This window comes from Delphinus delphis, chromosome 8, assembly GCF_949987515.2.
Source record: "Delphinus delphis chromosome 8, mDelDel1.2, whole genome shotgun sequence".
Classification (NCBI taxonomy): Eukaryota; Metazoa; Chordata; class Mammalia; order Artiodactyla; family Delphinidae; genus Delphinus; species Delphinus delphis.
In genome coordinates, this window is record NC_082690.1 from 84,475,040 (window position 1) to 84,547,128 (window position 72,089).

A 72,089-nucleotide genomic window follows, 5' to 3' on the forward strand; every position below is an offset into this window, starting at 1 on the left:
ACTTTGTTTGTTGGAAGATTTTTTTTTTTTTTTTTTTTTTTTTTTTTTTTGCGGTATGCGGGCCTCTCACTGTTGTGGCCTCTCCTGTTACAGAGCACAGGCTCCGGACACGCAGGCTCAGCGGCCATGGCTCACGGGCCCAGCCGCTCCGCGGCATGTGGCATTTTCCCGGACCGGGGCACGAACCCATGTCCCCTGCATCGGCAGGCGGAGTCTCAACCACTGCGCCACCAGCAAAGCCCAGTTGGAAGATTTTTAATCACAGTTTCAGTTTCATTACTTGTGATTGGTCTGTTCATGTTTTCTATTTCTTCCTGCTTCAGTCTTGGAAGGTTATACCTTTCTAAGAATTAGTCCATTTCTTCCATGTTGTTCATTTTATTGGCATAGAGTTGCTTGTAGTAGTCTCTTATGATGCTTTGTATTTCTGTGGTGTCCATTGTAACTTCTCCTTTTTCATTTCTAATTTTATTGATTTGAGTCATCTCCCTCTTTTTCTTGATGAGTCTGGCTAAAGGTTTCTCAATTTTGTTTATCTTCTCAGAGAACCAGCTTTTAGTTTTATTGATCTTTGCTATTGTTTTCTTTGTTTCTGTTTCATTTATTTCTGCTCTGATCTTTATCATTTCTTTCCTTCTACTAACTTTGGGGTATTTTTGTTCTTCTTTCTCTAGTTCCTTTAGGTGTAAGGTTAGATTATTTATATGAGATTTTTCTTGTTTCTTGAGGGAGGATTTTATTGCTATAAACTTCCCTTTTAGAACTGCTTTTGTGACATCCCATAGGTTTTAGATGGTGGTGTTTTCATTGTCATTTGTCTCTAGGTATTTTTTGATTTCCTCTTTGATTTCTTCAGTGATCTCTTGTTTATTTAGTAACATATTGTTTAGACTCCATGTGTTTGTGTTTTTTACCTTTTTTTCCCTGTAACTGATTTCTAATCTCATAGCATTGTGGTCAGAAAAGATGCTTGATATGATTTTAATTTTTCTTAAATTTACCGAGACTTGATTTGTAACCTAAGGTGTGATCTATCTTGGAGAATGTTCCCTTTGCACTCAAGAAGAAAGTGTAATCTGCTGTTTTTGGATGGAATGTTCAATAAATATCAATTAAATCTACCTGGTCTATTGTATCATTTAAAGCTTGTGTTTCCTTATTAATTTTCTATCTGGATCATCTGTCCATTGGTGCAAGTGAGGTGTTAAAGTCCCCCACTATTATTGTGTTACCATTGATTTCCTCTTCTATAGCTGTTAGCAGTTGCCTTATGTATTGTGGTGCTCCTATGTTGGGTGCATATATAATTTTTATATCTTCTTCTTGGATGGATCTCTTGATCATTATGTAGTGTCCTTCCTGTCTCTTGTAACATTCTTTATTTTAAAGTCTATTTTATCTGATATGAGTATTGCTATTCCAGCTTTGATTTCAATTTGCATGGAATATCTTTTTCCATCCCCTCACTTTCAGCCTGTATGTGCCCTTAGGTCTGAAGTGGGTCTCTTGTAGACAGCATATATATGGGTCTTCTTTTTGTATCCATTCAGCAAGCCTGTGTCTTTTGGTTGGAGCATTTAATCCATTCACATTTAAGGTAATTATCAATATGTATGTTCCAGTGACCATTTTCTTTATTGTTTTGGTTTCTTTTTTTTTTTTTTTTGCGGTACGCGGGCCTCTCACTGCTGTGGCCCCTCCCGTTGCGGAGCACAGGCTCCGGACGTGCAGGCTCAGCAGCCACAGCTCACGGGCCCAGCCGCTCTGTGGCACGTGGGATCCTCCCGGACCGGGGCACAAACCCACGTCCCCTGCATTGGCAGGCAGACTCTCAACCACTGCACCACCAGGGAAGCCCTTGGGTTTGTTTTTGTTAGATCCTTTTCTTCTCTTGTGTTTCTCACTTAGAGAAGTTCCTTTAGCATTTGCTGTGGAGCTGGTTTGGTGGTGCTGAATTCTCTTAGCTTTTGCTTGTGTTTAAAAGTTTTAATTTCTCCATTGAATCTAAATGAGATCCTTGCTGAGTAGAGTAATCTTGGTTGTAGGTTCTTCCCTTTCATAACTGTAAATATATTGTGCCAGTCCCTTCTGGCTTGTAGAGTTTCTGCTGAGAAATCAGCTGTTAACTTTATGTGAGTTCCCTCGTATGTTACTTGTCATTTTTCCCTTGTTGCTTTTAATAATTTTTCTTTGTTTCTAATTTTTGTCAATTTGATTACTATGTGTCTCAGTGTATTTCTCCTAGGGTTTATCCTGCCTGGGACTCTCTGTTTTCTTGGACTTGGGTGGCTATTTCCTTTCCCATGTTAGGGAAGTTTTCAACTACAATCTCTTCAAATATTTTCTCAGGTCTTTTCGCTCTCTCTTCTCCTTCTTGGACCCCTATAATGTGAACATTGGTACATTTAATGTTGTCCCAGAGGTCTCTTAGGCTGTCTTCATTTCTTTTCATTCTTTATTCTGTTCCATGGCAGTGAATTCCCCCATTCTGTCTTCCAGGTCACTGGAAGACCTTTGAGATCCATTCTTCTGCCTCAGTTATTCTGCTACTGATTCCTTCTAGTGTATTTTTCATTTCAGTTATTGTACTGTTCATCTCTGTTTGTTTGTTCTTTAATTTTTCTAGGTGTTCATTCTTTAATTCTTCTAGGCCTTTGTTAAACATTTCTTGCGTCTTCTCGATCTTTGCCTCCATTCTTTTTCTGAGGTCCTGGATCATGTTCATTACCATTATTCTGAATTCTTTTTCTGGAAGATTGCCTGTCTCCACTTCATTTAGTTTTTTTTCTGGGGTTTTATCTTGTTCCTTCATCTAGTACATAGTCCTCTGCCTTTTCATTTTGTCTGTCTTTCTGTGAATGTGGGTTTTGTTCCACAGGCTGCAGGATTGTAGTTCTTCTCGCTTCTTCTGTCTCCAACACATTTTCTTATTGTGGAAGCTACTTTGAGTTAATATCTCTGTAACTTAAGCATCCTATATTCGTCATCTCAGGCTGCTGTAAGAAAACACCATAGACTGGGTGGCTTCAAAAATAGAAATTAATTTTTTCACACCTCTGGAGGCTGAGAAGTCCAAGGTCAAGGTGCTGGCTGATTCAGTTCCTGGTGAGGGCTCTCTTCCTGGCTGTGAGATAGCTGCCTTCTCGTCCCCACATGGCAGAGAGACACGGGGGTTGGGAAGCAAGCTCTCAGGGGGTTCTTTTTATAAGGGCTTTAATCCCATTATGAGAGTCCTATTCTTATGACCTCATCTAACCCTAATTACCCTCCCAAAGGCTGCATCTCCAGATACCATCACATTGGGGTTTAGGACTTCAATGTATGAATGGAAGGGGGCGGGGGAGAGACAAAAACATTCAGTCCATAACACATCCTAAACAATACCAGCCACAACCATTTCTTTGACCTAATTCTCATTTTATCATGATAGTGTCTCAAAAGATTTCAATAGAACCTTCTCTTCAGAGATAAGACCATCATCAACCATTCTACTCCATGGACTAGGAAACAGACCTAGTTTAAATCATCTGCTCCTAAAGAGCAGATGATTTAAACTTGCCCAGAAACATGACCCTGTTTGGCTTTCAGCTTTCTTGCTTTCTGCATAAGAATGTCTAATTTACAGTCACCAGATATATCCAATAGTGTTTCCAAAATATTGGCAGCCCACTCAGAAGAGTATATTATGTACTGATCTCTGTTGCTACAGCTAAGCCTAAATTAAGGCCAAAAGTCATGCAACCTTCTACCCTGGGCCTGTTGATGGAAAGGAATTCTAATACTGAAACCTTGTTTCAGGGGGCAAACATAAGGCAATTTTGTTTTTGTAGATCTTGATAGAGTTATCAGCATTAAAGTGATCTCCCTTTCTTTTATTTGGTAATATACATGTACCCAGGTAGAATCCATGTCTCCAGGTGTTCTGCAGGTCAATGTGTCCATGTGATGAAATTCTTACCAATAGGATTAAGAAGTGATAGGTGCAACTTTCAGATCACATCATTATTTATTTATTTTTTAAAATAAGTTTATTGATTATTTTATATTTATTTTTGGTTGCATTGGGTCTTTGTTGCTGCGTGCAGGCTTTCTCTAGTTGTGGTGAGTGGAGGCAACTGTTCATTGTGGTGTGCGGGCTTCTCACTGCAGTGGCTTCTCTTGTTGTGGAGCATGGGCTCTAGGCACGCAGGCTTCAGTAGTTGTGGCATGTGGGCTCAGTAGTTGTGGTGCACGGGCTTAGTTGCTCCGCGGCATGTGGGATATTCCCAGACCAGGGCTCGAACTCGTGTTTCCTGCATTGACAGGTGGATTCTTAACCACTGCGCCACCAGGGAAGTCCCCAGATCACATCTTTAAAAGGATGCTGCTAAAATCTTCATAACTGTTCAATCTGAGTGAAGTTATATACAGTTAATTTTTTCTACTTTATGTACATTTGAAAATTTTCAAAATTAATTTTTTAAAAAGAAATTGCTTATATTCCACTTCTTTCTGTGTCCTGTCAGCTGGGATGGAGAGGTGGTACTGAGCTAGCTTTGATCATGCGGCCCAGGGAGAGACCCTAGGGCACGGTGAAACAACTGGAAAGAAGGGACCTGGATCCTTAGGACACCTTGAGGGCAGAGCCACCTCCCGGAACAACAATTGGCTTGAAATTCCGCAGAAGAGACAAAAATTTCCAAACTATTTTCTATGTTAAAAAGTCATTGTTACTTAGGTCTCTAGTGAAGTTGAAAGATGAATATTCTAACTACTCATTCTCCAAGCCTCACCAACCTAGGAGCACAAATCGAATTTCATTGCAAATAATGTACAAATAGCTTTGTCCCCATTTGCTGCCACAGGACTGCGGCCAACAGTGATACCCGAGACTCCCCAGAAGCATCACATGTGTACAAACAAGATAGGTCAACTCTCCTGTCAGTAACCACATGTCCTCTGCTATTTCTTCCTGGTCGTCCTGCTCCCGGCTCCTTCCAATGGATACGGCTCCCTCCAGCCCACGGGAGGCACAGACCAGAGTTCTACAGGGTTCTTTTGCAAAATAGGAGAGAAAGCCCCCTTCCCTCCTATGTGTTAAATTCTATGAGGCGGCCCCACAGCAGCGCTGCTCAAGCCCCAACGCACACCAGAATGCTTCCTTCCAGCCTAGCTGTCCTCCTTGGTTCTAGGGCTTATATTCAATGGTGCACAGAGGACAAAGCCAGTTGAGAGATTCCCTCCAAGCTCTACTTTGCACCTTCCCTATGCTGACTCAGGCTTTGCCAATGGGTCAAGCTTGTCCGGCGCATTCCTTCTTCCCTAAGATGCATTCTCTCCCCAGAAGGCCACTCATTTCTTTTGCACAGAAATCTTCAGCAGGGCCCACCCCAGTTTACTAGGCGTACCCAGAACCCCTGCCTCTAAAGCCAAAGAAACACGGAAGATAGAGTGTTTTCCTAGTAGAAGGAAGAACGAGCAAGAATCAAGGAGGGTTTGAATAATAAAAAAGGATGTTGCCTCGAACACGACTCCCAGGTGAAGTTCCAAGAAAAAAGTTCTGTGGTCAAATTACTTTTGAAAACACAAATACTGTAATTCCTCTTCTCCCACACCTACTAGCCCTTTAGCATATTAGCACATTAACGTTTCCACAAGCCCTACAATAAACCTGTTTATTTTTTTATTTTTTATGGTACACGGGCCTCTCACTGTTGTGGCCTCTCCCGTTGCAGAGCGCAGGCTCCGGACGCGCAGGCTCAGCGGCCATGGCTCACGGGCCCAGCCGCTCTGTGGCATGTGGGATCTTCCCGGACCGGGGCACGAACCTGTGTCCCCTGCATCAGCAGGCAGACTCTCAACCACTGCGCCACCAGGGAAGCCCCACCTGTTTATTTTTGTTTAATCCACTATGTCTTAGGCACATTCCATCCGAGAGCCTTCCCCCCCACCCCCAGCCCCTGCAATACCCACTAACGTTCTGGGAACACCCTTGGGAAAGTTGCAGTTGAAAGCTGGAGCCCTCACCCCCTTCAGCTTTCTATAATGGGACTTTGAGGATGAGAGAGAGGGGTGTGTGTACCAGCGTGTGTTATGCTGTCACTTGGGGTGTCAATGGCTGCTTTCAGTAGCAGCATTAATGTGACAGCTCTGAGTGGCTTATTCCTCCAAGTGGAGAAGTATGGGAAACACTGAGCTATTTCCCCTGTAGCATGCCAGGCTTCCATTACCAAGAAAGTTGCCAGGGTAAGCATTGGCACGGACAGTCCAGCAGATAGAATTGCTCCTTTTGGGAACTGAGGAATTCACTCCCACTCTGAGGTTGGCTCGGGTACATGCCTCTCCCAGCTGGTCCCTATGAAGGAATCTCAGCTTCCAGAGTGTCTGAGCTGCTTGAGAGATACAAGAATCTCAGAGACCCAGAGAAGCTGTCTTTGAAACAATGCAAATCTCTGTTAAAGGCACTCCATTTGAAAAGCTCCTGAACCTCAGAGCTCTCACTGAAGAGGCTGTTGAAGCCAGAAACTGCGGGTGGATCATGCAGGAAGAATTTCCACGGCTCACATGCCTGAATTTGGCCACGAAATATGAACACTCTGCTACACAATAGAGGCACAAGGGTTTTCTGGGCAGAAAGAATAATGCAAAGAGCAAAGCAAACGCTGGCAAAAGCAAGTGCTTTGTCCCCTGGGCGTAATAGATCTCCCGAGACATGTGATTCTAAAGAAAGCTTAATTAAATTTAATGGACAAACCTCTCCATGCTAGGAGGCAGTTTAATGTGGTATTTCGGTTCTGGGTGGACAAAAATCAGTCTTCCTTGCGTCGCTGCTCTCTCCTTTAAATGAAACAAACTTCCTGATTAGCGTCATAACTCTCAGGACTGCCCGTGTCCTCCGAGCTTCTGATAACCTCTGTGGGACACCTGAGGGGGGCTGCTCACTGGAGCTGCAGGACACAGGCCACATGTGACAGGAGGGAACTCTCCGTGTGAAGGATAGCGGTGTCTTGACCATCTAGGTGCCTCCAGTGTCTGGCACAGGGCCCGGTGCGAAGGATATTTGAAGAATGAATGAAAGGAAGGAAGGAAGAGTGGGAGGGAAGGACAGAGAGAAGGAAGGAAAGAAAATAAATCGACTAAGAAAGGCTATAGCTAGAAAGAGTGTTGCAGGCATAGCCCAGTGAGAGAGCAGAAAGGATCGGATGTGTTTGTTTAGAAGACAGCACTAACAGAAGCTCAGGGCTCCTGTTTTAATCCAGGTCATTCTTCTCCCCATCGCCTACTCCCCTCCCATGTCCCACAGTCGCCCCCCCCACCCCTTACTCAGGAGAAACTGACTATACCCCCAGGTGGGTCTGGCTGGCTGAGAGTAATTCCAGCCTCTTGCAAGTGATTGGTTCAGGAACGATTGTGTGAGTCATTGGGGTCAGTGGGGTGCAAAGAAAGTTTGCTAGGGATTTCTGGGAGTTGTCCTGTCCTGGGAGAGCTCCCCAAAGTGATTTTCTTTCTTCTTTTGAGGCCCAGAAAGATTGCTACTATCCTGCTACTGGCCTGAGGATGAGGCCAACACATGGGAGACAGTGTGATCAAGAGAGTAACCCGAGGTAGATGCCACTGGGTGAAATATCCCTTGAAGCCCATCTGATTCCTAGACTTCAAGTTTGAGAGTCAGTCAACAACCTTGTCTTTCTGACCACTTTGAGCTGCATGTTTGGTTACCTGCAGCCAAAAGTATCCTAACTCATTTGCCCTTAATGATGACTGCTCTTTGAAGCAAGCCAAGGAGCCATCTCTTCTCCAATGCAGGCTTGAAGTCAGGAAGGGAAGAAATGGAGGAAGTTGGAAATTACAACCATGTTAGCAGTGAGTAGCCTCTCCCACCCCGAGCCCACCGCTACAAGCACGCCGGGCCCTGTGATGGGTTTCCACTGGCCAAACTTCACCTTTTGTGATTGCTACTCACATCAAGAGACTTGAAAAAAAGAAGATCTTCAGAGAACTATTCTTGGCATGGCTTCTAATTGACTGTGTGACCTTGAGCAAGACACTTAACCTCTCTGAGCCTTAATCTGCCTCAATCCATGCCAAATGGATTAAATGAAGATTCCTATCTCATATAATTTTTTCACAGAACCTGTGGGAAGATCAAATGTAAAGTAATTCTGAAGGGCTGCGAATCACAATGAGATGTTATTATTATCTTTACCGGATCAGTTTTTTTATTTCTTATCTCTCTAGTCTCTCCCCTGGACAACATTAATATCTGATAACTTAAGTCTACATTTAACTTCATCATACAGTATTGACTCCATTTCAACTGTTCTATCTATTATTTCTACCAGTCTACTTCCAAATGGATTTGGGGTAACTTATAATAAAAGGCCAAATACACTAGGACAATTAAATAAGAGTGCAAGGATAAGAGTCAAGTAAGGAAGGTGGAGAAAATCTGAACAAAGAGCTACTGTGACTGAGCCCCAAAATTTAGTTCTGAGCTTCCTGAGAGCCAAAGCAAAAAGTAGAACTTGTTTTTAAAGCCAATATCATGCAATGCACTATACCAGGCACTGTGAAAACTACAAACATGAATGAGACATGGCTCCTGCCCTCAAAGATTTTACAAAATAATAAGGGGGAAAAATCCATCAATAATAGTAGTAATATGAGGTGTTATTAAATAATACAAGCATTAGTAATTATCATCTAGAGAAAATTCATGGCAACAGTGAGAGCAGAGAGATTCATTCTAGCTCTGGGAAAAGAACTGATGGAAGAAAGGATATTTAAACTGGACTTTAGGTGGGGTTGGGATCTGATCATCGGAGATTGGTGGAAGGGCATTATGGCATGAGTGAGGTACCTGAATACATCATATTTAAGAAAAGGTAAGTAATGTACTTGGTCTAGAGTGTACTAGGATGCATGCGTTCGTGTGTGCGTGTTTGCGCACATGTGCACACTCATGTCCATATGTGTCCACTAGGTAGAGGAGTAGATAAAGTTGGAGAGGGAGATTATGGTCCATCCTAACAGTCCTTGAATACTGTGCTCAGGACTTTTGAACTTTATTCTGTAGGAAATGAAGAAATGTCACTGAGAGTTTTAGTACAAAAGGAAAGTGACGTGATCATAGTTGTTCTCCAAATAATACATTTTTGGTCGTATTTTTCCCCCAGAGATCAAAATTGAAAGTGTGGGTCTGCTGTGAGCTAGTATATTTCCATCAGAAACTTATCCTTCCCCAGTGCCATTCTGTGTTCACTTGACAATTTTTCATTACATCGATTCTAAGTCAGTTATTCCCAGAGAAAAACAGAAATTCATCATCCTTCCCTTTATGATTTTCTCCTTTGTCATCAAACACATCAGCAGGCATGAGTTTTATCATAATTCAATTCCTGCCTTCCGCCCACCTTAATTACATGCATTTCCACTTGATAATAATTCACTGGAGTGTTCAAGAAGATCGGGAAGTTAAACTTCTGTTTGCCTTGGCACCCCTTTGGGGAGAGTTCCTCTATCGGTGCAGAGGACAGGAAGATGTCTCACACTGCCTTTCCTGAAGCAAGAGACATGCTTTATGTCCTTGAAGTCTCAGAATTTACCCACCTAATGGAACCATGGAATTCAGCATTAGAGGAGGCTTTAGTGACCATTTGTTGGGATATAGTGAAGGAAGAAGCACTGATAAGCATTTCTTTACAGCAATCAGAACCAAAAACATTGCTTTCCCTTCCCCAAAACGTTAGCCTGAACTCCAATAATTTCCAATACGGAATAAGTGAATTGAAATTTGTTGATCCGTCACTCAGAATTAGAATCATAGAGTAAAGCTCAAGTTTTCCCCCTTTTTCCATGAATACTTAGCCTGCTACTCCTTAACTGAATGCACTACTTGAACCGCCATCAGATTTAAAGTTAGATAAGAGCCTCTAAAAAGCCTTCTCTGATTCCTGCAGGTTGGGTTGGAGGCCTGCCCTTCCTCTGTGCTCTCATATAACGGCTTGTGCATCTCCTTGCCATATGGCTCACATGCCGTATGGGGCATTTGAGGACTTATTGTGCATCATGAATTTTAGATATTTTATTTTATTCAGTCTTCCTAATGACCCTGTGAGGTAGATACTATTATTGTCCCCGCTTTAATGAAGAGGAAGATTAAGCAAAGCATGGTTAAGTGACTTGGCCAAGATCATACAGCCAGTAAGTACTGGAAGTAGAGTTTGACCTCAGATGGTCTGACTCCAAGCCTTGCTCTTACATTCTTTGATAGAACGTTATCATGATCTGTTTCTGTGTCTGCTGCCCTTCTGCTTCCTCCCTGACCCCACCCCCGGTGGGTGGAGGGGTGCGTTCCCTGGCGTGAGCTGGTTTTATCCACTCTCTTACCCCTATTGTCCATCATGTAGCGCAGCATAGAGCAAATGGCAGGTGCTCAACCAATGAAAAGTATCTCCTTGGGGTAACTCTTCCTGCCAGACTCACCGGTTTGCATAAAATCTATATTTTAATTCTGGTTGAAGACACATTACACCTTCAAGGGAGGCGGAAGAGGACTCCCTTGTATGTATCTCTATTAACTCAGAAATTCAGCCACAGACATCACTAACATACATCAGGTGACCCAACTGTGGGGCCATTTCCAAGAGAAGATTGCAAAGAGAAGTTGAAAAAGGAATATTTCTCTAAGCTTTCTCCCAAAGAAATATATCTGCAGTCAGATTGGACATGTACAGTTTTACTTTATTTTGTAAATAAAGGGGACCCATTTCTGAAACCATGTGTTCAAATCTGCACAAGCAAGGATGACTCCTTTTCTCCTCCTCCATTGCCCTGCACTGCTCTCCACCCAGCCAGCAGGGGCACGGGCTTGGGATCAGGCCCACTCTCATGGATGAATCCATAGGAAACTCTGGCCAGCACTTTCTTCCTGTTTTGCCTGGAGATTCTCATCAGTTGCACCCTAAGCTGGTGCCAGGGACCAGACATAATTCTGACACATGTATTGAGGCTCTGACACAGGCTGAGGCTTCAAGGAAACATCTGAGCTCAGAAGGCAACTGGCTTCTTGGATCTGAGATACAGGAAAGACAACTGCAGAACGAATTGTCTTCTGAAGAAGACGGTTAATGACACTGAGCATCTCAGAAGTGCAGTCAGACCCAAGGGAGCCGGGCAGAGTCTCACCCCCCCTGCCTCTCCCCAGGATGCCCGGGCACTTTCCTTGCAGACGTGTCCCTCCTGCAGCGGGGGCTTTTTTATTTCTATATAGTTAGCAGGAAACTACGTGATCGTTTCAAAGATCAGAGCAGGATTTCTCTCAGGAAGAGAGGGGTGGTTAGGTCTCGAGGATGAGATCCTCTGGGCAGGGCGGGAGTGGATAGGGAGTGCATTGGGAAGCAGGGCTAAGAGAGGACCACAGAGTGTGGTCTAAGTGATAAACAGGAAGTCGGGAGGGAGAAGCAAGACAGATGAGGGAAGGGAGATGGAGATCAACACAGCAATAGAAGTGGGTTCTCCTTCTAGAACTTCCCTATAGCGGGAACATGCAAAGGGCTTTTACCAACATTGCCCAGAGTTCCATCCTAAATTATTTGCGGAGCGTGAAGTCATTCCCTTCAGTGCCTCAAGCCTTCAGGAGGTACTTGCTACCTCTCTAACCTTGGACCAGAAGCACTCTGGGGAAGAAAGAAGTTGGGATGATACCCAATGTGGTGATCCAGAGCAGAAAAAAAGGTGGTTTATGTGAAAAGCAAAACAGAGAGGGGCTGTAGAATTTAGCAAAATCAGGAATTCAGATCAGAGGCGACTGGAAAATCCGTGTCATCCCAAGCCTCTCTCCCCGCCTCGCGTTTCCCTCCATAAGCTGAAGGAGAGATCAAGACAAAAAATCTCAAAGGCCAGCATGCCCCTGGCGGGCTGGATGATTTGGGAGTATCTGTGTAGCTGCCATTTGAATTCAACATGCATGTTATGATTCTTTAAAATGCTATGGTAATATTTTTCCTTTTAAATATAATATAATTTTTCTGGGAATACAATAATTTTGACCCCTCTTTAGAATTCCAAAAAGCCCAAGGGAGGATGGATGGGAAGTGCATTTGTAGCTTTTTTTTTTTTCCTCTAAAAGAAGATTCAATATTTTAAAATAAAAAACTCTTAGGAAAATCTTGGTTTGGTTCCAATGCTTTGGAACAGGGATTCACTATTAGTGAATCACTGTAAGCTATGACGCATTCAGTGATTTACCAGTCAGCTTAAATCAATTCTGATTCATTTCACCTCTTCACTTGTGTGTGCAGTGGGGGGAACAGAGGGCATAAAACCAGTGTTGATAAACAGAACAGCCAGTGTTCCTATCCAGGAGAAATACTGCCACCACATAAGCGTTCTGGGTGAGGGTCTTTCCGTCCTCAGCCCCCTCTGCCATGTGGGATGTGCTTGTCTTTTGATGCTTGTTTTGATACTCTGGTTTCTTCTTCTGCATCTATGTTCTCCATGTGTTTGGGTGGAGATGAGCTTTAATGAAGAGAGGCCAGGAAATACGGGGTTTGAGGAAGAAAGCAAACACCTGAAGTCATTTCTTAGAGTTCAGTTGTTTGTGAAACTTTAAGATAAATGAAAAAATACATGATTTTCAGGAGCTGGGCCTTCCTTTCCCTCCAAGGCCCCTGAACACACACACATACACACACACACAATCGTCCACTAGCAGATTCCCACTAGGCTATTTGAAGCCCTCTGGTGACTGCTGGAACTCTGCATGGCTGAGGTTGGGGCAGACAAGAGATGAGACACAATAAGCATTTCAAAAACCATCTCACAGTTGTGATCATCAATGTGTAATATGAGCTGGGGGTTAGTTAAATAAAATGTGAAAGCCGTATTAATGACCCTTGTGGCCGTCCAACATAGCATTTCATTTTCCTTTCCAAGGAGGCAGAGAGTAGGGCCGGCAAATAAATTATAGATGAAACCCCCATCATATGTTTATAAATACACTAACATTAGCATTTTACTTGCTCATAAATCTGCAGCAAACACTCAGGCACAAGATAGAACGCCCTGTAAAACAATGATATATTCTCGGTTCGCAGGCATCGACTAGTGGGCCATTCACTGCTGGTGCCGTTCTTCAAACACACTCCCTTTGCTCCTGCCCCCTCATTTAAAATCCATTTTAATTTAAAGATGCGCAAGGCAGTGCTCGTGGTACATTTAGTCGTCCTAGTTATACATCATGGAGCAAGGAAAAGAAAATTGTTTCATCTAGAGATACGGTTCAATGTGGTCACCACTGAACAGTGGAGTAATTACCATATCAGGCCCACTCAAAATGCACTCAGGGTGTTCCGTGACCTATCATTTGCTAATCTGCATAGTGAAGTATAGCTTCATAACTATAAATTGCTGACTTAATTAAAACCAGGACCTTTCTGTCATTTAATTACAGGGAGAAAGGTTATTGCTTAAATGCAATTTTCCAAATGTGATTTCTTAACAGTTATTAACTGCTTCACCATCATTTATTGTTTCAGATTTTTCAATTTGAAAATACTCCCCGTGACAGAAGTAATGACTTCATGAAAAACTCAATCTAGAGGGAGGCCAGCCAGCCCATTTGTTTCTCATAAGTGGAGCCGACAGGATACTGGAAAATGTCACCGAAGGATCCTGGGATGGCTCTCACTTTCAGAGAGTAATTAAAACCTAAAAGGTTGTATCAGAAATGAGGCGAGGTTGTTTGTGGACATTTGAAAGGTGGTCCCTCCCTTCCATCCTAGCTGATGCGTGTCTTTGCCTCATAAAAGTGGTGGTGGTAGGGAGGTGGGCCGGACTGTGCTGAGGACAGCAAGGAACAGTGGGAGCCTCAAGGGGACCAAAGACAGCACGTGGGTCAGTCAGCTACTAGGCACTGATCCGAATGTGTACGTGCTCTTTGTAGCATCCCAGCAGCTAGGACTGCTGCTGCTGCAGAATGAGAACCAGAAGTTTAGATGTGGTAGGTAGCCAGCCACGCAATGAAGAGGAGTCCAGGTTTTCCTTCATCTTAATGGTCGTGTCTTCTCTTTTACTCCACGTTTTAATGTGTAGCCCGGGGGTTACGCAGGTAAAGAGGAGTGACAGGTGAAGTTGGCCAACCCAGGTAACCTGGACAATTGTGCATCCCCAAAGCACTTCTTCAAGAACAGGGGATTCAGTTATCGTCTTAATGCTCATGTACAATAAATGGAGATTTGTGAAGCCGATAAACTCAACCCTTCACTTCCTATTGTAGTTCATCCCCAGAAGGACCAGGAATTTAGCTGTGATGGCAAATCTGGTTTCTTCCCTCGACTCTGACAGCTCCATGCTAGAAAGTTTACAAAACAAACATGCTTTCTGCCCGAAGGGATCTGAATGTCTTGTTTATAGGCTGAGAATTCCCTTAAATTTTACTTTCACTTTAGAAGAGGGTTAAAGTTAAAATTGCTATGACGAAGTAGTAAAATTTCATCTCATTTCTATACATTTTAGCTGCTTCTTTTGGCTTTATTCATTGCGGCAGATACACAAAACTGACTAATGAGGATTTCATAAAATCTTAATCAGATTATTAATAATCCCTTATGTTCTCCGTCAGCATTGTGCTTTGCAGTTTTCACAGTATCTTCATACACTTTACCAATTTCAGTTCAATTAAGCAAATATTTTAGTAACACCTATATTTAAAAGGCATGGCTCCTGCCCACATTCAATCAGGGGAAGTCATTTGATCCTTAATCTAATTTTGTAACGTGGCAAGGAAGGTGCTTTAAACAAGGCTACACCGCACCTTCCTCCCACCACATACTTTTTTTTTGCAAGAAACAGGAACACACTCAAACTTGATCAAAGTGAGTAAAAGTAAAGTTCAGCATAGACATCTAGAAACCTCAAGGAATCCAAGGACAGCAACCGAAGTATAAACAGGTTTCAAATGAACCGGCCTGGGAAAGCTGAGATCCAAGGCTACTTTGCCTCTAGAGGCCACGTGATCTCCATTTTTCTCTGTTTCTCTATGGGTTTCTGCTCCTACTTTTCTCTCTGGACCAGCTCCCCTCCTTCCTCGTTTCATACGTGGTCCAACACGGCAGCCATCATGACTCCTCAGCTCTGCTACGTACCACCAATTGCCAATATCTGCCTCTCTTAGGTCTAATTTCTGGAAGAGGTAACCTGCTTGCCTGAATGTTGACCCATTTAAAATATGGCAAATCATGACTCACTGGCTAGCTGGGCCTTTGGATAGGAAAAGCAATGATACACATATATAGAATAGAAGCTCAAAAATTATTATCTTTATTTGAGAGCTAAGGAAACTAAACCTCAGAGAGGTTAAGCAACCTGCCAAGGTCCACACGGCATTTAGGCAACAGTCACATCTGTATTCTCTCCCCGTCAGTGCCTCTTCCAGGGGCTAAAAATAGTGAACTCATTTAAATAACAGATTACTATCATGCATATATATATACAAATATAGGGTTTTTTTTATTTGTTATGTTTCATTTTAGCAATTAACACTAACTTTTTCCCCCTAACGATTGTCAAGAGTACAAATCTTCTAGTTAAAGGAGAAATTCTGTCCTTTTAAAGTGAGGAAATAATTATTTCTTTTAAACAACTAAAGCTCTCCTTTGTACCTTATTAGCCAATCTATTGACTATTAATATCACTTATTCAGAAAGTTGGTGGAGGAAGTAACAATGACTAATACACATTCAAGATTCTCATTTGGAAGTGGAACACTACATTTTTTAACACACAAAATGCGCAACAGAGACAGAGCTCATTTCATTCTTGCCGTGATTGCTTTATGTGGAAGCCTTGTATTTTGGTCTGAAAATCTGGTTCTATCGTGGATGGAATCCAGAAGTGCCCCAGATGACTTACTTTGAATCTGGGCAGAGGAACAGACTCAAACCCCCTTCCCACCATCACCACCAGCACCAGAAAAATGAGGCAGGCGATTTTGAGGAAACACTCTCCTAAATTTTACGAAATGACTGGTTATTGTAAAACATCGTCCACGACGGACTATGCGATATACAAAGAAGCGAGGGAAGACAATTCCTGGATGTGTGAGCTACTGGGTCTTTTTTGTTTGTTTTTAATAGGTACCTTTGGGCCATCACATTATGGCTTTATAGCAGGAACCACAACCACTGCAAGCCACAAACCAAGCCTCACACATGTAGGTCATTTCTGTGTAGATCCTGCAATTGCAAGATTGTCTGCTCAGTCAAACCTGCTGCACTTAGACAACTATTCTGATTCTGGACGTTTTCCCCCGACATGTCAGTCTGGTGTGTGTGTGTGTGTGTGTGTTGTTGCTGTTGCTGTTGTTGTAACTTTATTGAGATATTATTCACAAATTCTTAAAATTCAATCACTTTTGGTATATTCATGGAATTATGCAACCAACAACGCAATCCATTTTAGAACACTTTCACCCCCTGAAAAGAAACCTTGCACCACTTAGCAGTAATCTTCCAGCTCCCCTAATCCTAGGCAACCACAAATTTACTTTCTGTCTCTAAAGATTTGCCTATGCTGGACATTTCATACAAGTGTAATCATATAATATGTGCTCTTTTATGACTGGCTTCACACAGCAAAAGGCTCTCAAGCTACATCCCTGTTGTAGCATGTATCAGCTCTTCATTTCTTTTTATGGCTGAATAATATCCCACTGTATGCACATACCACACTTTATTTATCCATTCATCAGTCAGTGGACGTTTGGGTTGTTTCTACTTTTTGGCTATTATAAATAGTACTGCTGGGAACATTCGTGTGCAAGATTTTATATGAACATATGTTCTCAATTCTCTTGAGTGTATACCTAGGAATGAAAGGAATTACATTAAAAATACACAAGAAAATGTCTTGAAATCATTTTTCTGTAACTCCCTCCCTCTTTCTTTCTACCTCTTACTTACCCTCAAAGGTTTTCCCTTCCCTCACTCTAAGCATCCCGAAAGACTGCCTAAAACTCACAGCTCAAAGAGGCTCTTTACTCCCCTTCACGTTATCTTATCTATTCTGTTCACTTTTCCTTATCTGTTCTCTTCCTCTGGCCTGTAGTCCTCTGTCTTTCCAATTTAAATACCGCTGCCTTGCTGGCTTCTACGTTTTTCCTACCATTTTCCTTCATCTGCGTTAACATAGCAAAAAGCTGGGCCTGGTGCATGTGTGTGAGGGGGAAGGGTGCTGCTTCAGGGGGGCAGAGAGAGGTGGGGGATGGCAAGTGAGCCAAAAGCACTGCAGATACCATAATTAGGCTGCTTCCAGTCACTGTTAACATTGGGTTGTATCTAAACACAAATCCAATTCTGAAAAAATATCTTGAAAAAAATACAATACAAGGACTACCAAGGAGGAGAACTGCATAGCATGACCTCCAGCCAGGGTCCAAATGATTCCCTCCACTCATCTTTCTCAGCAGAACCAACGGAGCATGTCAGCTGCTCCCTGTGTGCTTCCTCTGCACCTTCCCACAAATCGCTGAATCCTTATATGTGAATGTCTTGAATCCTAAAATAATGGTGTTGGGCTAAGCCAGCTCTTCCATCTGAGAAGCCAATGATTCTATGAAATCTGTGTTCTTGACATTGTAAGTTCTTTAGAAGGGGAAATCCATACCCCGAGTGAGCTGAACGGTAGAAACTGTGCCTTTTCCAGGTCACCAGCAGGTAAGCCCTAAGTCTTCCGTCTAGGGCAGCAGAGAGAGGGATGGTGGAGCTTCCAGATCTGTGATCTCAGACAACACCTAATGCTTTCTCGTTGGGAGGATAACGTTAAGATTTTTATCTGCCCGACATCTCCCACCTGCCTAAACAGGTTGGCTCAGGGTCTGAGGGGCTGGGGGCTCGGCTTGGCAGTTCTCACTCTGGTCTCTCAGGTGGGTGCCGTCCAGCGGGCGTCTCTAAAGTATCCTCCTCCTTCTGGTGTCTGGGCTGAGAAGACCCCAATAGCCAGGAGCTGGCACAGCTGGGCACTCAGGCATCTCCCTCATTCTCTGTGTGGCCTCCCTGAGGGGCCTCTCCACACTGTGGCCTCATGGAAGCTGGACTCCTTACATTTAGCTGAAAATGCCCAGAGTAGGTGTTCTAAGAAAACCCAGCAGAAGACCCTCTACATGGAGTGCCCTCCTCTGCCCTTTATCCATCCAGGCAGTCACAGAGACCACCCAGGTGTAAGGAGAAGGGACCTAGATTCCCCCTCTTAATAGGAGGAGTGTCAAAGAATGTATGGACTCGTTTTAAAACTGCCTCATACCATAGATGAAATAGCCTCCCAAGCCCTCCATCACCTCACTTATAATTCTTTGCATAGTACGTAGTGCTAGCTGATATCTTTTCCTATTGGTTTGTTGTTTCTCTAACCCCCAAAAGAATGCAAAATTTTGAGAATAGCGGCCTCATGTGTCTTATTCACCACTGTATCCCCTGTGTTGAGTAGAGCAGTGCCTGACATTTAGTAGACAATAAATACTTATTAAATGAATGAATGAAAGATAAATGTTAAGGACTATTCTGAAGTAGACATCTCACCAAGATTGATATTTCTGGGTTCCATTTTGGATGAAGATGGACCCTCTCTTCTTCCTTTTTCTACTCTTCTCTTCACCTCCCTCCCTCCTCCCCTACAAAAACAGTTACAAATCCCTGCTGAGACAGTATCTCCAACCTGGAGTCCTTAGTAGAATTGTGATCCATTGGAGCCAACTTTCACTACCTCATTTTTCATGAGAACAAACACACCCAAACACACTAACTTCATCTTGTGGATATGAATATCCTTCATCCTTTGGATATTATACAACTCTGCACCCTGTTGATTTTACAGATCATAGATTGGTTTGGATCTGTTTCTTGTTCCCTGGATTTTTTGGTTTTGCTTTGTTTTTTTCTCAGCCAGATACGCTGAGACCTGGTCTATATCCATTTAGTGGAATGTATCAGTCTACCCTTCGCAACATTTCTGCCCCTGAGATTCTGCTAGAGACTTCACAAGCTCGAACGTTCTAACTACATGTCATGGGCACCATTGTCTCTTGTCACAATCCTAATTCTATGTTCTGATAATAAAACTTCATTAGTGTCTGCACCTCCTTTCCCTTACCTTTGAAATACTGTCTTCTGCTGAAATAACTAGCGATGCTCTGAGTCACATCAGTTGGCTGTCTGACAGCCTTTGTGAGTGAGCTAAACTGTGAGAAAATGAACATTTCTGACAATTTCCATTATCGTCAAGTGGAGATATTTACTTGTACAAATATTAAAGGTTATTTAAAGATGTAAACTGACTTCATTTCATTAGAGCTTTGTATAAGGTAATAATTTAAAACAACTACCCATACTCATTTGAATAAATTACCAATTCATTTTCTGAAAGAAAAATGCCACTTCTCCAGGCTGTGTTTTTAACTGCTTGCAATGGTGGAAGATGAAAATAAAAACCTATGAATATTTCAGAACAAGAACTGTTCAAATTCTCTTACTATTTAACATGAATCAGACAATAGGTTATTGTTCTGGAAACCAGATGAGACAGTGACATCAAAATGGATCTTAAAAAAGGGGGTAGGGCTTCCCTGGTGGCGCAGTGGTTGAGAGTCCGCCTGCCGATGCAGGGGACATGGGTTCGTGCCCCGGTCCGGGAGGATCCCACATGCCGCAGAGTGGCTGGGCCCATGAGCCATGGCCGCTGAGCCTGTGCGTCCGGAGCCTGTGCTCCGCAACGGGAGAGGCCACAACAGTGAGAGGCCCACGTACCACAAAAAAAAAAAAAAAAGGGGGTAGTAGAAATTGTGGTTACATCCTCCTGAATTTCAGTTCTAGGAATTCACCCAAATAAAAAATCAGGATGTGTGCAAATATTTATCTATAGGGATGTTCATCCCAGTGTTATATATAGTTGGAAAGAAAGGAAGGAAGGAAAGTGTATCCAAGACTATATTAGAGTACAGTCATATGATGGTCTGGAGCAAAAATGATTAAAAATGTTATTGTAAGAATAATTCATAATGACATGTGAAAATGTTCACTATATAAAAAGATGTAAAGGGAAACTACAAAGAATATATATCCTGGACTACCCTGGTGGTGCAGTGGTTAAGAATCTGCCTGCCACTGCAGGGGACACGGGTTCGATCCCTGGTCTGGAAAGATTCCCACATGCTGCGGAGCAACTAAGCCGGTGCCCCGCAGCTACTGAGCCTGCGCTCTAGAGTCCATGAGCCACAACTACTGAGCCCGCGTGCTGCGACTGCTGAAGTCCGCATGCCTAGAGCCATGCTCTGCAACAAGAGAAGCCACCGCAATAAGAAGACCACACACAACGAAAATTAGCCCCTGCTCACTGTGACTAGAGAAAGCTTGCGTGCAGCAGCAAAAACCCAATGCAGCCAAAAAAAAAAAGGAATATATATCCCATGATACCATTTATGAAAAGATAAACATCTATATTTGCAATGAAAAAAACTGAAAAGAAATAGATCAAAACAATAACTTGATAGTGGGATTATTGGTGATTTTCTTTCTTGTGCTTTTATAATGAGAAAAATACGAGTAATCCAGTATTATTCAACCATTTGCAACTTAGTCGTGTTGGAGGCATCATTATTCTTGCTTAGCTGGATCAGGTCCTGTTTTCTTCGAGTACAATAAGGAACATCCCTGGGTGATTCCGTGCATTAATGCTAGTGCTGTGGGTATTAGCTAAAGGAGACATGGAAGGAGTTGGTCAGATACCGGTACAGGAAGTTCTTTATGCTTCCAGGACTCGGCTCCTTGGCGTAGTCCTTCCCACCTATGACCTCCAATATTAAACAAGTTAAATAGTAATTGTTAAAGTGCTTCTTACAAAACTTTTAGAAGACCTTAACTTTTTTTTTTTTTTTTTTTTTGCGGTACGCGGGCCTCTCACTGCTATGGCCTCTCCCGTCACGGAGCACAGGCTCCGGACACGCAGGCTCAGCGGCCATGGCTCACGGGCCCAGCCGCTCCGTGGCATGTGGGATCTTCCCAGACCGGGACACGAACCCGTGTCCCTTGCATCGGCAAGCGGACTCTCAACCACTGCGCCACCAGGGACGCCCAAAACCTTTTAAAGAGTGAATTATTAAGGATTAGCTCGGCCTGTGTCTCACAACCCTCCCCTACATCCCCGCCTCCACCCTCCCCCAGAAAACACAATGGTCATTTCCTCACTTTTAGGAAGTCCGGGGCTGTTAAGGCATTCTGAGGGTTAGGGATTTCGGTGACTTCTATCTTGTGGCTTTCTATCCTCAGCAAATTGACTCCTCCTCGTAGTCCAAGCTCCAGCCATGACTGAGCATTCCAGTGGGTAGGAAGGCAGAAGAGGAAATGAGGCGGGGCACGCCCAGACTCTAAAAATCGCAGGCAAGACTCCTGTTACACCCCATTGGCAGAATTTGGTCACACAGCCACTGCAAGGGAGTGTTATAGGAATCTGAGAAATGCAGTCTTCAGTCTACCTGGCTCAACTAAAAGTTAGAGGTTAATTTTTTAAGGAAAAAGAAGAGAAAATGGATACTGGAGGAGTAGTAGCCTCTCCAAAAAAAGCCATACGTGTGGACATCACAGGATATCACTAGGCAGAGAACGCAAATCAAGTGTAACTCTTTCAACATCTTTTACATTCATTCAACCCAGAAAGCATTCCCTGGTGCTTGCGTTTTTTTGAAAATAGTCTACATGCTGCAGAATTCCGAGATACGGTCTCTGGGGAAGAAATAAAACAGCTGCAGCAAATAAAGCAGATGGGAATTAAGAATGCTGGAGAGTCTCCAAAATATGATGCCATTGTCCACTAAGTGCCAACTCTACAAAGAATGCGTGCTCCAAAATAGAAACTTCATGAAACTTTGAAGCATTTGATTAATGTAAACCATCATGAATAATGCAAGGCTGTGCACCCGGGCTTGTTGTGAAGCGCAGAGAGGAGAAAGATTAGCATGTTCATCTTGGCTTGTTAAAAAATTAAGAAAAATTCACAGAGAGAACTCAGGCATTTTGGGGTGATGGGTGTGCTATGAAAATGGTCACTGCTGACATGATCCTTGGGGCAGGGGGTGCTCAGAGCAAACGCCAGCGAGCTTGCCAAGGAGATTTCCTCCAGAGGGTAGGCAGAGCTTTCCTTCTTAGGGGCCCCCCAGGTCCAGCCCTGTATGCCATTGGGTAGAACCGTCAGGGCCAGTCATGCATGTGACTGCAGGCAGGCCCCAAAGACTCTTCTTTGCCCTGAGATATCTTTCCCACCTACAGGTTGCTGGAAAGAGACATTCCTCCAACAGACATTCTCTACTTTATATTAATTCATTATCTCCTGAATATGCAAAGATCTCTGGGAGGAATTGCACACGCATGTTGTTCCAAAATATTTCCCTTTCTATTCTGCCTCTAAAATGTCTTTTGCAAATTTTATTATAGGGACTTCCCTGGTGGCTCAGGGGTTAAGAATCCACATGCCATGCAGGGGACACGGGTTCAATCCCTGGTCTGGGAAGATCCCACACGCCGCAGAGCAACTAAACCCGTGTGCCACAATTACTGAGCCCATGCACCGCAGCTACTGAAGCCCGCGTGCTCTAGGGCCCACATGCCCAAACTACTGAAGCCAGCGTGCCTAGAACCAGTGCTCTGAAACAAGAGAAGCCACTGCAATGAGAAGCCCACGCACCGCAACGAAGAGTAGCCCTGGCCTGCCGCAACTAGAGAAAAGCCCGTGCACGGCAATGAAGACACAACAGCCAAAAAAATAAAATTTATTATAAAAGATTTAAGATTTACAAAAGGTAAAGAATCACCCATCACCCAGCTTAATATATAAAATATTACCAATGGAGCTGAGGCCCCTTTGACCCTTTCCCACATATCCTGTCCTTCTACTCGATCAGGCCATTATCATTTTTAACCAAAGCATTCATTCAGCACACCCTGAGTACCTACTATGGTGCCAGGCACCATAACAACAGTATCCTTGCCTCCAATGTCTCCCTCCAACCATTTAATCTCCCACATTGCAGTCACAGTGTTGTATTCCTGCTTAAGAACTTCAGGTGGCTTCTTATTGCCTATATGATAAAGTCCAGCCTCCTTAGCATGGCATCCAATGTCATGTGACCATATTGCTAGGGTCCCTCCCAGAGCTTTGGAAGGGTTAGGGTAAGGATTAATGTGGACATAGGGTTATCATTAGCTTCACAGCAAACAGGGCTCTGTACATGTTTGCATGGCTGCAGTAATAGATTCCCTGTGTGTGTCTTCTCATTTTCAGTAGAAGGAATTTATCAGACATGTGTTCAAATCCCAGCTCTGCGGCTTGCCAGACCTTGGGCAAGTTACTTCACCTCTTTGAGTTTCTATTTCCTATTGGGGGTAAGACCATCTATGAAAGAGACTGCAAGCTAATCACCAAAGTCCCCTTTGCCCTTCTTCTATAGTTCTAGAATTGTAGCTAGGACACAGCTGCCCAACTAGGGGCCACATTTCCCAGCTTCCTGTGGAATTTGATTTTACCCTCTTACAAACTACTATCAATACATTAACTTGATACTGTTTAATTGATGCTGACAGAAGACATGAGACTCCTAGGTCAGAGACAAAGGATTTTATTACTCATTATACAGCAAGTGCATGAGCATATTTGCATCAGCTCCTCTTGCCCCCAGGTCTCATCAGTAAGATGAGATTGACCCAGATGGGTGTTATGCACCCAGTGGGTTTGTGTTACAACTGAGGAGCACTGAGCTTGGGGAAACCACCATTTTTTTTTCTTTTTTTTTTGCAGTACGCGAGCCTCTCACTGTTGTGGCCTCTCCTGTTGCGGAGCACAGGCTCCGGACGCGCAGGCTCAGCGGACATGGCTCACAGGCCCAGCTGCTCCGCGGCATGTGGGATCCTCCCGGACCTGGGCATGAACCCACATCCCCTGCATCGGCAGGCGGACTCTCAACCACTGTGCCACCAGGGAAACCCCTATCAGCTCTTTTGAGATTAGATGTGACCATGTGACTTAGTTCTCTGCAATAGAGTATAAGAGGGGAAGAGGTGTGTGCCTTCTGGGGTGACACCTTAAGAGTAGGCCATGCCGCATCGACTACTCCTTCTTTCCCTTTCCTGTTGGCTGGGTAGTTGGAATGGCAATGTTAATAGAGATCCCAGAAACCAAGTATTGAGGGAAGTAGAACTTCCATCAGCCTGAGTCCCTGAATTACTTTGTGCAGCAGAGTTGCCCATCAACTTAGAACACTTACCTCAAATTGTCATGTGAGAAAGAAATAAACTCTTTATTCTGTAAGCCATCTAAAGGGTTAATTTGTTAGAGTGACCCAGCCTACCCTTCACTAATACAGCATCTAACTCAGAAGGGTTATGAGGATTAAGAAAAATTCCAATGGCTAACATTTAAGCAGAGCTTACCGTGTACTGGGCTCCATGCTAAACACTTACATACATGATTTCATTAAATAATCAAAATAATCTTTCAAGGTAGTTTTCTTCACCTCCATTTTATAATTGGAGATCAAAGAGATTAAGAAATGTTCTTAAGGTTCCAAGACTAGAAAGTGATAGAAATGGAACAAATCCAGGTCTGACAAATGCATGGTGGTTTTGGTATGCCTCATGCCCCCAGGGTTTCAGTTGCAGATTCTTCTCTCCTTCTCTCTCCTTTCCTGTCCCATCTGCCCTTGATCCCCCCCTCTCTTCTTCCTCTCCCTCTTTCCTCCCTTTCTTAATATTGATTCCATTTTCATGCAAGATGGCATGTTATAATGCAATAAATACTTCAGTCAGGAGATCTGAGTTACGGTTTGAGCTTTTGCAAGTCCTAGCTGCATAAACTTGGTAACTCATCTTATCCCTCTGAGCCCCAGTTTCTTTGTCAGAATAATAGTTATGTCAATAATAGTTGCCTTATCCATCTTAGTTGATGACCAAAATAAACTGCAAAGGTCTTTACAAACTGTAAAACACTCTAGAAATGGCAGGTGTTACTCCCCGCTCTACCCCCATCTCATATGCCAGTAGTTCACCAAGTACAGTCTCTGGACAGCAGCGCCAGCATCACTGGGAACTTGTTAGAAATTCAAGTACTCAGGCCACACCCAGACCTGCTGAATTAGAAAATCTAGGGGTAGGGCCTCGAAAACAGTATTTACCAAGCCTTCTAGGTGACTCTGATGGACACTCAAGATTAAAATCCACTGTCCTATGTATGTACACACACTCACAAACACACACACATATTCACACTCATATCCTGATGAAATTAAGTTAAAATAAATATTAAATAGAAAAGAAGTCATATAATAGCAGCCTGAAGATAGCATTTGGGAAAAGAGTATCATCAGTGCTAAGGATATGCTTGGGAGGGAAGGGTAGGATGAAGACATGGTTAGGAGCTTCAGGACTTTTTAAGTTCAGTGGAATTTCTTTCTTCTTCCAGAACCAGCGCTGTGATCCATGGCTGAGCTATGCCAATGGAAGAAGAGCAGGAACTGTGAGTCTTGAGGAAATAACTCAATATTTATTAGGACTTCTTCAGTTGCAAATAAGAGAAAGCCATCGTAAACAGTTTTAAACAAAAATGTAAATGCATTGTCTTACAAAATTTAAAAGTCCAGGAGTAGATTGGCTTCATTCACACCCTGGATTCTTGGGCTCAAACCTTGTCACTGGGATTCTGTTTCTCTCGTTTTCTTGGCTCTCGTTTTCCCTGTTGTTTTCGTTACTCTCAGGGTCTCCTTGTATGGTGGTATAAGTGCGTGGAATTGCTCTAGGCCCGTATTTTATCTGCTTAGCAACTCCGGTGTAAGGAGAGTGCCTGGTTCCCCATGGTTCCAACAGAAATCCAAGGCTCCTGGATCCTTCTTGGGGCACATGCCCACCCTCGGGCCGACTAGCACGACTCTGATCGGCCAGGCCTAGGTTACATGGCCAACCCTGGAGTCCAACACACCCATATGCACTGAAAAGGGGAGCGTGATTCTCTATGAGAAAATATGGCTGCTGTCACCAAAAGAAGGGTGGGTTGACACTGGGCAGGTGAAAACAACAGATGTCTACAAGAGACCTTAATTTGCTGCCTCTGGGAAGACTAGGATTATGTTAGCCACAAACTCCTGCCAAGGTTTCCTCCTTCTCTCCGTGTCCTGCGGAATTATCTGTGACAACAGTGACTGATCCCCAAAAGGGAGGGGTAGCACCTGGAACACAGCAGCTAAAAAAATCAGACCCATATCTCAGTTTCAAGTTTGACTCAACTTCTCCAGTCTCAGGAATTTATCCAGAGTAGAATCTTTAAGCCTTGTCCCTCAACAATTTCCATCTCCTTTTACAATGCTCTCCGGTAAGTAAAACTCCAGTTTCCTTACAAAGAGAGGCTTGGAAGCTTCAAGGTGTTTTACGTTTGGATCCACGGTCTGTAGACCAGTGCTATGCAATAGAACTTTCTGCAGGGATATAAATATTCTTTATCTGCACTGGCTAATGTGTAGCCATTAGCTGCGCACGGCTAATGAGCACCTGAAATGTGGCTATTGTGACTGAGGAACTAAATTGTTCATTTTATTTAACTTTAATTTTCATTCTAACAGCTGCATGTCCCCATGGCTACTATCTTGGACACCGCAGCTTCAGACTCTGGGAAAGAAAGCTAGTCAAAAGCTCTGACCTTCTGACTTCAACCAAGGTCAATAGACAGGCTGCAGTTTTAGGCTACTCACTACCTGTTTGACTCTTTTTCTTAGTAATGAGAACTCCTGAGTTTTAGCTGGACCCATGCCCTCCTGGTAAGAGATTCTATTTCTCAGCTTGTCTTGCAGCTGGGAGGCGTGTGGGGTTGGAAGTCACACGTTCATATCAGGTTAGTGGAATGTGGGGAGTGTGTGTGCAACTTTTTGGTTATCTCCTTAAAGTTGAAACTACATGCCCTGGACTTTTCTACCTTCTCCTAGACTGGAAGGCAGATGTGGAACTGAACCAGCTTCAATCCTCCTAAGACAACACCTGAGGAGATGGTGGACCAAAAAGATGGAAAGATTCTGGGTCCCTGAATTATCTGATGGAGCAGAGATACCCCATCAGTCTTGAACTTCTCACCTTAAGACCACGTATTGAGAGAGAAATAAAATGCTCCTTTATTTACACCATTGTGTTCTTGGGTTTTTTGTTAGCTTAGCCTGTTTGCTAATGTACCATACCCACCGAGGAATCCGTGTGGGACAATGGACTGTGTATTTACAGACCTAGGTTCTCATTAGTTCTACAACTTGCTACAATGTGATCTTAAGTTTCAATTTCCTCTTGTATGAAATAAGGCGTTTGGACTGAATCTGAGACATGAAAATGGAATTCATCTTGAGCAAAAGAGGGAGAATAACTGCAGCTACTTTGTAGAGTTGTGAGGATTAGAAGAGATAATGCATAAACTACCCTTAGCCCAGTGCCTGAGACATAACAGATGCTCTATAACTATTAGCTATAATTATTGTTATTATTATTAAGTTCTGACCCTGACAGATTGCGGAAGGCTGCCTGGAATGCTGTGTTGACAAGGATATGAGACCACTTCAGTGCTCACTGGAAATGAACGCCATAATCATCTAGCTGTGTCTTCCACAGGCAGAAGAGGGGGAGTTCCCTCTAATGGAGGGGATTCCTGGATTCCTAAGTCCTCTTCTTCTCTAACTTTACAGAATTTTGTCTACCTATACTAAGCTAGCATGTAAGAGTTTTTTCCCCTCTCTTCTCTACACCACACACACCACCAGATATACCACGTAAAACACAAACACAGGGTCCCCTCCTGATGTCTTTATCTCTCTGGCTGGCCTTCTTCTCACCCACTTTCTCATCTTCTGAGCCTAACCCCTGAATCTGGAGTCTCCAGACTTATGAGAGATGCCTCGGCTTCTCAGGCTTCTGCATTTTTAAGTCTTTTTTTTTTTAATTTTTCATTTGAACCATTTTTTAAAAATTTATTTATTTTATTTTTGGCTGCGTTAGGTCTTTGTTGCTGCGCGTAGGCTCTCTCCAGTGGCGGTGAGCCCGGGCTACTCTTCATTGCATTGTGTGGGCTTCTCGTTGCAGTGGCTTCTTTTGTTGTGGAGCACAGTTCTAGGTGCACAGGCTTCAATAGTTGTGGCTCACGGGTTCCAGAGCACAGGCTCAGTAGTTGTGGTGCACGGGCTTAGTTGCTCCGCAGGATGCGGGATCCTCCCAGACCAGGGCTCGAACCCATGTCCCCTGCATTGGCAGGCGGATTCTTAACCACTGCACCACCAGGGAAGCCCTCTTTTTTTTTTTTTTTACCTCCTTCTCACCTGACTTAATGCCTGGAAATTGCTGTGTTAAAATGACGTTGTTCAGCCAGGCCCTTGTAGGAAGCATTTGGAGGACAGTGGTACCCAACAGGCACAATCCTTCTGGGGGTGATTCTGCTTCCACTGGCTCAACCAGCCTAATAAATATGGAGACCTAGAGAGAATTCTGATCCTCTGGGAATCCAATCACGAACCCAGCTTAGAAAATAACCCAGGTCAGAGAATCCAAATCTGCATTCACATCCCCAATCCCAAGTCATTTCCAGGGAGAAGTCTTATGTTGACCATTTTCAAAAGTCACTGAAAGTAGAGAAATGATGTACGGGTGAATCTACTCTGGAAAATAGAATCCACCTAGTTTAACCAGTGCATGGCTTGCAAAGGAGAAAGCCACTCTAACGCTCCTGTTCCTAAGTCTTTGTATCCCTTCTTTATTGGGGTCAGCAAACTATGGCCTGCTTTTGTAAAGAAAGCTACCATGTTTTTGTAAATAAAGTTGTATTGGCACACAGCCAACACCTGTTCATTACATAGAGCAGCAGTCTACGGCTGCTGTAGCGCTGCCACAGCAGAGTTGAGTGATTACAACAGAGACTGTATGGTCTGCAAAGTCTACAACTTTTACTTGCCTGTCCCTTTACAGAAAAAGTCTGCCAATGCCTGTTCAATATTATATCAACTTCATTTAGTACAAGTCACTACTGATTTCTGGTTTCAGTCAACCAACCAATCTAATGCAACCACCCACATGTGTCCATGCGGTGCACTTATTCCAGTGGACCCCTAGCAACTATTTCACTCTGATCTATAATTATGTTCCTCCTTTCCCGGTCTAGCACCCTCAAAATCCATCCCCATACTCATGGATGGGAGAGATAAGAGGTTGTATCAGGGAAGCCATAGGTACAGCCTGCTTCTCAGACAGAGAGAGCCAGGAATTATAAACCCTGAGCCTATGGTTGTCTTTTTGTAAGTTCCCTTGTTCTGTTAGGTGAAGCCAGTCCACCCACACGTATCGTTGGCAGTAGACATCCCTCCTCTGTTGTAGGGGGAATACACGAAAGGTGGAGATGGTCCAACTGAACAGTCCATGCTAATCTGGTATGGACACCACGACTCTGCTTGAGCTGATTATTGCTGTGGGGAAACAAAACCCACATTACCTGATGTTTGAACTTTTCAAAGAGAATTTGGAAATCTTTTTTGTTTTGCTTCCTTTTAATAGACAATCACAGCACACTGAGGTTTGGGACTAATAGCTGGTGTGCTTGGGCAAGTTCATTTGCTTTTCTCAAGCTTGGTGTCCTCAGCTGTCCAGTGAATGGAAAGAAGGAAGGAGAGGTATTCTATCTCAGAAGGGTTTTATGATGATTGCCTGTGATAATTCATGTAACGTTCTTATGATGGAGCCTGGCTGGCACAGAGTAAGTGATCAGTAATTGTTAGTTTTCGGTTTTTTTTCACCGCAGGAGGCACTAGGTTGGGATCCCATCTTTCTTGCCCACCTCAGTTCAGAGTTTAAAGTGTCCTGTCTTCCAAGGCAGGGACAGAAGAGCCCACCCAGAGGAGAGATCCAGGGTCCAGTAGAAAGTTTCTGGATCCCCTTATATGAAGGGGTGAGGGACGCCAGAGGTACTGCAAAGAATTGCCCCAAACAACATCTGTTGTGGACTTCCTCTATTGGAGGGAAAATAAAGAAACAAGTAAAGACAAAAACCTGGAAGGAAAGAAAGGAGGAATGAAGGAGAAAGAAAGAAGGGGAGAAAAGGGAGGGGGAAAATTAGATTTAGTTAAAAACTCAAAGCATAGACCACATTGTAATTAATACACCGGAAGAGGACCTAGAATTATGATATAAGGATATAAAAAACTGCTAAGCACAAGTCATGTTGCAGATTATAATTAATGACATGCAAAAATATTGAAGACATATTGTTAATCCTAAAAATTAGGCTATAGAATAATGTGTGCTGAATGAGACTATAGTGTATATGAATTTACATATATCTAAGTAGAAAAAAGACAGGAAGGATGGAAGGAAAGCCAACAAAATATACACGATGGTAATCTCTGGGTGACAGGATTGTGGGTGATTTTTATGTTTTTTTTAATTGTATGCACCTTTTAAATTGTCTTCAAAAACCTGTGTAACTGTGTAATAAGACGAAATGAGAATTATCACAAATAATCATTAGGATCGTGAAGTTACTAGTTAACAGCCAAACCATGAATTTCAGAGTCTTTTTCCAAACTTCCAGCAGGTGGCGCAATGGCGATGTCAACTTCTGGCTGGGTTTCTCTCCAGTTTAACAGTCTCAGATGCTTTGCTGCTAGGTCCTGGCCCTGGGTGTCCATGAAGCAGAGGGCATTGTTGCCTGGTGGGGAGGGCACCTGGAAGAAACCACCCAGACACAGGGGCTGCCTGCACTCAGATCCCTGGCCCAGGGTTCCATTCTTCCCACACTAGGAGAAACAACGTAATTAGAAATGCAATGACAGACTCTAGGTCCCTCCCTCCACTTACTTCCTCCCCATAATTTGGTCTGGGGCAAAATTCAAATTAGTCTTTTTATTGGGCATTTCTGGATTGGACTGGATTTGCAGCTCGTCCAAGCCATGATGTAAGTGAGATTTTGAGCTCAAAGGTGAAAAAAAAAAGGTAATTTTCTTGTCCACAGGAAAGGTGATTTTTTTAATGAACAGCAAACCTTGTGCAAAAAGATGATGGACATTTTGGACCACTGTCAGTCATGGGGGTGGGAGGGCAGGGAGCCTGGCACCCTGACTAACCAGCCTCCAGAGATTAAAGGGGACAGAGTCTCTCCAGGCCTAGATACCCCCAGGCGAATGAATGGGTTACAGCCGGGGCACGGACTTTGCCTGGTGTGGAAGAGAACCGTCCATAGAGGAAACAGATCCACTTCATCTTTTTGACTTTTGTTTCACATCTTAAATTGTATATCCCCAAGAAAACTACTCTGAATGGAATTCAGGGTTTAAAAAAGCTATCAGAGTCCACCAAAATGGGTCCCCATTCCACCCAGACCCACAAAGATGCACACAGGTCTGGAGACATGGAATGTTCTGGGTCCTCACTACTATTTCTCACAGGCTCTTCAATAAGCCTCCAGTGCCCTTCTTGGTGTTGACTTGGAGAAAAAGAAGGAAGGGAGGGACGGAAGGAGGAACAGAGTTAGGGACAGAGCTAGCAGGCTCCTCCTGCCTGGTCCCAGAAGTTTTCACTTACTGATTCTTATTCCTCTGTTGTGGTACTTAACAGAGGACTTATTACTATTGTGGCCTTAACAGAGGACTGGCTTTCATGTGGCACCCATATGGGTTCTGAGTAAGTGAATCAAAGCCCTTGACATAGAGTAGCTTTCAATCTTAGACAACCCAGGCAATCAGAAGGAACCACATAAAATAATGGGGAACAGGGACCTGGCAATAACTGCATGTGTATATGCAACATCACCACACAGATGTCCATTCCTGTTCTCTCTCATTCTCTCTCTCTCTCTCTCACACACACACACACACACGCACACGCACACACACACACACACACACACGCAGAGGCATTCCTAAGGGCGCTAGAATAGTGAAGATTATATAACAACAGCAAGAAGAAGATAACTAACACGTATGAGAGTATATACCAAGTAATTTAGCTTCAAGTTTAAGAGCTTTGGAGTCACTCAGCCTGGGTTTGGGTCCCAGCCCTGCCACTTTCTAGTGTGATACTTTGAACAAATTACCTAAACTCTTTGAATCTTAGTGTCCACCTGTTAAATGATAATAAAAATGCCTACAAGTCACAGTGTTGCAGAGGGGATTCAGTGAGATCCTGTACGTAGAGCACTTAGAACAGTGCCTGGCATTGCGTGGTACTCAGTAGCTGTTGGCTGTGATTATTTTCTGAAAGCATGAGGATAAAGGGGCAGTTTGAGATTGCTAAACTAGAGTTTGTCCACTCAGGGGAAATTTCATCTTGTCTAGTAACAAGACTTTTGTCACTGAAATAATTTTTTAAAGATGTTTAGTGTGTTTCAAAGTATAACCCAAAGCTTTTTTCTTTTTTTTTTTTTTTTGGTATACGTAAAACTGAGGTAAGAAACTTTAATTACGCAGGAGATCTGTGGAAGGATTAATCATTTTAAGAGAAGAATCATTTTTCCAACAGCCCCACTGCTATGAATGATACCTTCATGAGCCTGGGCCACCTTCTCCAATGGATCCTGGGGACCAATTACTGGTCTCGACCAACCAACTTCTATTCCAGCTTGAAGGACTGCTGCAAACTGCTGCAATTCCTCCCTGGTGGTTGAATAGAGAGCAGCTCCTATTATGCTAGATTCCTTTGCCATGGTGTCCCGTGGGTTTATTTCAATAGGACCTCTGCTGCCAACAACTATTACTCATCCTCCGTGTGACAAAAGATTCAAACCATTGCTAAGATTTACATTAGCTAACATTTCAGTAATCATAACAACTCCTTCTTCACCAACAGATTTCTTAATTTTATCAATGTAATTAGCTCCTTTGTGATTAAACACTTCGTGGGCTCCATTCTGCAGAACAATCTTTTGTCCTTCCTCAGTACCAGCTGTGCCCAAACCTTTAAGTCATAAGCTCTAGCAATCTGGCATGCTGCTATTCCAATCCCTCCACCAGCCCCGTGAACCAGAACACTTTCTCCAGCTATCACATGAGCACTGGGGAGCAGAACTCGATGTGCAGTAAAATACAGGATCCCGACGGCAGCTCCTCGTTTCAAGTCCAGTTTTTATGGCAGTGTGTAAACAGTGTGATCGGCTGCCAGAGCATGCTCTGTGTAGCCCCCAGAGATCGTGCTGGTAGTGAAAACTCTGTCGCCTTTCTTGAAAGCAGATACACTCCCTCCAACAGATTCTATCATCCCAGCCACATCTAAGCCAGGAGTATAGGGTGGAAGTGGTTTTCTACTGTGAGTGCCAGAGCGAATATATGTGTCCACTGGGTTTATACCACATGTTTGGACTTTAATTAGAACTTCACTCAGTATGACAATGTCTAGGTCCATCCATGTTGCCGCAAATAGCATTATTTCGTTCTTTTTTACGGCTGAGTAATATTCCATGGTATATATGTACCATACCTTCTTTCCCGCTAGTGTTGCGCATGGATTTCTCAAATGCCGAAAATGAAAATATATTCCTTAGAGAGGTCAGTATTATCTTGAAGCTACAGGGTCAGGGTAAGGCCTCTTGACCCACACAAAGGACTTTGTTTTGGCAGGAGGCAAAAAATGTTCTGTCTCCCCACAAGTAGTCTGCATGGTAAACTAGGATAGATTTGAAGTGGCTATATTTCCTTGAATGTTGCCCCACAAATACTGAGTCATGTCTCAGAACAGCTCTCATTGGTGGGATGTTCTGGTCTCAGCCCGGATGCCAGAGGAACTGCAGGAGGGCATGAAGACTGAGCAAGCAGGCCTAGGCTCCAAGGTACCCCCAAACTCCGGAACTCCACACTCCACAGGTGCTGCCTCTCCTCTTCTGCACAGGTCCTAAACAACCCAATGCTCTTCTTGTCACAGGTTTTGAAGTGGCTATCTGGGGGACAGCTGCGTGATTAGCTAGCTGCGAGGGTTGGCATGATATTCAAACCAGTTAACAGCCAGCATGGCAGGAGCACCAGCCAATGGAAAAGAGCCCTGGCCCCAGTGCTGGAGCAGAGGTCGAAAGAACCCCTGGGGGGCCAGGCCCCTTCTGTTGGATTGTAGGGAAATCCAGGGGACCCAGAGGACCTGGGCAGCAGGGATGCAGAGGGGCGTTTGGAGGTGGCTATTGACCAGCTGCTACAGAAGTATTTCAGCATGCTAATAACCTGTGTGGACATGCTGGTGCACCCTGGCCGAGTATCAATTCTAGGTCAAGGTGTAACATTCAATCCCACCCTCATCTGAGCATTCCTTTGCCCATTGGACAGCCTGTTTATAAATATGCCTCCTTTGGCAAAAGAAATCAGTGGGGAATGTAGGAACCATTTAAGAAGAAATCTCTTCCCAATTCTGAAAGGACAAGTCGATGTCAAAATGGCACAGGGTTGGTTCTTTATTCTTCTGTAGCTGATGGAGGCTAAAATATTTGGGATCCCCACCTTCTAGCTGCTGGCAGTCTGGGAGGAAGCCTATTCCCAGTAAGGATGAAAGGAGAATCCATTAATGCGGAGAGGAATTTCTGAGGTGGTCTTGGTGAGGAATATCCCATGGGTTGTGAGCTCTTGGGGTGGGGAGCATGACAGGCTCTGTGTACCCCCAAAACAGAGGGTACCCAGTCAGTACTCAGTGAGGCCAAGTGTAATTGTGGAACTCAGGCTTTGGGTGGAAAGCAGTGATCATGTATCTGGGGGCAAGTTTCAACAGAGGTGAGGGAGATAAGGGGAAGGAACGAGAGCTCTGAGAGAGAAGACTTGGAAACCAGCCTTCCTGGTCATGTGTATGGTCTCCAGAGGGAACAAGGCTACCAAGAGAAGTTTGTCCACATATTCTTTGAGAGACCCTGGGAGAGCAAGGCAGTTGTCCTTCGGAATTGACAAGGGTGGGGGGGGCGCGAGAGAAGAGATCACTCCACCACTGGGGTGGCCCGGGAAGAGCTGGCACAACCGGGGCTTAAGGCCAGCAGGAGAACGGAACCTCACCATCCGGAAGGAGCTGTGGGCAGCAGCAACCGTGGAGACACCTTCTCTGGGCTTAGAAGCCATCTGGGGGCTGAGAGTCCTTGGCTGGCGGCATTTTCAAGATTTTGCCTAGGGCTTCCCCCACAAAAGCTGTAGGGGATTGGAGGCAGAAACCAGAGGACCTGCGGCGGGGGGGAGGCTAGCCAGAGAAATGCCCGCTACTCATGATGTTCGGAGGGCATCCTCCAGTTGACAAAGCACTGTCTCAATCCTAAATCTGCCCAGCAGACATGATCATCCCTATTTTACAGATAAGAAAGCAAAGCCCCAGAGAGGTTAAGAGGCGGCTCCGAGGTCCATCACGGTGATGCCAGGGCACACTGCGTCACCATTCAGGTCCCCCGACTCTCAACTAGGTCCTCTTAATCGGAGTGGGATGCGAGTGAGGTGCCTGGGGTGCAATATGTAAGGAGGCGTGGTCCTTAAGAGGGAGGTGGCCGGGACACAAAATTTAAGGAGTCTGAAGTGGCTCCCCGGGTCGTGTACGCGCACTGGCTGCCTTCTCAGATTTAGCCCCGGGATGCCTTGCTTGCCACACGTACATCCAGACCTTCCTTTAATCACCTGTCTCATTCCAGCGGTGGAGGGTTTTGCCAGAGAAGCGCACTGTTGGGATTGCAAGCAAGATTCCCTGGCCCCGCATGCTTGCTGAGCAAGCCTGGGGCTTCCCCACAGGCTACATGCTCACTGAGAAGTTGCCTAGAATCTCAATCTGTTCCTGCAGCGAGGAGAGGGGGAGGGGGGAGAGTGTTGCCACCAGATATGCCGGGCACCACAAACAAACAACAAGAAAGATGCATGTGCTCAACGGAGCTGAATTTTAATTGATACTTTCCTCAAACAGTGGTTCTGAACCAACATCCCCCAGCCCCCAAAGATGATGAAGGGGGTGCGGCTTAACGCCACAATTAACAGACAACCCCACAACAAATACAGTAAACATTAATCATATTAAATATTGAACACAGACCCTGGTACGCTTGAAAAGCAATGGGTTTTTAAAATTTTATTTTACAGAAGACAAAGCAATGATTGTGGAGGAATTATTCTGATGTCAGTGCTGAAGGGAAATAATGTAACATTCTGGAATTTATATAAAAATTACAGCTTTGTTGTGTTCCACACTATATATAGTAATTTAATCATTTGCAGCTGATTAATTTCAGTGAAGGAAAATGTAGCATTATGCATCCCTAATGGAGTTCCAAGGTTTGAATTCTAATCGTGAGTTGGGAACAGTTTAAGTCTAAATTAGCAATTAGCTTGGGCAAGGGACATTTAGGTTAAAATGGAGTCATCTATTGACATGTACTGAGTCAACAGAGAGCAGGAAGGAAAATCACCAGAAAAGTGCTTGCCACAGAACACTCTTTGCTGGGTTAATAAGTATCATTCCATACATTAGCAGAATGCGGTTGCACTTTAGAAAACATTTTCTTGTACATTTCTCTCATTTGCTTTGGTCTTCATAAGTCTGTGAAGTGGGTATTTGTGCTCCATTGTACAGTGAGGAAACTGAGGCTCAGAAGAATTAAGGTCACACTGAGGAAGAACATATATGGTGGCAGGAGTTGAACCCAAGTGTTCCAGTTTCAAAGCCAATATTCGTTCTACCGCAAGGTAGTTTCTGGGGAAATTTACTCTACCTTGAGATTCTCCAGAGGGAAGTGCAAAGGTAATAACAATATTAGATAAAAGTGAACCTTGGGCTTCCCGCATGGCGCAGTGGTTGGGAATCTGCCTGCCAATGCAGGGGACACGGGTTTGGGCCCTGGTCCGGGAGGATCCCACAGCCGCGGAGCACCTAAGCCTGTGCGCCACAACTACTGAAGCCCACGTGCCTAGAGCCCGTGCTCCGCAGCAAGAGAAGCCACCGCAATGATAAGCCTGCGCACCGCAACGAAGAGTAGCCCCAGCTCACCACAACTAGAGAAAGCCCACATGCAGCAACGAAGACCCAATGCAGCCAAAAATAAATAAATAAAATAAATAAATTTATTAAAAAAACAAAAAAAGTGAACCTTGACGAAACTCTCACTGTGTATCCAGCTCTGTGCTAAGCACTTTACGGGTATTAGCTCAGTTAATCTTCAAACACACCTTCAAGGGAGGTACCATTAATATCCCCATCTACAGATGAGGCTCAGATGGGTTAAGTTTCTTGTCCAGGGATGCAGTTGGGATTACATAGATAAGATTCTACCAGAAAACTACTAGAGCTAATCAGTGAATTTGGTAAAGTTGCAGGATACAAAATTAATGCACAGAAATACCTTGCATTCCTATACACTAACAATGAAAGATCAGAAAGAGAAATTAAGGAAACAATCCCATTCCATTCACCACTGCAACAAAAAGAATAAAATACCTAGGAATAAACCTACTTAAGGGGGTAAAAGACCTATACTCAGAAAACTATAAGACGCTGATGAAAGAAATCAAAGATGACACAGACAGGGCTTCCCTGGTGGCGCAGTGGTTGAGAGTCCGCCTGCCGATGCAGGGGACACGGGTTCGTGCCCCGTTCCGGAAAGATCCCACATGCCGCGGAGCAGCTGCGCTCGTGAGCCATGGCCGCTGGGCCTGCGCGTCCGGAGCCTGTGCTCCGCAACGGGAGAGGCCACAACAGTGAGAGGCCCGCGTACCGCAAAAAAAAAAAAAAAATCAATCAAAACATTCCCTAACACCATACACAAAGATAAACTCAAAATGGATTAGAGACCTAAACGTAAGACTGGACACTATAAAACTCTTAGAGGAAAACACAGGAAGAACACTCTTTGACATAAATCACAGCAAGAACTTTTTTGATCCACCTCCTAGAGTAATGGAAATAAAAACAAAAATAAACAAATGGGCCCTAATGAAACTTAAAAGCTTCTGTAAAGCAAAGGAAACTACAAACAGGACAAAAAGACAGCCCTCAGAATGGGAGAAAATATTTGCAAACAACTCAACGGACAAAGGATTAATCTCCAAAATATATAAACAGCTCATGCAGCTCAATATTAAAAAAACAAACAACCCAATCAAAAAATGGGCAGAAGACCTATATAGACATTTCTCCAAAGAAGACATACAGATGGCCAAGAAACACATGAAAAGCTGCTCAACATCACTAATTATTAGAGAAATGCAAATCAAAACTACAATGAGTTATCACTTCACACCAGTTAGAATGGGCATCATCAGAAAATCTACAAATAACAAATGCAGGAGAGGGTGTGGAGAAAAGGGAACCCTCTTACACTGTTGGTAGGAATGTAAATTGATACAGCTACTATGGAGAACAGTACAGAGGTTTCTTAAAAAACTAAAAGTAGAATTACCATATGACCTAGCAATCCCACTACTGGGCATATAGCCAGAGAAAAACCATAATTGAAAAAGACACATGCACCCCAATGTTCATTGCAGCACTATTTACAATAGCCAGGTCATGGAAGCAACCTAAATGCCCATTGACAGACGAATGGATAAAGAAGGTGTGGTACATATATACAATGGAATATTACTCAGCCATAAAAAGGAATGAAATTGGGTCATTTGTAGAGATGTGGATGGATCTAGAGACTGTCATACAGAGTGAAGTAAGTCAGAAAGAGAAAAACAAATATCGTATATTAACGCATATATGTGGAACCTAGAAAAATAGTACAGATGAACTGGTTTGCAGGGCAGAAATAGAGACACAGATATAGAGGACAAACGTATGGACACCAAGGGGGGGAAGCAGTGGGGGGTAGGGGTGGTGGTGGGATGAATTGGGAGATTGGGATTGACATGTATACACTAATATGTATAAAAGGGATAACTAATAAGAACCTGCTGTATAAAAAATAAAATAAAATTCAAAAATTCAATAAATAAATAAATAAAATTAAAAAACCCTCGCTCTTTACCCTAATACATAGCTCCTCTCAAAGATGCCTCTTAAATGCCAGGTTAAGGTGTCTTGATTTTGTAGACCATCGGGGCTTTGGTGTGTTTGGTTGTGAAGGCACATTTTGGAGCAGAAACGAAGCAGAGCCCCTCTGCTTCACACCCATTCCCCCTTCTCCACCCTGCTCTGTGCCAGGAAGAAGAAACTGGGGGGATCTGCTGAGTTTGCCCAGTGGGAGCAATGGCGGGAGATAGGAGGGAGAGAGGTGCATGGGGCCGGAGTGTTTATTCTTCTGGTTTCCTCAGTACAGAGATGCCATGAGCTGGCTGTGTCCCTCACCCAGAGGTCACAGCTCCCATCAAGTGGCTACACTGCCCTCTTTGTGTCCAGGCTTAATAATGCCCCCTCTCCTTGTCCCTTCAGGCCCAAGGTGGTCATGGTGTCCACTCTTACCAGCCTCAGGGCACTGCCTGTCCTTTCTTGAAGTTTCCCTGCTGCCGGCACTTCCTGTGACCAATGAACGACGCAGAGAAGACCTGCTCCCAGTACAACCAGGCAGAGGTTGTTTTCAAGGAACTGGACACAGGAGAGGTGGAAGATAGGAAGTCATTCAGTATTTTATTTAAGCACCCAGAGAAAGTCAGGACAGGAGTAAAGAGCCATAGCCGTGTTACACCCTTCAAGCAAATAGAAGCGTAGGTGGCGTGTCTCTAGATCCTCCCATCTCTTTGCTCATGCAAACTGCTGACTCCTTGTGCCATCCCCGAATATCAGGGCCCTTTGGATGCAATGACACAAACTCAATTTAAATTGACTTAAGGACTTCCCTGGTGGCACAGTCGTTAAGAATCCACCTGCAAATGCAGGGGACATGAGTTCGATCCCTGGTCCGGGAAGATCCCACATGCCGCGGAGCAACTAAGTCTGTGTGCCACATCTACTGAGCCTGCGCTCTAGAGCCCACGTGCCACAACTACTGAGCCCGCATGCCACAACCACTGAAGACCACGCAGCTAGAGCCCGTGCTCCGCAACGAAGAGTAGCCCCCGCTAGCCGCAACTAGAGAAAGCCACACAGCAACGAAGACGCAACACAGCCAAAAATTAAAAATAAATAAATAAATTGACTTAAACCAAAAAAGTGAACTTATTGGTTCATGGATTGAAACTGAGGAAAAAATAGAGTGGATCTGGGCTCAGGGAAGCCGGGATCCAGGACTTCCAACGCCAGGAGGATCCGCCCTTCCTTTTTTATTTTCTCTCCCTGAACACTGTCTTTACTCCTCTGACAAATGCAGCCTTGTCAGTGATGGCGATTGACAGAAACAAAATTAAAACCCTACCATTCAGATCAGAACTGGTGATTTGGAGTGAAATTCACTGAATCAGTCAGAGTCCCAGCAGGAAGCAGAATTTCTCAGATGGTTTAATTAAGGAGATTTTTAATAAAGGGACTCTTTGTAGCGGTGTGGACAGTATTCAGTATACAAACAAGAAATATTAGAAACTAACACACTATTGTAAAGCAATTACACTCTAATAAAGTTGTTAAAAAAAAAAAAAAGAGGACTTCCCTGGTGGCGCAGTGGTTGAGAGTCCGCCTGCCAATGCAGGGGACACGGGTTCGTGCCCCGGTTCGGGAAGATCCCAGATGCTGCGGAGCGGCTGGGCCCGTGAGCCATGGCCCCTGAGCCTGCGCATCTGGAGTCTGTGCTCCGCAACGGGAGAGGCCACAGCAGTGAGAGGTCCGCGTACTGCAAAAAAAAAGAAAAGAAAAGAAAAGAAAAGAAAAGAAATATTGGAGCACCCAGACTGGATGAGGAGGAAGCTGTTACCATGGTGCTGGGGCCAAGGAGAGCTGCACCGTGGAGAGTCACCAGGTGGGGACTCAAGTGATCAGGCATGCAGCTACTGACAGCAATGAGGACCGAAGCAGGGGGGTTGGGGCACCCTGACATCTCTCTTCTCCTGCCCTTGGATATCTTGCCAGTAACATACTCCCATGGGCTTCACCTAACCAGAAACCCAATTGCAAGGGAATTCAGGTGGTGCAGGGTTCAGGGTCAGCCTCCCAGGGTGACAAAATAGAACAGTTAAGGCAGAAAGTGGAATTCAGGGGACAAAGAGAGAATAACTTGCATGTTCATCTTGTACCTTTGCAAGAGTTCGAGGATTGGAAAACTGAACATACTTAAGAGTGTTTTAGTTTTAAGAGAATTTCCTAAGAATTTCAACTTCAGTGAAATAATTGACTCAAGCAGTGATCATCCACAGATGCTAAAATCATTGAGCAAAATTTTGGTTGGCCATCAGGAGGCTTACATGATCTCAGAGCGTCCTCCCAAAGAGCCCTTGTTAATTACAAAAGGGAAGGTATCGTCACAATGGAGAGATCTGCCAGAGAGCTGCTTAACGAAGCCATCAAACTTAGCATCACTCAGCGATCAAGGGACACAATGACACTATGTGCCTTCTCGTGAGATGCAACGGGAAACACACAACCTCACCTTTGTTGTGTTCTTGCCAAAATGTTTAAGCTGAGTCTGATCCAGAGGAAGTGACCAGATAAGTCCAGATCACAGGGCACTCTTTAAAACAGTCAATGCTCTGAGCAGCGGCAACCGTGAAACACAGGGCTAAACAGAAAAGAGTACTGCACACAACTTGGATGAATCTCACAATGTTGAGCAAAACAAGTTAGGTTCAAAACGTGTACGTAAAACATGATTCTATTTACATACAGTTGGAAGACAGACAAAACCCATTTAGGTATTAGGAGTCAGGATAGCGGTTTCCCTCGCGGGGTGATGTGAGGAAGGGCACCCAAGAGAGAATTCCAGGGTGCTGATGATATTGTTTCTTATCGCAGTGCCTGTTACAGGCGTTTATTCACTTTGTGAAAACCTGTTGTAATGCGTACACTCTGCGTGTGTGTGTGTGTGTGTGTGTGTGTGTGTGTGTGTGTGTGTATTAGGGAGAGAGATAACATTAATGTGGCAAAATACCACCAACTGACGAATCTAGGTGAAGGATCTATAAATATTCATTATTCATTATATTGTTTTTTACTTTTTCTCTAGGTTTGAAATTTTCCAAAATAAAAAGGTGGGGGGGAAAATAAAAATGATTTCAAATTATTTTTTAAATGTTCCACGATGTATAAATGGCTGGCGTATTATTCATCAGCAATGTCCTCTACAGTGAGTTCACATTATTCACACACTTATTTAAATATAAGCAAACTGTTCACACTTAGCTAAAATAAAACAAAGAACAGAAAACACAGCTAGTTTGCATTTATTATGATTCCTAAACACAAGCTGAATATCTCGTCTGGTGCTCATGTACAGAAATAGCAACCTATTCCCATGTTCACAGAAAAACTGCTGTGTTGGACGTATTACGTTATGGCTTGGGATCCACAAAACCATACCAATGGGGTTTTGAATTCTCAAGGGTTAGTTTAATGGCAGGTAATCTTTAGTATGCTCACTGAATTTAGAAACGAACCAACTTAAGCTGTGACATCACTGGAAATGTTGACCAATATTAGAACCTTGTTTTCCCTTTAACAGTCTTGTTGGGGTAGAAGGAGGAAGAAAATTCAGCTCCCCATCCTCTGGTGTTTTCAGGCCCAGGCATGGATAGAAAAATCTCAGAAGAAGGCAGATAAAAGAAGAAAAGAGGGAGAAGCTCTATCTGTTTTAATCCACCTCTGTTCCAAAATAGCACACTAGCCAGAAGCCAGCAGAAGCTCCAATGTAGAGAGCAGTACACATGGAAGCAATGGCTCTTGCTCTCAAAGGCCATCATTGCATAATCCTTATGTATCCCTCCTGTCCTCATCCCTTTAGCCGCCAAAGCATATGGAGAGCAAGCACTGTGACCTCTTGGCACCTGGGTCTGAGGAAGAGGCAGGATCTGCCCGACTGTTCAATCTTCCAACGCCAACGTAATAGACACCTTTGGTTCAGCCCACTGCCAATTATCTGTGAGCCACTGCCTAGCACACTGTTGGAACATAGTAGATGCTCATTAAATATTTGTTAAATAAATGAATGAGCTGTGGAGAGAAAGGCTGCAGAAGAGTCTGAAGGAGTGGTTTTCATGGAAGATTCTATGCAACTTGGAGGGATTTTTGCCCACCTCTGCTTAAAATTCAGCTCTTGATTCCTTGAGGATGCCAACCTGGGATCAGTAGAGACATACCCTTGGCATTTGTAGGGGACGGAGGCTCTGGCAGCATATGAGAGAAAAAGTCAGTGAAATTGCCAACTGCAGGGCTTGAGACTTCTCAGCCTCTGTAATCATGTGAGCCAATTCCATATATATATAAAACATACATGTAAAACATAGAGATTTATTATAAGCAATTGGCTCACATATATACACATACACACACCTCTGTAACTTTGTCAGTATTTCCTCCATTTTTTAACGTGTGTGTATATATTTATCTGTGAGTGTATGTGCGTGTGTGCCTATGTGTGAGTACAATACTATCATATTCTGTTTTTCTGAAGAACCCAGACCATGCACTTAGATCACACAATTGTATGATAAACACCCCTGGTTGCCCGCCTACCAAGTTTCCTGAGACCCCCCACTTCCCCTTGCTAGTAGGTCCCACCTCTCACAATGGAGACTCAAAATGGCAAACACTCCCCCTCCCAGCTCCCATTACATTCAGGCACAGGTGTGCAACCCAAACCCTGCCATGTGAACCTAAAGGAGAGTTTGCCAGTGGCTACGGGGAAAGAATTTCTTTCCTGAAAGAGGAGCCACCCAGGAGGAAATGTTTTCCTCCAACTCTGTGGAGAGTTGCATATGCCCAGTGCCAGAAACCGCAGTAACATCCTGCCATCAGGAGGGAGACATTGCCTTTGTGCTGAGCAAAACAGAGCAGAAAGAAACAAAACGTCAGAATTCATAAGAATACTGTAGACCTGCTGAATTAACCAATCCAGAAATCACCCTGCCTCCAGATTTCTTATGTGAAATAATAGACATTCTTATTGCTTAAGTCCTCTTTAAAGAGAAGTCTGCTTCCTGCACCCAAAAGCATCCTAATCTAATTAGCTGATTTTATTTTCCCTGTAAGAGCTCACATCAAAGGAGGTCTGTTTATCCAGTCAAAGGTATACTTATAGGTTCACTTAGTACTCTTCTTTGTTTACAAACAGTCCAGTGAAATGAGAAATATATTTATATATCTACACCCATATTCAGCCTTCATCCTTCCATCCCTCCATCCCTCTGTCCATCTCTTAATCTGTCTATCTGTCTGTGAGTTCCATGGTCAGAAAAGTCTGGGAAGCTGTGATTACTGCATACTTCTGCAGAATCACAATCAACATTAACGTATTAGAGCCGTTGAGAAGTTCTATAGAGAAGAACCTCCTTTAACTCAGTATTTCCTTGATTTTATGTTTGTTTGTTTTTTAATCACCGAATCCTTCTTTGAGCACACATTTTAACAGCAACCCAATTTTGGAAACGTGCACGTGACTGCATGACTATCCCGTCTCCTAAGATCACACACACACATTGTAAGAGGACAATTGTTCCCTCTGAAAGCAACACTTGTTATTCTGAAGCACTGAAGCGAAACCTCCAGCACACTTGGAATTTGTTTAGCAGATGTTTACAGGTAGCTTGATGTTAATTTCTAAACAAGAGCTATATTTCTGGGCTTGACTTATTGTTCATGACTCACAACCACATTCTAGGAACCTCCAATCTCGCCCATCATCCTGCCTGAGCTAACCGTATCCGACACAAACAGTTCCCATTCATGGTGGCCCCATCCCATTTACACCATCCGCAGTCCAAGAGGCAATCTTGTGCTTGTGTTTTAACATAAACTTCACATCACATGCATACTAACACTACTTCATGAGCAAGGAATTACCACGTCTGGTTCATTGACATTTACATCTGGGAACCATTTCAATCAGATTAATCCGTTTATCTAAATAATTTTCCACTCACTTCACAACATCAGAACTCACCAATACATTTTCTGCAGATGCTTCCAACCTTCCTTTTTGTAGACTGAGGTGCAAGATTCATTATTACCTGGAGTTCTGCAGGCTGGACCCTTATCAGGGTGTAAGGGAGACCAAATAATAATCTCTATCCCATCAGAGTTTTAGAAAAGGGAAAAGAGTAGGGCAGATGGAGGTGTCATTGTCAGCCTCTTCCTGATAGTGCTGCTGGAGAAAGTGGCTTAGATGTGCGGTAACAATAGGCTTTGTGTTAGGACAGGCAGCTTATATTGCAGTAACAGCTCAGGAATGTTGCTGGCTGATAAAAACAAAGGTTTATTTCTGGTCCGCATTACCTGTCCACTGTGGGCCAGCTGAAAGTCTGCTCCATGGCATCTTCACTCAGGAACCCAGCAGTTAGACCACTGCCAATCCTGGTGGCAGAGAGGAAAATGCGAGAACGGCAAGCCTCACACCGACTCTCAGAGCTTCCAGCCAGAGGTGACCACATCACTTCTGCTCACGTTTCATTGGCCACATGGGAGCTCCACTACCACAGGCGCCCTAAGCCTGAGCCCCAGAGCAAGACAGATGTGTTCCCCGAGACCAAGCTTCCTGGAAAAGGCACAGGTTTCATCTCACTGCCGGGTTTAACCTTCGGCAAAGAGCAAAGCCACACATATGCTCTCTGCAGACAGGCAGATCCCAAAGAGAGTGGATGATGGGGGTAAACTGCTTAACTGCCCAGTCAGGCAAAAACAATCAAATCACAATACGACTTTTGCAAAACAGGTTTTCCACTTACTCATTGTCTTTCAGTTTCAAGTTCTCAGTTCACTCTTGAGCCCTTTCTTCTTCAAGTTCTCCACTTTATTCTTTATCTGCTTTCCCGTCATTCTAGCCTGCTTCATCCTCCTCCAATAAGAACCATGAATCCCACTCTACTGCTGGATGCCCAGCTACCTGAACCAATAATCCAACGCCTGAGTTACGAACAGAAAAACTTGATGTTTAGATCAGTCTGAGAAAGGTTTGTCCATGACTCGCCACCAGAGGCTTCCTACAGAAACACTGAGCAAGTGGATGAATGAAGAGACACCGTCCAGTGCCCAGTATAGTATGTGCTCCTTCAATGTGAGTTTCCCATCTTCGGCACTTTTGCTGATTCCAGTCCCCCCTTGTGGCATGCTCTTTCCTTTGAGCTCTTTCCTTATCCAAATTCCAACAATTCTTCCAATGTCAAGCTCAGGTCCCACCTCTCCTGGGCACATTCCCACCTTGACAACCAGTGGCGACCCATAGCGATACTCTGCCTACATCCCTGTGCTGCCACTTGGAGCTCAAGTTCTCATCTGACTTCCGTGTATGATGACTTGGTTCTACAAGTTACCCTGAAGCTCTTGGAGGGTGGGGGCAATGCCTTCTATGCCCCCTGCGTCCCTGACCACACCCAACCTAGCGCAAGGCACAGAGCAGCCTCGTGACAAATAGTTCCTGAAACAACTCGATGCACACGTTCTGCAGTGTGGTTGGCAGGGTCTGCTCCGCTGCAGTGGGTGATGGAGCAAAGGAGCAGCAGCCTTCGAAGCATGGCCCCTGGCCGTGGTGACCACCCAGGACACTGTTCCCATGCAGGTCCATGGACTATGGGGTGAGTTGAGATCCTGCTTTCTGGAAAACATGCCAGAGCTTCTAACAGGAGCTGAAATCAGTAAGGAGATAAAGGAAAGCAAATACACATCTTATTATAATTATTATATTATTCAGTTCTTCCAGTCTTCTGGGATTTTTTGTTGTTGTTGTTCTTTTACAGGACCCTTTTTAACAGGTAAAGAGGTGGATTTTATACTGTATATTACCTAGTAGTTACACCCAATGCTGGCCTTTTGGTGAAGTCTCGATGGTAAATTGACTGTCTTGCCTAAGTTATTTGATGTACCGATAATGACAATTCACTTATTCTGAGCCAGTTACTGTTCCAAGCACGTTACTTGTATTAATCTATTAAGTTTTTACAAGAACTCTAAGAGGCAGGTGCTACGAATGTCAATAGAGTCACATCTGATCAGAAACTTAGATATCAGAAAACCCAGTCACAGAGAAGTTGGCTTACTTGGCTAAGGTAACAGAGCCTGGAGGTGGTCGAACCAGGGTGTAAACTTCTGTACTCGGCCTCCTGAGGCTAGGCGCTTGACCTCTACACTGAAGAGCAGGTGGGGCAAGAAAGGGAGAACTAGGGCCTTCTGAAATCAATCACATAGAGCATGGCCTTGAGCCAGACAGACCTGGGTCCAAGTTCTGGCTTTACTGCCTACTAGAGGTTTTATTTTAGACAAGTTGCTTCACCCTTCTAGACCTAGTTCCTTCAGCTGTGCAATGGAGTTAAGGGAGGTTAATATATGTGTCTGGCAACCGTAGGCTGGCGATAGATGTTAGGTGTGAATTGTTCTCCTATTTTCTCTTCTTCTAAAACCAGAATCTTTCTATCATTCAGACTGCACCCCATCTCTTCACTCTCCACTCTGTTCTCTGGTTTGCAAACACAGAGCAAGGTAAGAAAAGTGTCTGATAAAGGACAGTTTCCAGGCTGGCCAAGCAGTGACTAGACCACCAGGTACCTCTGTGCAGCACCTGCACTCAGCAGCCCTAAGACCCCCCCGTGAGACCAGACTCCACCGACCTCAGCTGGGAGTAAAGACGTGGCTGAGAAGAAAACACAGTTCCTTGGGTATTTATTGTTATTCCTCCTTAAGAGCCTTCCTTCCCTTCCCCCTCTCTAGTGTTTAATCAGATATTTCAAATTTAATAATAGGTCCCAACCCCAACGATGAGCTACAAATAGCAAAACAAACCGATATTTCTTCATGGTTACTTCATAAAATGGCAGAGACCGTGGCTTGGCTGCAGAGGGCTAAGCTGGTTAAATTAGTTTTTACAAAAAGAGGGACTCTCTTCCCTCTGGTGTCACCAACAATACTGAAGGCAATTTAATAGCTTCATGCGAAGAGCCATGTCTGGATCTCAAGTCATAGCTTTTTCTTTCTTTTTTTTAAAAATTAATTAATTAATTAATTTTTGGCTGCATTGTGTCTTCATTGCTGCGCTTGGGCTTTCTCTAATTGCGGCGAACAGGGGCTACTCTTTTTTTTTTTAACATCTTTATTGGAGTATAATTGCTTTACAATGGTGTGTTAGTTTCTGCTGTATCACAAAGTGAATAAGCTATACATATACATATATCCCCATATCCCCTCCCTCTTGCGTCTCCCTCCCACCCTCCCTATCCCACCCCTCTAGGTAGTCACAAAGCACTGAGCTGACCTCCCTGTGCTATGCAGCTGCTTCCCACTAGCTATCTAGTTTACATTTGGTAGTGTATATATGTCCATGCCATTCTCTCACTTCGTCCCAGCTTCCCCTTCCCCCTACCCACGTCCTCAAGTCCATTCTCTACGTCTGCATCTTTATTCCTGTCCTGCCCCTAGGTTCTTCAGAACCAAGCAGGGGCTACTCTTCATTGCACTGCATGGCCTTCTCACTGCGGTGGCTTCTCTTGTGGCAGAGCACATGGTCTATGTGTGTGGGCTCGGTAGTTGTGGCACATGGGTCCAGTAGCTGTGGCTTGCGGACTCTAGAGCGCAGGCTCAGTAGTCGTGGCGCACGGGCTTAGTTGCTCCGCAGCATGTGGGATCTTCCTGGACCATGGCTCGAACCCGTGTGCCCTGCATTGGCAGGTGGATTCTTAACCACTGCGCTACCAGGGATTTCCAAGTCAAGGCCTTTTTCTGACGGAAACACTGGTTTGGGCTGTTGGCCCTTCAGCAGGGGAGCTGGGTGGTCAGATGTGGTCTGGAGAGTCTGCCTGGATTTGAACCCCGCACTTGCTGCTTGACCTTGGGCAAGTCACTGACCCTCTGTCGTAGGCTGAATAGTGACCACTCAGTGATATCAGGTCTGAATCCCTGGAACTCGTGAATGTTACCTCATATGGTAAGAGTTTTGCCAATATGATTAAATGAAAGGTTTTGAGATGAGGCAGTTTTCCTAGATTATCTCCTTGGGCCCTGAATGCCATCACCAGTATCCTTGTAAGAGAGAAACAGAGATTATGCCCTCACATAGAAGACGGAAGGTGAAGCGATGATGGAAGAAGAGAGAGATGAGAAGATGGCTTTGAAGATGGAGGAAAGGGCCATGAGCCAAAAAGATGTGGTTCCGGAAGCTGGTTGAGGGAAGAAACGGGTTTTCCCCAACAGCCGCTGGAGAGAGCACAGCCCCGCCTACACCGTGATTTCAGCCCGTTGAAATGTTGTTGGACTTCTGGCCTCCAGAACAGTGAGAGAATACATTTCTGTTGCTCTGAGACACCAAGTTTACAGCAATTTGTTACAGCGGCCTTAGGAGTCATGGTACGTACACGTGTGGTACATACATCCTCTCGGAGTCGTGGTGTCTGTGACCACCAGGCACAGGATGGATGGGGGCAGGGAGCTGATGTGGAGGAGGGGTGGCAGTGACAGACAGGCTGAAAAGTGAGATGGAGAAGCTGCCCGCAAACTCCATGCCTGGGCAGTTTCCCAAGGATACAGGACAGAGGTCCACGTATTCATTTAGCACTTCTTGAGGGCAAGACCCCAGTGTAACTCTCTCCACAAATCCTAGTGATATGGACTCTTCAGTCAAAATCTCACTCCGCCACTGGGTGACCAGGAGCATATTATTTAACCCTTCAAAGGCTCCATTACCTGAGCCTTAAAACATGCTGAAGAGGTAACAGTACAACGTCCTGCGTGGCACCGAGCAGGTGCTTAAAGCTGGTTTCTTTCTGGTCCTCTCTGAGAACTGATCTTGCTGCCCGTTCGCAACCACTTGGACACTAGTGAGAGGAGAAAAGACATGAACCGTGATTCCTGCGGCTGTGCTGCGGGGGACTGCCTACCCTCACGGTCCCCCGTGTCAACCTGCCGCCCGGGAACGGCCCTTGAAGGAGCTCCTGTCAGCCCTTCAAAGGTCAGTGAACACATATTCATTGAGCACATACTACGTGCCAGGCACCGGTTAAAGGACAGCCCTCAGTGAAATGTTTTACGGTAGAACAGTGTAGTGCAGGGCTGCCGCCAGCTCCAAAGGTGCTTTGCGCAGATTACAGAAGGTTGCCCTTTCTGGGCAGACACAGCCCCATCAGTACACAGCTTGGCAAGCAGGAAGCCCCTTCGTGTAAAGAAAAAAGTGCCCCTTCATCGGAGTGGACACAGCCCGGGCAGGGCGCATGGCTTGGCCGGCAGAGTGAGGACTGGGCTTAGGCCCTGCAGGCCCCTCATCCAGGCAGCCTCACCACGCACAAGTGTCCCACCAGGCACAGTGTCCCCGCAGCCATGCATTTTTCTTAAAGATAAATGTGCTCTGTTCAAGGGCTTCTCTTCTATTCTCTCCTTTCAGACGTGTGAAAATGTCCTTTCCTGTATGAAATGTTGGTAACAGTAGATGGTAGTTGCTTGTCTTCTCTCTTTTGTGAACTGTCCTTAGCAAAATTAAGTTGGCAGCTTTATGTCAGTACTCTGCTTTGGACGTTTTTCTGGCCCATAAAATTAAAAACATTGGGAATCACCTACTGATGGCAGGTGTTGTGTGGTAAGAAGCCCTCTGTTCGAGCAAAAGAAAAGCCCCTGTAAAAAACACAGAGCTGGGCAGGTACTATACTGCCATCCGTGTCCTGAGCTGCAGTGATCTGCATGACATGACATCGCAGAATCGCTGGCTTGCTATGGTTATCACGATATCTATGTAATAACCTTGGAAGTTGCTGTCTTTGTGACATATGAGGTCCATGCCAGGCAGATATTCGAAAAAGAAAGATTTTTGTGTCTGAGAAATGTACGTGCTGTCAATAAACGGCATTGCTTGAACACAGCTGCACGCACACGTGAAAATACTCATGCACACGGGAGAATCATTGTCTCTTGCATGCTTTGGTGATTTTGGACCTCACGTGAGGTCCACACAGCTATAGGAAGGCAGGCCTTGGCTCCAGTGATAAATCTGGACTTTCTCTCTTAGCCAGGATTCTCTCAGTTGATCCAAACAGAAAACTGGTCTCAGTTAAAGTAGAGTGTATTGGCTCACCTCACTGAGAAATGAGGGTCTGTGTCAGGTACAGCTTGATCCAGGGTCTCAGTGACAGTATCAGGACTTACCGTTCTCCCCACCTCCAGGCAGTCTACTTTCCCCTGTATGCTCCCCCATGAAGGCCTCACCACACAGTTAGGTGGCTGCCCAAGTTCTAGCCTTGGAGGCACCAAAAAAAAAGAGAGCTTATCTTCCCAATTGTTCAAACAAACAAAAGTTCAGCACCTGGGTCTCAGCCTGAACTAGATCATGAGCCTATCCCTGGACCTATCGCTGTGACCAAGGACATGCCCAAACCTGGGGCAGAGCTGTGGGGAAGGGTTAGTTGTCTAGAATAAAGTCAGGGTCAAGGGATGCAGCTAGCCAAGCTTATTTTCTCTCCCTAAAGGAGTGAGTTCTAAGAAGTTAGTCCCCAAAGAGACAGCACCTGTGCTGCCTGTTCTCCTTTTGCCTCTCCCCAACCCCGCCCGCCCTTCTATTCTCCCCGCTACCCTTGCCCCACCTGCTCCCTGCTCTGTGCTCTGAGATGCTGTCCCCCGGGGGCTTCCTCACCAGGCCTCTTACCACTGGCCACTGATTGTATCAGACAAGGGGAGGCATAAGCAGATCTGAGGGAGGGAGGAGAAAGTGGTGGGTGTTTCTTCTCTGCCCCCTCCCTGCTCTAGTACCTCCCAAAGCCCCATTCTCACCACTCACACCATCTCCTCCCCCGCCCCTCCAGCCTTTGAGGGAGTAACAGCTTCCTGATGCCGTAGTCTCATACCTCAATGTCCCTTGTTTGTTCCCCTGACCCTGCCCACGTATCTGCAGATTGTCCCTTAAAGTCTTTTTATCTAAATCAGGAGTCAACAAACTTTGGCCCACAAGCCAAATTACCCCTCCCAGACCCCCTCCCAGTCTCTTTTTGTAAGGACAGTTTTACTGGACCACAGCCCCACCCATGGCCAGTCGTTTAGGTGCTATCTGTGGCCAGTTGTGACAGACATGGTATGTGACCTGAAAACCAAAAATATTTACTTTCTGGCCCTTCACAGAAAAAAATTGCTGACTCCTGGACAAACCATTTCTGATGGATTTTGTTTCCTGCTGGGACCCTGTCTATTATACTTCCTCATAAAATTTAAGAAGAGAATGCTACTTTTGCTGTAAGATTTGTACATAAATTTTGAGAGGAAACTAATATAAAAGGTCAACCCATCTGGTTCAAGGGGAAACCACATGGGGGAAAGAGAGCTGTAGTGATCTTCCTATACAGTGAGGCTTGCTCTCTCCCAGCCCTTGAGTTGAGAAGTCTCAGGGCAGAGAATGCCCCCAGCACTGCACCCCAAGCCAGCACTCATTCAGATAGCACACCTGGGTGCTCCGACTTCAACAGAGAATGCCAGTGAACAGGAAAATCAATATGTAAAGAACCAAACCAAAGTGCCAGATGAAAAAGATGAACATTGCTAGGTTTAGAAAATAAAAATGTTCTAAACAGATAAACAGTAAGCAAAGTACTTTCATTTGTACTGTTTTCCAGTCCATAAAACCCTAATGTCCGCCAACGTTTCATTAAGAGCTTCCATGCCACTCGGCACGCCTGCTGCGGCTTGAACAGATTGCTGCAAACATGTTATCCGAGTTGCAGACCCAATCTTTTGCAATGTTTTACATGGGTGCTAAATGGGGGAGAAGTCTGATCAATCGTGAACAGAACTCTGGTTGAGGGGAAAAGTAAATGCTGGAGTTAAATGAACAATATCTATCACTCTGCAATGTGGTTTTCCCAGTCAATCAAAAAAAAAAAAAACAAACTTGGGGCTTCCCTGGTGGCGCAGTGGTTGAGAGTCCGCCTGCCGATGCAGGGGACACGGGTTTGTGCCCCGGTCCGGGAAGATCCCACATGCCGCGGAGCGGCTGGGCCCGTGAGCCATGGCTGCTGAGCCTGTGTGTCCGGAGCCTGTGCTCCGCAACAGGAGAGGCCACAACAGTGAGAGGCCCATGTATCGCAAAAAAGAAAACAAAAACAACAACAACAAAACGGTAGGCAAAGAACATTTATTGGAGTGAAGAGAGGGAAAAAAAAAAAAAAAACAGCAATGAACACATGCAACCAGATCCTTTGGCTTTCAGAAACAGGAAGGATTTGTGTTTTGAATAATTTCCAGTGAAATAAATGTTCAAATTATATTGGAAAATGGTTCATTTGGACTCCTAGCCTTTTGTAATCTCCAAACCTAATAATACTGCAGTTTATGAAATCCCTTACTAATATAGCAAAGCCTTTTCATCTATTGTTACACTCATTCCTGAAGTGGCCCTACTGGTAGCTTTCTGAACCATCAGCCAGAATTGAAGGTGCTATATAGAGCTTTTTTCCTTGACGATTTCCATTTTGTGACTGCAAGGAAGAAGAAAAAACCCTAAACAATAAATCAGCAACCCTGAAGTGGATTCTGGGCTGCAAAGCTGAGAAGACTTGGACAAATTCTTTTTTTATTATTTATATTTATTTATTTATTTGGATGCACTGGGTCTGGGTCTTAGTTGCAGCAGACAGGCTCCTTAGTTGCAGCTTGCCGGGTCCTTACTTGTGGCCTGCAAACTCTTGGTTGCAGCATGCACGTGGGATCTAGTTCCCTGACCGGGAATCGAACCCTGGCCCCCTGCATTGGGAGCATGAAGTCTTAACCATTGTGCCACCAGGGAAGTCCCCAAATTCTTAAATCAATCCCTGATCCTCAATTTCTTTATCTGTAAAATGTAACCAACACTCCCTCCCCACCCCTGCCACCCAGGTTCTCGTAAATTCATGCATTCCCATTTGTTGAATACTTACTAAGCACCTTTTATGTGTCAGGAGGGTGCTGGATGAGCAGGAAGATGCAGCCCCTGAAAGATGCCTCTTGAAGCTCATATGCCGAGGAGAGAACGGCCAGTGACAATGTGTTATGATACGCTCTAGGACAGCAATAGAAACAGTTCTTTGAAAGCACCCAGGAGGTACCTATGGGCCAGAAAGAGCTGGAAGGAAGGGATCAGTAAATGTATTCTGAAGCATGAGTCAGAGGGGAGGGGTAGAATGGAGGATATTATCACCACCAGGGAGAAGAGAGAACATGACCTCTTAGGATTACTGACAGCATCTTTGCTTGGCCATACCGCAAGCCTCAAGGTGGGAGAGGCAGAAGCCCTGGGAAGGAGGGTGAGCTAAGCAAGACCAAGGGCCTCCTGGCACTACTGAGGAGTTTGGACTTTTCCCTTGAAGGCAATGGGGGAGCCCACTGCAGGGTTTCTGCTGGGGGACATGGCCTGATTCAATGTGCTTCAGGAAGGCCGTCCTCACTGTCAGCAGCAGCCAGGTAGAGAAGGAGTCAGAGGGGAGACTGGAGACAGGGAGGCCATTAATCAGGAAGAGACGGCAGTGGCTGAAGTGGGATAGAGGGAGTGGGGATGAGGGAGAAGAGGAGGATGTGACAGGCGTGGAGTTGATGGGGCAACTTGACAGACTGGGGAGAAAAGGCAAGGAAGGTGTCAAGGACACCATTTGTCCAGGTTCCTACCTGGACAAAAGGGCAGATGCTAGTTCTATGAACCGAGAGAGAGAGCACACTTGAAGGTGATGTCTGGCACCAGGCAAGGTACACAATAGATGCTCAGTTAAGTGTTGACTCAAAGCAGAAACTTTCATCTCCTAGCTTCATTCTCCCCTCTCTTCCATCACCCCTCCCACCCCCCACGCACACACACTCTGTCCCCACCCACTCTACCTCATCCTGCACATCACTGCCTGGGAAATCTTCTTAAAACACCAATTTGTCTGTCAGATTTAAATGGCTCATTTAAATGGCTCAGGATTTCCCCAGGCACCATTCAAACACCCCCACCCCCCCCACCCCCCACCCGCTCAGCTTCCTTAATCCAGCTCCCCATACCAAGCCAGCCCCCTTTCCACTCTGCTTCAATCCAGCTGTGCAGAGAGCGGCCCCATGATGTGCTGGCCTCCAGGCCTTTATTCATGCCACGCTCCCCTCCGGGAGCATTCACCTCTCCTTCGTTCTGCCACTGCAAATTCAAATCAGAGAGTCACAGTGGAGACCAGGAAAAAAGAAAGCACTTCTCTCTGTACCCCTGTTCTGTTCATTCAAGACAGGCTTAATTCTTTGACATCCAGGCAACACATAGAGTCTGCGGCTGAGGAAGTTTCGAGAGAAGAGAAACAAGAGGTAAGGTTATCTAGATTACAGATAAACCAGCTAATAAAATAAGTCTTATTACATCCTTCTAGCACATTCCAAACTCTCAGAGTCCTTCTGATTCTGAAATGCATTTTGAAAGCATGAGTGGATTATGATTGTCAGGAAGAAAAGCAATTTTCTTTCAAGGCCTTAAGCTATAAAAACTGCTATTCCTGTTCTCTCTCTAAATGAGCCCACTTTAGTATGTGCCATTGGGAAATGAAGGCAATTGCTTGATGCCTAGGAATTACCAAAGATTTACTTGAAAACGCTACCTCACACTTGGTAGGAAATAAGTCTAAATGAAAAGGAAAACAATTAGACCAAATGTGCCAACTTCAGCAGTGTTGATTGGTTGGTCGGTTGATTTTGAAAGCCCATTTTTATTTCTGGAATCAAAAGTTGCAAAAACAAACAAACAAAAAAACCACCAGTCTTGACAGTCCCTGGATGAGAAGCCCCTGGGGCAAGCACAGACAGGGTTACTTCGAAGGCCACCCACCTTTGGGTTTGAGCCCCTCCCAGGACTCTGGGAAGGGTGTCCTACTGGACACACTGGGCCATCAAATTGTAATCCCTCAGGCCAAGGAAGCTACAGAGCCACCTGGAACAACAAAAACACTCCCGTCCAGCAGGCTTCCCCATTGGAATGTGACAGGCTTCCTGCCCCTAGCCAGCTTCGCTCCCTTTCCAGCCCCTAGGGCAGCGTTTCTCAAACAGTGGCCCTAGAATCACCTGCACCTGCATCAGAATCACCTGGACTCTTTAAACATGCAGGTGCAGGCTCCCTATTCTGCACTTCCTGAGACCACATCCTTGGAGGTAGGCTCATTCTTCAACACCACCAGTACAGCCAGATTAGCAAGACTTCTCTTTCCTCCCAACCCATTAGAATTTTCCTTCCATTGTTCTCCTTATTCAGCTAAAGGTCCCTGGTCTATTGTTTTATTCTAAACTTCCTTGCAATTCCACTCTGTTCCCCCACTAAATTCACTCTCCACCCACCTGAATAACTTTGCCAAATCTCTTGCAACTACTAGTTTGCTTCCAACTACAATTTCCTGATTACCAGTCCCATCATCTTGCAGCATTTGACCTTGCTCCTCATCTCTGAAGATTTAGAGGCTGCCCAATGAGAATTCCCTCCTCCTCTAGGTTCCAACCGCCCTTTTGGAGACTAACTGTCATACTTCTTTGACTTTTCAACAATTATCAGAGCCTTGTCAACTATCCACTTTTTTGCTCCCATAACACATCATTTTTCTGTTCTCTTTCTACCTCTCTGACAAGACTGTCTCGGTGGTATACACAGGCCTCCTCTTCCTCTGCCCCAGTCCTCCAGGCCTGGCTCTAAGTCTCCTCTCTCCTAGATCTCTTCTCTCCCAAAGACATTTCATTCAGATCTATAATTTCAATTAATAGCTAAAATGCATAAGACTAAACTAGTAATAACTCCAGCCCAAACTTGTCCTCTGAACGGCATACCCCAACTTCTCAAAACCTCCCCTTGAATATCCCAAAGTTATCCAATTTAGCATGTCTAATCTGAACTCGAAATGGACCGCTGCCCCCAACTGGGGCCTCTTCCAGAATTCTCCAGCTTCCTGGAGGATAACTCACTTGGCACGTAGTGGAATTGCCCTAGTTTTCCCAGTTGGGACCGTCCTAGAGGAGCTGATAACCAGTCAGTCCCAGACATATGAGCAAGTCAGAATGGGCTCAGCCAACCACAGCTGACTGCAGGGGCAGAAGCGAGCCCAGCGGAGAACAGTCAAGCTGGCCCAGGTCAGCTGAACCCCTGCAAACTTGTAAACTAAACAAATGTTTATTTTTGTATGCCACTGAGATTTTGTGGTTTTCTCACTACATAGCATTATTTTGTCAATGGATATCCGATACGCTGCAGTTAAAACACTCAACGATTGAAGAATGGTGCAATGCCATGCAGCCTTTAAGAACGCTGTGTAGATATACAGTCATCCCTCAGTATCGGTGGGGGGATTGGTTCCCAAACCTGCCTGGAGATATCAAAATCCGATAATGTTCAAGTCCTTTTTATAATATAGAGTAGTATTTGCATATAACCTACACACGCTCTCCTGTATACTTTAAATCATCTCTAGATTACTTATAATAACTATACAATGTAAATGCTATGTAAACAGTAGCTGGCACATGGCAAATTCAAGTTTTGCTTTTTGGAATTTTCTAAAAAAAATGTTTTTAAGTATTTTTCAGTCCCCAGTTGGTTGAATCCGTAGACACAGATACGAAGGGCTGACTGTAAACTGACCTGAAATGTTCACACTAAACTGATAAATGGCAGAAGGGAGAGAAGATTGAAAAACAATGTGTATAATATGACTCCATTTTCATAAAACATACATTTCTACATCTGAATATGGAAGTGTCAGGTCTAATATACAACAAGATGCTGACATGGTTATCTCTGGGTGATAGGACTTGGGGTAATTTTCACTTTATGTCACTAGTATCCTTTGCAGAGAAGGGCACCGGTAGTTATTCCTGCAGCATCCTATGCAGGCAACATAGTGAGTCTTCCAAGACTCACTAAGGACTGCAGGTAGCAGAACACACCTGTCTAATCCTACCAGCAAACCTGAAAAGAAAAGCTCTGTGGGTGGAGGTGGCTTCACACCAGCCCAGTCTTCCCAGCCCACCATTAGAGCCAGGGAAGCCTTAGAGGTCCCTCCCAGTTGGGGAAACTGGGAGCAGAGTAGAGCACCTCCAGAACCTTCCTGCCTACAGGGCTTAGTTACATGCCATGGACAAAGAAAAGAGATCTTTTTCTAAGTTCCTACTAACAGGGTGTCAAATTTCATACATTCAGAATAAGAAATTCAATGCCCCAGGGCAGGTCAAGGTTACCTAATGTTCTAATCCTTCCAAAGGCTAAAAGGACTTTGTTTCTTTATTTTTCTTCCTTCCATCTTTCCTTCCTTCCTTCCTTCCTTCCTTCTTTCCTTCCTTTCTCCCTCCCCCGCCCCCTCCTTTCCCTCCCAATCACTCACGGAGTGCCCTCTCTCTCTCTCCTTCTTTCTTTCTTTGTTTCCTTCCTTATCTAACATTTGGCAGATAGGCCTTCATTTTAAATAATTCCTAGTTTATAGCAAATCTATCCCTGTACTTTCCCAGCCAATCCTCAATTTGCAGTAAACACCAAATCCATTTTTTTTCTGCCACTACTGCTGCTGTTGCTAAAATCCTCCGGATTAAGCTGGTGAAAATTATACACCAGGCTGATGGACTCTATAGCAATCGTATGTAAGCTGATCCCAGCTGGCTGTGCTTAAGACACAGGATTTCCTTTCCTCGTTCCTACTTATGTCCTCTTCCTTTTCCCTAATGTGAGTTTGATCTTAACCTTTTCCATCCTTTTCATTCCACAGCACCTCACACTCCATGGAGACCCTGACTCCTAACATGTGAGGTCCAGCAACTGCCCTTCCTCCTCCTCCAAATGTCTCCGTCCTCCTGGTTTCCTGTTATCACACCCCCACCCCCACCCTGCCCAGCAACAGCAGCTCCCTTCAAAGCTCTTGGTCTCAGCCCACCCTAGGACTCCCCTAGGACAGAGGTTCTGTAAATGAGTGTCCAGGGGATCATGTGGAGTCCAAGAGGCACTCCACGTGATCCATGAATCTTTTGAAATTAATGCGGAATTTGGTCTTTTTGTCAGTTTCTAGGTGAGAGTCTCTAGATTTCATCTAATTTCCAAAGGGCCTTGCCAGTCTAAGACTTTTCTTCATCAGTTACCTGCTCTTTCCTGCATTTTTAGGCTCTCTGTTTTTCGACTGGTATCCTCTATCTATACACAACCTAGGTGTACCATGACATATAATTACCAGATGTATTAGTCTGCTCTGGCTGCCATGGCAGACTACCACAAGCTGGGTGCCTTCAATAACAGAAATTAATTTTCTCATGGTTCTGGATACAGGAAGGTCCAGGATCAGAGGGCCGGGATGGCTGGTTTTTGGTGAGAACTCTCTTCTTGGCTTGCAGATCACCACTTTCTCACTATATCCTAGTATGGCCTTTCCAGGGACAGGTGCATGCAGGGGTGGGGATGGAGGAGGTCTCTTCTTATTATGATGCCACCAATCCTATTGAATTAGGGCCCCACCCTTAAAACCTTACTTAATCTTCATGACTTCCTAAAGACCCTATCTTCAAATATAGTCACATTGGAAGTTAGGACTTCAACATATGAATTTCAGGGATGCTGAGGAGGTGGCACACAGTTCAGTCCATAGCACCAAGGATAAAATAATTTGATTTAAGATGTCAAAGTTGTGATCTTTGTTACAGTGGCAAGAGTTTCCTAACTCATCTTCCAGCCTTTTAAAATACCCTTCGCACTATGGCCAATCATACCTTTCAAAATCACGATGTTAGGAGAAACTTCTTCACTCTGATGTGTTCTGCTATGTGGAGAAGCAGCCACTAGGTAGCACTCCGGGCCTCTCACTATCTACTGCCGCCCAAGGAGCCCCACATCAGTGGTCCAGTACCTTCCTCTCCCCTGCTTCTTGGGAATGAGCTGTCCACATAGAGCATCCTTTTTCTCTGATCCTGTGTGCCAGAGTCTTACAGGAACCCCCCAGTATTTTAGCATTTCCTTTTGGAGGTTTCCATCTCTCTGCCATTATTACCCACTCTTCTTGCATGTTGTCTACTTTTTCAACTAGAGACTTTAACGTATTAGTCATAGTTATTTTAAACGCCCTGCATCATATCTAAACCCTGTTCTCATCTTTGCTTTGCCTCTTCAGACTGTGTTTGTTCTTCCCTTTCGTCATATCTTGTAATTTTTTCGTTGAAAGGCAGACATGACCTATTAGGTAATAATAACTAAGGTAAAAAAACATTTTGTGAACTTTTATGTAAATCTGGCCAGCAGTTGAGTTGTGTTTCATGTTTGCTGTAACTGTAAGTGCCAAGGGCCTCAAATTTCTCTAGGGTCCTTGTTTTTATCTCCTCTGTTGTCTTTGGGTTTCCCTAAGAACTCCTTTTTTTTAAACATCTTTATTGGGGTATAATTGCTTTACAATGGTGTGTTAGTTTCTGCTTTATAACAAAGTGAATCAGTTATACATATACATATGTTCCCATATCTCTTCCCTCTTGCATTTCCCTCCCTCCCACCCTCCCTATCCCACCCCTCCAGGCAGTCACAAAGCACCAAGCTGATCTCCCTGTGCTATGCGGCGGCTTCCCACTAGATATCTACCTTACGTTTGGTAGTGTATATATGTCCATGCCTCTCTCGCACTTTGTCACAGCTCACCCTTCCCCCTCCCCACATCCTCAAGTCCGTTCTCTAGTAGGTTTGTGTCTTTATTCCTGTCTTACCCCTAGGTTCTTCATGACATTTTTTTTCCTTAAATTCCATATATATGTGTTAGCATACGGTATTTGTCTTTCTCTTTCTGACTTACTTCACTCTGTATGACAGACTCTAGGCCTATCCACCTCATTAAAAATAGCTCAATTTCGTTTCTTTTTATGGCTGAGCAATATTCCATTGTATATATGTGCCACATCTTCTTTATCCATTCATCCGATGATGGGCACTTAGGTTGTTTCCATCTCCGGGCTATTGTAAATAGAGCTGCAGTGAACATTTTGGTACATGACTCTTTTTAAATTATGGTTTTCTCAGGGTATATGCCCAGTAGTGGGATTGCTGGGTCATATGGTAGTTCTATTTGTAGTTTTTTAAGGAACCTCCATACTGTTCTCCATAGTGGCTGTACCAATTCACATTCCCACCAGCAGTGCAAGAGTGTTCCCTTTTCTCCACACCCTCTCCAGCATTTATTGTTTCTAGATGTTTTGATGAGAACTCCTTCTTAAATAGAGTCTGAGTCTTACAGTTCTTTCAGCTACAATCCACTTATTATACAGGAGCCCTGTTAATATGGTGGTAAAGGGTGGGGGAAGGGAAGTGTTGTATAAACTTATGATTAAATTTCAGTCTTCCTATGGGTTTGCATCCCCTTACGAATGTTTCTTTGCTACCCCTTCTCCCTTAGTTGTTACAAGAAAGGTAGAGGAGGCTGGAGACAGGAAACTGCTCTTCTCCCAGGTGAGATAAGGCTCTGAAAAGACTTTCCCACTGGAGAGTAGTCCTGTGTACTGGAGAACATTCTGGGCATATTTCAAAATGGTTACTTTCCTTGTTTACCTGCCAGAGACATAGGTGATTTTTTTCTTGGCACTTACCATGAGAACCTGGTGGGACTCTTGGAGGTAAAACCATAAAACGTCTGACCCCCTGCTCTCAAGACTATAGCCCCAGGCTTCCCTGGTGGCGCAGTGGGAGAGAATCTGCCTGCTAATGCAGGGCACACGGGTTCGAGCCCTGGTCTGGGAGGATCCCACATGCCGTGGAGCAGCTAGGCCCGTGAGCCACAACTACTGAGCCTGCGCGTCTGGAGCCTGTGCGCCGCAACATGAGAGGCCGCGATAGTGAGAGACCTGCGTACCGCGATGAAGAGAAGAGTGGCCCCCCGCTTGCCACAACTAGAGAAAGCCCTCGCACAGAAACTCAGACCCAACACAGCAAAAATAAATAAATTAATTAATAAACTCTTACCCCCAACATCTAAAAAAAAAAAAAAAAAGACTATAGCCCCCAGGGCAGTCCCCGTCTCCCTTTAGTCCACACACCGCCTCAGCAATTCATCAAGGTTTGGTTTCAGCAGCTTCTCCTCCAGGTCAGCTGGTCTTGACCCTCGTTTCTCTGCATTTACTTGTCTCTCCAGATTTCATGGTGGTGGTTTGCCCTGCAACCTCAGTTTTCTGGTGGGTCCAAGAAAAGTCCCTGCTTTTCAGCTTCTTTCTTGTTGTGAGGTCAGGAGTGACAACCTCTAAGCTCTTTTCTTGTTGGAGTTGAAACTGGGAGTCCCAAGGCAGGCTAGTTTATGACTGCCTGAAGTTAGTCTTTTGACTGACTAGTTTTGCTTTGACTGTGAAATCCAACAGTTGGTAGTAACAGGCCCATCCATCCCAAGAACAATACTTTATATTACTTGAATCCATTTAAATTTATTGAGACATTTTATAGGCCAGAAGATGTTCTAACTTGGCAAATTTTGTGCACTTGAGAATAATGTGTATTCTGCTGTCATTGTGTAGAATTTTCTAAAAAGCCAATCAGCTCAAGCATAGTTAGTGCTATTCAAGTCTACTATTTGCCGATTTTCTGCCTACTTGTTCCATCAGTTATTAAGGGACCATTTAAAAAAATCTCTGACTCTAATTGTGTATTTGTCTATTTTTCTTTGTAATGCTTTTTTGGCTTCATTTATTTTGCAGCTCTGCCATTAGGTGTATCAACATTTAGGACTGTTGTGCTCTCTTGATTAATTGACCCTTATGTGATTATGAAATGACTTTTTCTTGGCAATATTCTTTGTTCTGAAATGTGCTTTGTCTGATACAAATATAGTCATTCCAACTTACCTTTGGTTAATGTTGGCATGTTATTTTTTCCCATCCTTTTACTATTAAGCTCATTTGTGTCTTTATATTTAAGGTACATTTTCTGTAGGCAGCATATAGCTGTGTATTGCTTTTTTACACAATTTGCCAATCTCTGCCTTTTAAACTGGGGTGTTTATATGATTACCTTTAATGTGATCATTAACACGGTGAGGTTTGAGTCTTATTGTCTTGCTATTTGTTTTCTATTTGTCTTGTCGGTTCTGGGTTCCCCTGTTTCTCTTTTGTCTGCCTGCTTTGGGACTAATTGAATACTTTTTGTTTGTTTGCTTGTTTTTTGTGGTACGTGGGCCTCTCACTGCTGTGGCCTCTCCCGTCGCGGAGCACAGGCTTCGGACGCGCAGGCTCAGCGGCCATGGCTCACGGGCCCAGCCGCTCCGCGGCATGTGGGATCCTCCCGGACCGGGGCACGAACCCGCGTCCCCTGCATCGGCAGGCGGACCCTCAACCACTGCGCCACCAGGGAAGCCCAATTGAGTACGTTTTATGATTCCATTCTGTGACCACTGTCGGCTCATTAACTCTAACTCTTTGCTTTGATATTTTTGTGTTGCCTTAGGGTTTAGGGTTTAAAGCACACTTTTTCACACTACTAATCGAAGTTAAAGAATTGATTGCTAAAGACTCACAGGACCCAAAATAACAATGTTTACAAACCTACAGGAAAAGGATACAATATACAACATTAAAGTAAAGACATGTATCAAAACGAAGGCTACATCACAGTCCTGGGTCTGGAAAAGTCAGAAGGAATCCCCTGTTGTCCCCCTTTCCGTAAAAGCCATAGCCAAATGCACTTAATCTTTTAGGTCAGGAGCCACTGTTGTGTATACAGAACACCTCAGAACTAATGAGCCCCAAAGGGCACGCGGCCTGGTCCTATAAGCATATTCTTGCTACATAACAGCAGAGTCCTCCAGGAATCTCAAAAAACAATGCTGACAACTGGTAAAAATCCGCCCCTCCCACCCCTACCCCCACCCAGATTCCACAGACCCTTGGTTTCAAGACAACACAATGAATGGGTATGTTTCATGGTTTCATTAGGAGTCAGTGCTATGCAGAAACTTTAGCAAAACGACTCAGCCTAGCCTGCTGGAATTAACCCTTACCACACAATCTTTAATATATCACAGTTTGTCGTCAAGTGGTATTACACCCTTCATATGTAATATAAGAACCTTAAAACAGCAGTCTTCCATTTCTGTCCCCATGGCCTTCATACTATTGTTAGTATGCATTTTACTTATGCATATGTTATAAACTCCACAATACATTGTTATTCATTTTGTTTGAGCAGTCAATTATATTTTTTAAGGTTTTAAATAGTAAGAAAATATTATATAAGAAAAGTATCTTGGGACTTCCCTGGTGGTACAGTGGTTAAGAATCTGCTTGCCAATGTAGGGGACATGGGTTCAAGCCCTGGTCCGGGAAGATCCCACATGCCTCGGAGCAGCTAAGCCCGAGCACCACAACTACTGAAGCCCACGCGCCTAGAGCCTGTGCTCTGTAACAAGAGAAGCCACCGCAATGAGAAGCCTGTACACGGCAACAAAGAGTAGCCCCTGCTCGCCGCAACTAGAGAAACCCCCCCACCCAGCAGCAAAGACCCAACGCAGCCAAAAATAAATTAATTAATTTAAAAAAAAAAAGAAAGAAAAAAGAAAAGTATCATATATTCATCCTTTCAGTTACCATTTCTGGTGACTTTCATTTTTACATTAGAGCCAAATTCTATCTGGTAATGTTTTCCTTCTGCCTTTTTTGTTTCTCTAGTCCTCCTTTACAGCTTTCTTTTGCATTAAGTGAACGTTGTCTAGTGTAACATTTTCATTCCTTTAATGATTTTTTAATGATTTTTTTCCACTATTCATTTTTTAGTTTTTTCCTTAGTCCTTGCCCTAGGGCTTACATTGTACATTTTAATTCATCAGGATCTACTTTAGATATACTAACTAAAGATATAAAGGTGTACTATGTTACGGCTGAGTAGAGGCTCTACCTTATGAGTAGGGGTGCATGGAAGAAGAGGCCCAACCTTTCAGCTGCACTTGCCTGGATTTAGCTTCCATGATGTATAGTTAGGAGAGATGAGAAATGCTGATGGCCTGTTCCTCCTGAAAAATACCATACCCCTCAGCTGGGAGCTGTGGGAGAGCCTGTGTTCCTGGCTGTGCCTACCTGGAGTGGAGTTTCTGCCATACTGAGCTGGAAGGGGAGCGAGAGGGAGTGGTTCATGGTTCAAATGCTACAGACTCTCCCTGGTTTTACCTTGATCCTTATCACATACTTTTAAGTTTAAAAGTTTAAGATGACTTTTTTTCTCTGGCTGCTTTTAAGGTTGTCTCTTCACCACTGGTTGTAAACACCTTGATTACAATGTGCCTCAATGGAGTTTTCTTCATGCTTCTTGTGCTTGGGGTTTGTTGAGCTTCTTGGATCTGCAGGTTATAGTTTTCATCAAGTTTGAAAACTTTTGGCCATTATTTCTTCCAGTTTTTTTTTTTCTGTTTCTGCTTCACAGACTCAAATTACTCATATCATAGGCCACTTAAAGTTGTCCCAAATATCACTGATTCTCTTTTTATTTTTTAATTTATTTTTAAAAATTTATTTATTTATTTTTGGCTGAGTTGGGTCTTCGTTGCTGCGCGCCGGCTTTCTCTAGTTGTGGCGAGTGGAGGTTACTCTTTGTTGCGGTGCGTGGGCTTCTCATTGTGGTGGCTTCTCTTGTTGTGGAGCACAGGCTCTAGGCATGTGGGCTTCAGTAGTTGTGGCTCGCGGGTTCTAGACCACAGTCTCAGTAGTTGTGGTGCACGGGCTTAGCTGCTCCGCGGCATGTGGGATCTTCCCAGAGGGCTGGAACCTGTCCCCTGCATTGGCAGGCAGATTCTTAACCACTGAGCCACCAGGGAAGTCCCCTTCTTTTTATTTCTTAACTTCATTTTTCTCTGTATATTTCCTTTAGGATAGTTTCTATTGCTGTGCCTTCAAGTTCATTAATATTTTGTAATGCCATTGTGATATTGTGATTTATTTTATGAAATATATATTTGGCCTTTGTCTCCTTGACACAGAACTAAGTGATAAGAATGATAAAGGTGTCCTTTGTTATTCATAACAAGCCCCTTTCAACTACGTCTGAGTTTATGTTAATAAAGTGACCTTTGGAAAGCACCTAAGGATGAGGGCTGATTGCCAGGGCAACTAACCATGCGATTATAGGATTGGAACTTTCAGCCTATCCTCCAACTTCTAGCCTCCAAGGAGGAGAGAGGGGCTGGAGCTTGAATTAATCACTCACGGCCAATGATTTAATCAAGCATGCCTATGTAGCGAAGCCTCCATAAGTCCCAAAAGGACAGGGTTTGGTGAGCTTCTGGGTTGGTAAAGACTTCCAGGTCCTGGGAGAATGGCAAGCCCAGGGAAAGCATGGAAACTCCGAGTCCCTTCCCACATACCTTGCTCTATGCATCTCTTCCATCTGGCTGTCCTTGAGCTACATCCTTTTATAATCCAGTAAATAAAATGTTCTCCTTGAGTTCTGTGAACTGCTCTAGCAAATTAATTGGACCAAGGAGGGGGTTCAACCTATAGATGGTCAGTCAGAAGCACAGGTAACAACCTGGACTTGTAATTGTCATCTGCAGTTGGGGGTGAGACCGTCTTTTGGGACCAAACCCTTAATCTGTGGGATCTGACACTATCTCCAGGTAGATATGTCAGAATTGAGTTAAATTGTAGGACTCCGGTGGTGCTGCAGAATTGCTTGGTGGTGTGGGGAAAACCCCAGACACATTTGGTGGTCAGAAGTATCAAAAGTGAAATACTGTAGTGGTATTCAGAGAATATTGTATGTGATGTAAATGAAAACAATAGTTTTTCTTTATATCCATGCAGTGTATTTTTCATCTCAGGTAACATTTTTTAATCTCTGGACTTTCAATTTGAGTCTTTTTTGTGTCTTCCTTGTCTCCTCAGAACCTTTTAGATATACTGAATACAATTATAACTGTTTTAATCTTCTTCTCTGTTCATTCTAACATCTTGATGCCAAAATCTTGGATCTCTGTGCACCGATGTCAAACCGAAATACGGAGACAGAGTTTTGGAGGAAGAGAAAGAATAGCTTTATTCTTTGCCAGGCAAAGAGGGAACACAGTAGGCTAGCACCTCAAGAACTGTGGCCCCCTCCCTGGGGAATAGGAAATGGTCTTATAGTTAGGGCTCACGGTCAGGAGTATGTGATAAGGATCAAGGCAGTAACAGTCTTGCATTCTTCTTTCTTCTGCAAAGTTTCAACACAACACCGGGTCTGGTCATCTCCAAGGGTGGGGTTGGTGACAAGATTAAGGTGTGTGCAGCCTCTCAGGTGGTTGATGAGCTTCTCTGGTCCCTTTAATCTTGCCTCAGGTGGTTTCATGGCTGCTCCTCCCTTGATTAGCAACTGTTCCAATCTGCCCTTTGGAACCCAGGAGAGGTCATGCAGGCTGGAGTCTTGCCTCCAAGAAATGGGGAACAGAAAGACCTCCATGCCTGGGAGCCCCACAGGGCCCCACTTGGTTTCAATCTGTGTCAGTTCTGGGCCAGTTTTTATTGACTGATTATTCTCTTCATTATGGGTCATGCTTTCATGTCTTGTTGTATCTGATTGGATGCTAGTAATTGTGAGTTTTACCTTGTTGGGTGCTGGATAGTTTTTGCATTCCCGTAAGTTTTTCTTGAACTTTTTTCCTGGGATGAAGTTCAGTTACTTGGAAATGGTTTGATATTTTTCAAATCTTGCTTTTGTGCTCATTAGACATTTTCTGGAGTTGTGCTCAGCTTAGGGCTAATTATTCCCCATCACTGAGGCAAGACCCTACTGAGTACACACTTTACCCAGTGCCCCATGGACTAAATTTCCAGTCTGGCTGCTGGGAACAGGCATTGTTCCTGGTACTCACTGTTCCTTCTAAACCCCCCTTGCAGATGGTTCATTCCTCAGGCTCGTGGATGCACGGATCAGCAGTCTACTGAATACTCAAGGGGACCCTCTCTCTGATCTTTGGGGTTCTCTCTTTGTGCAGCTATGTGTTCTCTCGCCTAAGAAGTGTGGCTGATTTGGTCCCTGGACCCTCACCTTTCTCTTTTCAACTCAGGGAATCTGCCAGGCTTCATCTTAGTTTCCCCTCTCTGAACCATGCCCTGGAGAATACGTGAAGGCAAGTAAACTGGGGTAATTGTAGAACTCACCTTACTTATTTCCAATGTCCTTCATTGCTGGTGTCCAGCGCATTGAAAATTGTTGTTTCATCTATTTTGTCTGGTTTTTTTGTTGTTTGTTTATTTGTTTCAAATGGAAAGGTAAATCCAGCCCCTTCCTTCACCCACCTTGACCAGAAGCAGAAACTGGTAGTTATTATTATTCTACTATTTATTCAAAATATCTGTTGGGCACCTGTTTGCATGAGGCACTGCCCTTGGTGCTGGGTATACAGGGATGAATCAACAATAATGGTCCCTGGCCTCAAGGCTAAGCTGTCTTATGGGGATCAACTTGTGTGGAAAGGCAATAAATGTGCTGGTCCCTGGACTTATGCACATAAACATGAATCATATGTGGTCCTTCCTTTCAATGAATTCAGAATTAAGGGAGACGGAGACAGATTTGTTAATCCAAAGCAAACTGTGAAAGGTGTTATGTGTGAGATACAAAGCTTAGGGAGAAGTAATAAGTTCTGACTGGAGGTATAAGGGAAAACCTCATGGGGAAGGTGACATTTGAGTTGAGCCTTGAAGACTGTGTGTAATTTTGAATGGAGGAGTAGAAAAAGGAAGAATGTTCAAGGTGCTTTTAAACCTGAAAGCAGTTAACCATGATTGCCCCTAGCAGACACAGTCAATGGCTTGCTCTTCCTCGCCAACAGAACACTAATCACGTGCTTCAGAGGAAGCTACATATCTTCCAGCTCCAGGAAGTGAATCTTGATTTCCCTAAATTAGCACTGGAAATTCCATTCTCCTTGCCTGTCACTGGATCAGGCATAGGCCTGTGACACAATTCTGGCCAGTGAGATGTGAAGGAATGTCTGCTGGGAGAATTTTCTTCTTAATAAAGAGAGGAAACACTCCTTTTTTCCCCCCTGCTTCTGAGAGAAAAAACACAAAACAGAAAACCTGGTTTCTTGATGATGTCGTCAACCCACTTGGAAAAAAACAAAAGCTCCACTTGAATTAACCACTCTGAAATTGATCGAACATGAGACTTCTTGTTCCGTGAGATGACAAAGTTTTCTTATTGTTCTAGTAACTTCTGGTTGGATTTTGTTGTCTTTGATGATGTTACTTGCAGCCAGAAATAATAGATCTGCATACCCCAACCGACCAGCCCATTTTTTTTTTTTTTTTTTTTTTTGCGGTAAGCGGGCCTCTCACTGTTGTGGCCTCTCCCGTTGCAGAGCACAGGCTCCGGATGCGCAGGCTCAGTGGCCATGGCTCACGGGCCCAGCCGCTCCGCGGCATGTGGGATCTTCCCGGACCGGGGCACGAACCCGTGTCCCCTGCATCGGCAGGCGGACTCCCAACCACTGCGCCACCAGGGAAGCCCCAGCCCATCTTTTTGAAATCTGCTTTTCCTTTCCACTGGTACAAACTGCTGCTAAATGTCACTCCTCTTGCCTCCGGTTCCTTTGCCTCATCAAGAATAAAGATTAAAAATGACAATATACTTAGCCATACATGCACATAGGAAGAAATAAAAGGCAATTTTTAAAATGAAAGAAAGCAATTACACAGTGAAATACCTTGACTATTTAATATCGTCACTCATTCCTGATCCTTTGGTTGAGAGGACTTGTTTCACTCTCATAGGATAGTAGAGGAATGAAAATATAAAAGAATAGAATGTAGGCAAGCCCAGGGGAAATGATATAAACTTCCACATTCACAGCAGTGCTGGAATTCTCTGGTAATTCCCATGGGAGCCAAGACTACCACTGGAACAATCTAACTGTTGGAAACCACTAGTGTCTGGCAGGAAACCAACTAGAACAGGGTCAAAGGATGTGCCATTCTCATTCCTGAGAGTCTGCATCAATCCCGGGGGCCCAGGCCTGCCGTAGCAACACTGCAAATAAGCAAAGACTGGCTCCAAACTCCACCCACTTTCTCATTCCCTTCTTTATCCTCCTCCTCTTTTTCTAGCTTTGATCTTCCTGGCTCTGTGCCTCCTCCCACTCCTCCCCCTCACCCCCCACTCAACAAATCACATCCTGCTTGCCAGATGAGCACAGAAGGTACTAAGCCACCTGCCTCGGGGCCCCTTGTGTTTCAATGCGGAGCTCTTACACACCCAAAGAAATGCTTCGTATTGGTTGAAATCCAAGCCTCTGGACAGGCAGTGGGGGACAAGCCACTCAAGCACAGCACTTCCTGTCTCATGCAAAGGCAGTGCAGGTGGGGTGAGGCACAGAGGAATACATCCAGGTCTCACTGCCAACCAGTGGGGATGTACAGGATCACAAGGACTTTACCTCAAACTCTAATGCTCTCTGCCCATTCACACAGAACTTATCCTCCTCTCATATATTCAAACTCCTGCTGTCTGGCTTATCCCTCTCACCTTCTGTCTCAGTTTAGATGTCCCTTCCTCCAGGAAGCCTTCCCAGATCGATCCCCTCTGACATAACCCATGACACCGAATGCCTACCTCCCGAACAACTTGTCATGCTGATTTGCCATCTGTGGCTACTCAGTAAACCAGTGCCCAGCGTAGCCCTGACATTTAGCAGGTGCTCAGTATAATGAATGAATGAATGAGTGAGTCAATGAATGAATGAATATTTGTTCACATACACTATAGTTCTCCAAAAAACATGACTGTCATGTTCCCCAGTGTACCCTCAACACCCAGTCCAGTGCTTAGGCCATGGAAGGCACACAATCATTATTCACTAATTGACTGAAAGAAGTCTTCAAAAGACAGGTATTTGGACCTATACTGCTGTTGATAATGTCCTGTTATCCTTATTGCAAGAGCAAGAAGCACAGCCCAGTGACCTTTTCTAGAGGATCAGGGACGGGGGACGGAGCAAGATGAAGGAGAAGCTCTGGGAGTTCAGCTGCCCAGGGCTATAGGGCTGGGCTCCTCTTCAGCCACAATTTTAGATGACTAGAGGGTCATAACCCGGGGCACACAGTGGGGCTTCAGAAGATCCGTGCATCCTCTGACACTTTAATCAAACATCCAAGCCTGTAGCTGTATGTACATTTTTCTGTAAGAGGGTCCATGGCTTTCAGCGAGCCTCAAAAGGCTGTAACAAAGAATCGTTGCTCTAGCTGAGCTGTCCAATATGACAGCCACTAGCCACACGTGGCTATCTAAGTTTAAATCTAAGTTAAATTTTCAATGCCTCAGTTCCACTAGCTGCCTGTCAAGTGTGCTCACTAGCCTCTCCCTATTGGACAGCCCAGATATAGAACGTTTTCATCACTGCATAAAGTTCTACAGAGCTTCTCTACAGCGGTAGCATTACTCCGGATTCAACGTACAGACAAGATTTGTTTAAGACATGTAGTCCTTTTGTACAGTGAGTTGCCATCCTTTAGAAATGAAAGCAGACATCCCAGATCCTGACTTCTTTTGAGACCATCTGCCAACTTGGGGCCTGCACTCCTCCTGGCAGCCGGAGTGCATAGGGCTGCTCTGTTTAGATGGTCCCTCGTCATGTTGACGTCATCTGCTTGGCCCTCCACCACATTTGAGTTTGCGACCCTTGTTTCTAGGAGACCTCGCCCACCCGGGTCTCCTTCCAGTCTCTTTGCGTTTCTAATCACACTCCAAGTTTGGGTAAGTGGGGTTGAATTTGTTTTAAGAGCATTTCTTGGGGCGGCGTCTGAGGCTGAGATTCGGGCTCCCAGCTGGAAGTTGGGGAGAGCCAGCGCCTCCCTCCGTTCAGTTCTATGGAACCGAAAGGGGAGAGGGAATTTTACCCCGAACATCTGTTGCTTGACAAAGAACTTCCCGGTCTTCTTAATCAGCCCGCCAGTCCCCAGCCCAGCCCGCCTGGGCCCGCCCCTCGCGACGAGATCGCGGGGAGGGGCCGAGGCGAAACCCGAGCCCTGCGCCCACCACCCGGGCGGGCGACGTGGCTCCGCGGCCCCGGCTTACCCCCGCAGCCCGGCGGCCAATGGGCGCGTGAGCAGGGCCGCCCGGTGCTCCCCTGCCCGCTGCCTGGGGCGCGCCCCTCCGCTCTGGCACGGGGCGGGCGCTGGCCGAGGGGCCGG

At 44.6% G+C, this 72,089-nt stretch overlaps 1 pseudogene; it reads right to left on the reverse strand.

The window, feature by feature from the left end:
• Nucleotides 1-32,505: 32,505 nt before the first annotated feature.
• LOC132430298 (quinone oxidoreductase-like) lies at nt 32,506-33,416 on the reverse strand (annotated as a pseudogene).
• Between the last annotated feature and the right edge of the window lie 38,673 nt (nt 33,417-72,089).